The sequence below is a fragment of the Vicia villosa genome, linkage group LG7 (assembly GCF_029867415.1).
Source record: "Vicia villosa cultivar HV-30 ecotype Madison, WI linkage group LG7, Vvil1.0, whole genome shotgun sequence".
Taxonomy (NCBI): domain Eukaryota; kingdom Viridiplantae; phylum Streptophyta; class Magnoliopsida; order Fabales; family Fabaceae; genus Vicia; species Vicia villosa.
Window position 1 is genome coordinate 17,092,952 of NC_081186.1, and position 72,089 is coordinate 17,165,040.

General features: G+C 36.1%; 1 protein-coding gene and 1 long non-coding RNA gene across 2 annotated transcripts; both read left to right on the plus strand.

The window, feature by feature from the left end:
- The first annotated feature begins 18,405 nt into the window (after positions 1-18,405).
- LOC131616988 (uncharacterized) lies at positions 18,406-19,194 on the plus strand. The gene is made up of 3 exons (XR_009288375.1): positions 18,406-18,568; positions 18,643-18,900; positions 19,062-19,194. It is a non-coding gene; the product is annotated as an uncharacterized LOC131616988 (long non-coding RNA).
- Positions 19,195-21,827: 2,633 nt separating this feature from the next.
- Positions 21,828-25,102, plus strand: LOC131620348 (uncharacterized). Its single transcript, XM_058891398.1, has 2 exons — positions 21,828-22,474; positions 24,356-25,102. The coding sequence occupies exons 1-2, from the start codon at positions 21,942-21,944 to the stop codon at positions 24,792-24,794; spliced, it is 972 nt and encodes a 323-aa protein (XP_058747381.1). The 5' UTR covers positions 21,828-21,941; the 3' UTR covers positions 24,795-25,102.
- The last annotated feature ends 46,987 nt before the right edge of the window (positions 25,103-72,089 follow it).

Sequence of the window (72,089 nt, forward strand, 5' to 3'; positions counted from 1 at the left end):
GAATCCGCAGCAAAATCCACAAGTGCCAATGAGGAAGAAGATGAATAGTGTTGTGGACCTTTTGACCACACATGGCGCGGCTTCGTTGGTCAGTCAGCCATGGCAGACTCTCTCTCCACTCGCGATTGGTGGCCGCGTGAGACAGGGGACCCACGTTTGACTTCCATTTGATTGCTCAACTATGCCACGTTTTAATGTTTTTTCTTTTACGTTTGATTTGTTTACAATTTGTACACGCAGCACGCATGGCAAGTGATACACGCTATTGGCATTGGGGAGGCGGGTTCGATACCCAGACTCCTCCATATTATTTTAACAAATTTTCTCTGCAGATCCTGTGTGCACAAATCATGCACCCTTACCATGCACCCCCATGTGAGATCTATTGGATCTTCTTAACATCATATCCAAGGGGTTCAAAGCTGCAAACCCAGCATGGTCCTTAAAAAATGTGATGTACAGGATCAGACGGATTTCATTTTCTTGTTGGCTTATCTATTTGTTTTATTTACTAATAAAAAAAATCTTTAACTAAAAAAAAACAAAAAAAACAAACAAATTAAAATCAATCCACTAAATTTATTTTTTTAAACTTAATAATTTAGGTTCTTTTTTTGTTTTTTGGCTTAATTAATTTAGGATATATATTTTTTATTTAGTAGGTAATTTAATTTAGTATTTTAATTTAATAATTTAACTTAATAATTAGTTATTAATAATTAGTTAAACTTAGGATTTAATTAAGTAATTTCCTTAATTTAATTAACCACTAATTAATTTTATTTTACCCTCGATTTCTTTTCTCATCTCAAAATCACTTGTATGACGCGTGTTTGTTTATACCTTTATTTGAGTATTAGAATGTATATAGGTAAAAATGTAAAAAATTATAGTGGACCTCTTTACTTTCCCGCATTTTTAATTTCCGTATTTTTATTATCATATATATTGTGTTAGATGTATGTTTAGGATTGTATGATTAAAATTAAAATCAATCGCTAGCTAACTAAAAATTCAAGATAAATAAATAATCGAATATAACACACTTGCACTCACTCACCCTTAGGGTACGCCCCTCTCGGTTGCCTTACGATTATATGGTCGTGTCCCTCGAATGTAGAGGTATCTTAGCAAACGATGACCCTTGAAAATATCATCATAGAAAAGATCTTAGTCCCTCGATGATCCTCGATTGTTGCCTACGGTAAAAGATCTTGTCCCGCGGAGTCCCTTCGGAAAATGATGATAGTCCCGCTAGAATGCTAAGGTTCCTCTACTTGTTGCCTTCAACGACCATACGATGACCCTTCGATGACCCGCACGTCCAATATAACAGGGACTACCTACTCCCATATAGTATGGATAGTCCTGGGAACTGTAAAAATTATAGAAAAAGACCAATTAATTAGGGTAGTTGTCTTAACCTGCCTAGCTCAATAAAAAATCTTTTCCACACTATTTCAAAAAACTAAGGCTACGCATTTACGCTAAAGTCCTTATACTTCTTTTCAACTCAAAACAAACAAAACATGAGCTAAGCAAGTTAAGAGCCCGTAGATAACTACGGATGAAAAGGGTGCTTGCACCTTCCCTTTTCATAACTTACCCCCCGAGCCCGCTTTCTTTCAAAAGGGTCTTTTTCTGTACTTTTTGCCCTTCCTAACATTGGACAAAATAAAAGTCGGTGGCGACTCATGCTTACCGCAACATTGTTGCTTTATAAAAATAAAAGTCAGTTCACCGTGTTACACTCAATAAATGTAACATCCACACAAACACAACACACATAATTCATATGTCACAACATCGTCTAAATCACCATTGAACATTATCAATATAATGTCGAACTTCAACAACAACAAAATCATCATCATTCATAAGAATGCATCACTTCTCAATCACGTCATTGTGTTGCATCATCATACAACAATAATTCACCTCAAAGCACATCACAATACAACTAATCAACATTGACCATAGGGTCTACGACAACAACAACAATTTCCATATACTAGCGACAACGACAACAAATTCATCATGTTAACAACAACCACTAATTCATCATATTATAACAAACATCAACGATTCATCATATTGCAAACAACATCAACATATTCATCATATTCCTTAATTCAATTAATCATCATAATATGTCATATTCAATTTCATATATATTGTTAAGTCATCGCATGGCATCATCGTCGACTCATACATATCAAATACGCACAATTTATCGCATATAGCATACAATATCTTTATTAATCATGCATATCATTACATACATCATTATCTCATTCATCATAAGTAAGTTGCTTATCATCATCTTACTAACATTGTATCATCATAAGAAAACATACATCAAGTTATACTACAACACAATTATGTCAATTCGTCGCAAAGAGTATACCTCATATGTTAACACAACATAGTTCATCACTTAATCCTAATAAACATGATAGGAAACTATATCATATGGATAATTTAATTGCATCATGGTATAGTTCATTGCGTTAGCTTTCCAACGCTTCGAACGGCTCCTAAAACGGAGTTACGAATCAAAAGTTACATCATTTCAAAGTTTAGAAAAAGTTCTGCAAAACAGGGTTCGCGGCGCCAACAAAGTTCGCGGCGCGAACTGAGTGAATCAAATATTCCTAAGTTTCTGCCAAGCAGTTCGTGGCTCGAATAATAGTTCGCGGCGCAAACTGGCAATTTCATAAAATCCCAAATCTCAGAAAACAGCATGCGAATTTCATTCCAAAACCCCTAAACTCAACCCAAATCAAGCTGAAAACACCAACCATCATGAACAACAATAGAATACATGTTATAAACACAAATACAACACATATTATGGATCTTCTAGCATCATAACATCATTAAACATCCATCAAACACATTTCAAATTATCAATTCATGCATTCGTTCATAAACCCTAACTTTTCTATGTTTCCATGAAATTGCAAAGAATAGAAAGCATACACATCATTATCAATTCCACATTCATCAACATTGCATCACAATCATGAATTTCAATTATGAAACCTAATCTCTACCATACCCATCATCATGCCAACCCTTAGAGAGTAAGAACCCCACCCTTACCTTAGCAAAAGCTTCACTTCCTTCAATGGAGCTCTTCCTCTTCATGCCATAGCTTTCCCTCTTCCTTCCCTTCTTTCTCTTCTTTCTCCACAAAAATGAGTTATGAGGTTTAATCTCTAAAACCCTAACTCTTACTATCATTCTTTTCTTTATTGGGCTTAACCCACAATCCAATCTCATATTCTATATTTGTTTCACTTAGGCCCAATTCATAATCTCTCTTTAATTACTCAATTAAGCCAAATAACACACATAAATAAATAACCACACAACATAACGAATATTATTCCCAATAATATTCCCCAACTACAATTGCTCCTTAACTTAATTAATACCAACTCGCAATTGTATTTTCCGAATAATTAATCCGACCATAACTTAACTGCTCAAATCAACATATTAATCCAATTACGCCTTTAGAATAATACCGATAAACCTCGACTTCAACTAATTCCAATGAATAAATCCTCGATCAATTTAATTAAATAATTAATTAAATTCGGGGCATTACAACTCTCCCCACTTAGAATATTTTCGTCCTCGAAAATCCATCCGACATAACCGTCCTCAACTTCGCTTCCAATTCTCCAATTCTCAATTGCGTTTGACAACACTTCGACTACCAAAATAACTCAATCTGACTTAAATCCAGTGTCAATTATTCCACATCTCAACGACATACTCGTTAACAACTTACCAACCACTTCAGGAACCCTCCCGGCTTATCAATACTTATGGTAGCAACAACCTTAACTCGCTTATACATGGAGATACACTCTCACTTCATTATCTTAGCAACAGAATCATCACTGCCCCACAATACCTTGACTATCGATCCTTAAGGTAGTAACAATCATAATCCTCATATACTTGGGTATTCAACGCCATACCATTATCGTATTAACAACATTCTCAATACCATAACACATACTTACTCCCATTCTCATAATTATACATGCGATTCTTCAACAAATACCAACAACTCTATATCCGCCTCGTCATATCACTCTTATAGTGACGTCAACATAGTCAGCATACTCAACTTAGTCATAGTACAGAATATCACTTCTTACTTACAGGGTCTAACAACAACATAACGACAACAGAAACCAAATTACTATAGCGTCAACTTAACAAGATTACTTCGACGAATACACCCAACTCCACCATCAACTAATAACTCTAGTATTGTCCTTATAAACTCAGCAAAAATACCATATTTCTGATGTAACACCCTTCTAAACCCCGCGGAAAATTTAACAAAAATCAGAGTAAAACATGAGAAAGGGCATTACAACTCCAATAAAATAAATAAACATTCATGTCATGCCATATAAGGAACGATAAACCAAAATTATTCAGGTAACATGTTAACACAGCGGAATATTCTTAACAACTGAATAATCAAACAACCGGAGTCATAGACTCATAATTCAACCATAAGCCATAAACAAAACAGAAATTTATCAAACAACTCTAAAATAACGTTCCCGGTGTTACACGACCAGAGCATGACACAGACCCAACTGACTCTAACGAACTACTTGACGAGCTAATCCTCACCAAGTACACAAGCTACTCCTCAATCTGAAAAATAACAACAGTAAGGGTGAGTTTCATTCGCATTAACAAATGTTATAGGAATATAAACAATACAACTTCATCCATACATTAATCACCCAAATCAATTATATTCAGATATCATAGCAACATTTATCCAATACAGTCATTCATACCAAAATACACACAAATTGCAACATTGGACAACTTCCATTCATGTTACAATTATACACAACAACCTAATGCAATGCAACTAAATGCATGTGGTACCAAACATGGGATAACCCATCTCACCGATCCACCACCATAAAGATACGGCTACTTCTCTCACTAATTCCACACAATGGGAATTAGCTACCGCTGTCCCACCACCATAAAGGATACAGCCCACAACATGATTATGAAATGCATTCATCAACCACGGCATGCTCATCATTAACATCCACCGACAATTCATAATCATTATATCACAACATACAAGCATAATAATATCACAACCATTTGATATTCACCACAGCATAATACATTTAACACCACAAATATATTATCGTTTCATCAATCATAATAGCTAGAAACACCGCATAGCATGTTCATACCATTATTCAACTATCACCAAACACAATCCACAAAACCAACAAAAGTGATTTTTAAATTATAATCCCCTAATATACATCATAAAATAGGGCATTAATTCATCTACCAGGTACTCGAAACGGCGTACAAAAAGGATTAACGGTTTAAAAGTTACGGACATTTTAAAATAAGTATTTTTCCAAAAAGCTTCAGTGGTAACCGGTTACTCCAAATCAAGTAACCGGTTACTACCTTACGGAGTAACCAACAAGTCTATTCGTAACAGCGGTAACCGGTTACTTCAAAACCAGTAACCGGTTACTACCTCCCAACAGAACCACAAAACACAATTTTTAACAGTGGTAACCGGTTACCCCAACTCAAGTAACCGGTTACTTCACAACGAATAGGCCATCTTAGTGACGTAACCTCAGGTAATCGGTTACCACTCCCCAGGTAACCGGTTACCTCGTACCAGAAACCCCAAAACTCCATTTTTCAGCACCTGCAACAATTCCAATCCACACCAGAACGTACCACAACGTATAGCAACATCAAACAGCACCAACAAACACGAAAATACACATTTACACATACTTCTAATCATGCTTTAACATCATTATTCAACACCAATCATCATTCACAACATAAATTGAACCAAAGTTCTATAAACCCCAAAACCCCAAACACCGACACATAATCCAATTCAGAATCCTAACATACGAATTCAATCGAATCATTCATAATACCCATAATAGAGGTTAATGAGAAGAATCCCCCCTTACCTCGATGTCGAGTTCGTGGATGCTCTTTCTCTTCGCACTTGCTCTTCTCCCAATTTCACGTTCAACTCTTTCTTCTCCCTTTTGGTTCTCTTTTCACAAAATACTCCTCTTTTCTATTTTTATGAAAATATAACTTTATTTTAGAAAAGGGCTTTACAACTGATACACCCCCCCAACTGCTACTAGCAACACTGGCCCATTAGCCTTATTTCATCCATATTTCTCAAATAATTCCACTTAATTCTAATATTTAATAAAAAAAATAATTAAATTAAATAAAGAATTTTATGGGGTGTTACAACCCTCCCCCACTAGAAAAGTTTTCGTCCTCGAAAACATACCTTAGGCAAAGAGTTCCGGGTAGGAGTCCTTCATCTGGCTCTCCAATTCCCATGTAACATTCCCACCGGCTGGTCCTCCCCAAGCTACTCTGACCAACGCTATCTCCTTGCCACGCAATTGTTTCACCTTCCGATCCTCGATCCTCATAGGCAAAGCTTCAACCGTCAGATTATCTTTTACCTGTACATCATCCACTTGGATCACATGCGACGGATCAGCAATGTATTTCCTCAACTGCGACACATGGAATACATCATGCAGATTCGCAAGCGTCGGTGGCAACGCAATGCGATACGCCACCTCTCCCACTCTTTCTGAAATCTGAAACGGACCAATAAAACGCGGAGTCAACTTCCTTGACTTTAGAGCTCGTCCGATACCAGTCATAGGAGTAACTCTCATAAACACATGATCTCCTTCTTGAAACTCAAGTGTTCTCCGTCTCTTGTCATGATAACTCTTCTGACGACTCTGAGAAGCCTTCATCTTCTCCTGAATCATCTTAATCTTTTCTGTCGTTTCTTGAACAATCTCTGGTCCAATCACCGCACTTTCGCCAGATTCATACCAACATAAAGGCGTTCTACATCTCCGACCATACAAAGCTTCAAACGGAGCCATACCAATGCTCGAGTGAAAACTATTATTGTAGGTAAATTCGATCAAGGGTAGATAACTATCCCAAGTACCACCTCTTTCTAACACACAAGCACGCAATAAATCCTCTAGCGATTGGATAGTTCTTTCTGTCTGTCCGTCCGTCTGCGGATGATAAGCAGAACTCAATCTCAGCTTAGTACCCAAAGCCTTCTGCAACCCTTCCCAAAACTTGGATGTAAACCTTGGATCTCTATCTGACACAATACTCGAAGGAATACCATGTAAACTCACTATCTTCTCAATGTACAATTGAGCCAGCTTCTCCATTGGGTAATCCATTCTCATTGGTATAAAGTGAGCAGACTTAGTCAACCTATCCACTATGACCCAAATGGCTTCATAGTTCTTCACCGTTCTCGGCAATCCAGAAACAAAATCCATAGATATACTATCCCACTTCCATTCCGGAATAAATAACGGTTGCATAGCTCCATATGGTTTCTGATGCTCAATCTTCGACTTCTGACAGGTTAAACAAGCATAGACAAACTCAGCTATTTCCTTTTTCATTCCCGGCCACCAAAACAGCTTCTTTAAATCATGATACATCTTGGTAGCACCAGGATGTATACTCAATCCACTACGATGTCCTTCTTCGAGAATACTCTTCCTCAATTCAGAAACGTTAGGAATACAAACACGATTACCAAACCTTATAATACCATTCTCGTCGATTCTGAATTCACCTCCCTTGCCTTGGTTAATTAGAGTCAATTTATCCACTAACTCTACATCAACTTTCTGACCTTCTCGAATCTCTTCCAGAATGCCACTAGTCAACTTCAGCATGCCTAACTTAACACTGACAGGAGTGTCTTCGCATACTAAACTCAAATCTCGGAATTGTTCAATTAAATCCAATTCCCTCGCCATAAGCATAGACATATGCAAGGACTTCCTACTCAAAGCATCGGCAACCACGTTTGCTTTACCCGGATGGTAATTCAGCCCAAAATCATAATCCTTGAGGAACTCTAACCATCTCCTTTGCCTCATATTCAGCTCTTTTTGATCAAATAGATACTTCAGGCTCTTGTGGTCACTAAACACTTCAAACCTCGAACCATACAGATAGTGTCTCCACAATTTCAACACAAATACCACTGCTGCCAACTCTAAGTCATGAGTCGGATAGTTTCTCTCATGTACCTTGAGTTGCCTCGACGCATAAGCGACTACCTGTTGATTCTGCATTAGTACACCTCCTAATCCCAACAATGAAGCATCACAATATACAACAAAAGATTCCGCCGGATTCGGCAAAATCAAGATCGGTGCACTAGTCAACCTCCTCTTCAATTCTTGAAATCCTTCTTCACATTTCGAATCCCAGATGAATGCTTGACCCTTCCTAGTCAACTTAGTTAACGGTAACGCTAACTTCGAGAAACCTTCAATGAACTTTCTATAGTAACTCGCAAGACCAAGGAAACTACGGATTTCGGAAACTGACTTTGGAGCTTCCCATTGAGACACTGCTTCTACTTTCGTTGGGTCAACGGCAATACCATCTTTAGAAATTACATGCCCAAGAAAGCTTACTTCACTTAGCCAGAACTCACACTTTGACAGTTTCGCATAAAGTTTCTTTTCCTTCAGTAGTTCTAATACCACTCTCAGATGCTCTGCATGTTCTTCTTCGCTCTTAGAATATATTAGAATGTCATCGATAAATACCACCACAAACTGATCTAAATAAGGATGGAAGATCCTATTCATATATTCCATGAAAACCCCCGGCGCATTAGTTACTCCAAATGGCATCACTGTATACTCGTAATGACCATACCTTGTCCTAAATGCTGTTTTCTGAATATCGTCCGTCTTCACCCGAATCTGATGATATCCCGACCTCAAGTCAATCTTGCTAAACACACTCGCACCAACCAGTTGATCCATCAAATCATCAATCCTCGGTAATGGATACCGATTCTTGATAGTAACTTTATTCAGCTGTCTATAATCCACACACAGTCTCATAGAGCCTTCTTTCTTCTTTACCAACAACACCGGCGCACCCCACGGCGACACACTAGGACGAATGAATTCTTTTTCCAGTAACTCTTCCAGTTGACTCTTCAATTCTGCTAATTCAGATGCCGACATACGATACGGCGCCATCGACACCGGACTAGTTCCAGGAACTAACTCAATAGCAAATTCTACCTCCCTCTCTGGCGGTAACTCTCTTACATCTTCTGGAAAAACTTCTGGAAATTCACATACTACTGGTAAATCACTTCTCACCGCTTTCTTCTTCACTTCCATGGATGCAATCAACATAAACACGGCAGCCCCGTCCTTCATGGCTTCATCCACTTGTCTAGCAGTCATTGCTAAATCCTCGACTCTGACATCTTCAGGAAAAATAACTGTCTTCGTGAAACAGTTGATATGAACCCGATTAAATTGCAACCAATTCATACCCAGGATGACATCAAGTTGTTCCAACGGAAGGCATACTAAGTCCATTCCGAACTCTCTACCAAAAATATCAATTGGACAGTTCAAACAGGCAAACGAAGTAGTCACTGAACCCGACGCAGGAGTGTCAATGATCATACTTCCATGAATATCAGATATTTCCAAGTTCAGACGTTTAGCACAATCCAATGAAATAAACGAGTGAGTTGCTCCAGTATCTATTATTGCAATTAAAGGAGTGCCATGGATAAAACACGTACCTTTAATCAATCGATCTTCCGGAGTAGTCTCTGAACCTGATAACGCGAAAACTTTACCCCCAGTTTGATTCTTCTTCGGCTTAGGACACTGTGGACTAATATGGCCCTCTTCACCACAGTTATAACAAGTCACGGTCCTTCCTTTGCAGTCAACAGCAATGTGGCCTGCTTTACCACACCGGTAGCACTTCTTCTCTTCACTTTTGCACTCGTGAACACGATGTCCCGGTTCCCCACACTTAAAGCACTTAACAGGGGCACTAGAGTCTCCCCCACTAGGCTTCTTCCAACTTCCAGCTTTATAGTTACCTCTACCATATGGTTTACCACGGTCCATCGGCTTCTTCCCTTTCTTATCAACTAACTCACGGGAGTGAGATGACTTCAGCTTCAGGTTATCCTCTTCATAGATTCTACTACAATCTACCAAATCAGCAAACCGACGAATCCTTTGGTACCTGATTCCTTGCTTAATTTCATCACGGAGACCATTCTCGAACTTAACACACTTCGAAAATTCGCTCGCTTCATCATTGTTATAGTGGATATAGTACTTGGCCAGCTCAACAAACTTTGAAGCATACTCCGGTACCGTCATGTTACCTTGTGTCAGCTCCAAAAACTCAACTTCTTTCTTGCCCCGAATATCCTCAGGAAAGTACCTCCTCAGGAATTCTTGCCTGAATACCGCCCAAGTAATCGCTACACCTGCAGATTCAAGTTCATCTCTACTAGCCATCCACCAATCATCAGCTTCTTCAGACAGCATGTGAGTCCCATACCTCACCTTCAGATTTTCAGCACAATCGATCACTCGGAAGATCCTTTCAATCTCCTTCAGCCACCTCTGAGCGCCTTCGGGATCGTGCGTGCCTTTGAACAAAGGAGGATTGTTCCTCTGAAAACTATTCAGCTGCCTGTCAGCACCAATACCAGCTCCATTGGCATTCCCTCCCAACACACCAGCAATCATGCCCAGAGCCTCAGCGATCGCGTCGTCGTTTCTTCCTCCTCTTCCGGCCATTGTTCTGCTAAATATCAAACAATATTCATTAGAACAAGAAGTATCGACAGTGTCAGCTTTACACTAGTCGTATACGAAGGATTAACCGACTCTAAGACTCTGACTCAAACGACCGACTATGCTCTGATACCACTATTGTAACACCCTTCTAAACCCCGCGGAAAATTTAACAAAAATCAGAGTAAAACATGAGAAAGGGCATTACAACTCCAATAAAATAAATAAACATTCATGTCATGCCATATAAGGAACGATAAACCAAAATTATTCAGGTAACATGTTAACACAGCGGAATATTCTTAACAACTGAATAATCAAACAACCGGAGTCATAGACTCATAATTCAACCATAAGCCATAAACAAAACAGAAATTTATCAAACAACTCTAAAATAACGTTCCCGGTGTTACACGACCAGAGCATGACACAGACCCAACTGACTCTAACGAACTACTTGACGAGCTAATCCTCACCAAGTACACAAGCTACTCCTCAATCTGAAAAATAACAACAGTAAGGGTGAGTTTCATTCGCATTAACAAATGTTATAGGAATATAAACAATACAACTTCATCCATACATTAATCACCCAAATCAATTATATTCAGATATCATAGCAACATTTATCCAATACAGTCATTCATACCAAAATACACACAAATTGCAACATTGGACAACTTCCATTCATGTTACAATTATACACAACAACCTAATGCAATGCAACTAAATGCATGTGGTACCAAACATGGGATAACCCATCTCACCGATCCACCACCATAAAGATACGGCTACTTCTCTCACTAATTCCACACAATGGGAATTAGCTACCGCTGTCCCACCACCATAAAGGATACAGCCCACAACATGATTATGAAATGCATTCATCAACCACGGCATGCTCATCATTAACATCCACCGACAATTCATAATCATTATATCACAACATACAAGCATAATAATATCACAACCATTTGATATTCACCACAGCATAATACATTTAACACCACAAATATATTATCGTTTCATCAATCATAATAGCTAGAAACACCGCATAGCATGTTCATACCATTATTCAACTATCACCAAACACAATCCACAAAACCAACAAAAGTGATTTTTAAATTATAATCCCCTAATATACATCATAAAATAGGGCATTAATTCATCTACCAGGTACTCGAAACGGCGTACAAAAAGGATTAACGGTTTAAAAGTTACGGACATTTTAAAATAAGTATTTTTCCAAAAAGCTTCAGTGGTAACCGGTTACTCCAAATCAAGTAACCGGTTACTACCTTACGGAGTAACCAACAAGTCTATTCGTAACAGCGGTAACCGGTTACTTCAAAACCAGTAACCGGTTACTACCTCCCAACAGAACCACAAAACACAATTTTTAACAGTGGTAACCGGTTACCCCAACTCAAGTAACCGGTTACTTCACAACGAATAGGCCATCTTAGTGACGTAACCTCAGGTAATCGGTTACCACTCCCCAGGTAACCGGTTACCTCGTACCAGAAACCCCAAAACTCCATTTTTCAGCACCTGCAACAATTCCAATCCACACCAGAACGTACCACAACGTATAGCAACATCAAACAGCACCAACAAACACGAAAATACACATTTACACATACTTCTAATCATGCTTTAACATCATTATTCAACACCAATCATCATTCACAACATAAATTGAACCAAAGTTCTATAAACCCCAAAACCCCAAACACCGACACATAATCCAATTCAGAATCCTAACATACGAATTCAATCGAATCATTCATAATACCCATAATAGAGGTTAATGAGAAGAATCCCCCCTTACCTCGATGTCGAGTTCGTGGATGCTCTTTCTCTTCGCACTTGCTCTTCTCCCAATTTCACGTTCAACTCTTTCTTCTCCCTTTTGGTTCTCTTTTCACAAAATACTCCTCTTTTCTATTTTTATGAAAATATAACTTTATTTTAGAAAAGGGCTTTACAACTGATACACCCCCCCAACTGCTACTAGCAACACTGGCCCATTAGCCTTATTTCATCCATATTTCTCAAATAATTCCACTTAATTCTAATATTTAATAAAAAAAATAATTAAATTAAATAAAGAATTTTATGGGGTGTTACATCTGATACCTCGTTCTCATCTTAACAGCCCACCAAATCATACATGCAGATACAAACATATCATTCCCCTAGGCTTCCGATACCTGGTTCTTCACCTCTAACAAACACACACGTATAGCAACTGCGCCACCTTACACATCCGCTGCGCAACTCTGATAATCCATCTTAAGTCACTGTCCACGTTATATCTTTTTGTCAATCATATGGTTCACAAGTCTTAATCTAGTTCAGACTTCTTTAAACATCCATCACAAAAATGTTGTTCACTCGACATTCCCAATCGTTCACTTTGCGATGCTATCTCGCCTATAAACCAGCTTCTCTGACCTGTTCGTTATTTCTTAATCATTCATGGATACTTTTCCGTTGATTCATACCAACCAGAGAGCAACTATCTTCACGATATAACATTCATCCCTTTATGCTCTATCAAGCTAGAAAGATACGTCTATGCCATCCAATCATGATTTCGTCTACTATCAACAACTGATTAAGGGTGATCAAGTCCTCAATTTGTCAATAGATAGCCGACAACCATAATGGAGTATAAATCCTCATTACCAACATTAATAATGTTCCTTTCCAACTTGTACTCATATCACCCGAAGCAATATGATTCCGTAATTCACTAATCTTCCAAAATCATCCGGAAAAACTAACACCAGCGTATTGCAGCTACTTCCTTAAGCACCTCTGACGATACATCAAAACAAAATTCATGTACACCATTATCCGCACTTCTTATTATTGAAATCATACTCATCTCTTCGCATTACCAATTCTTACTCGCGCTTCAGGAAGTTTCAACAACTTCAACGGCTTCTACTACTGCCTCAATCACTTGCATCAATGTTACAGCAATACTTCTTTTAATCACTGATCCAACATCGACATCTTACGCAAGGTTGCTCAACCAACAACTTCACAGTTCATCAGTATTGTCGAAACATCACAACTTCTAAATTCCATCTTCTAGAACTTATTCTTGTTACTTAACAGTTACCTTCATAAACAACCGTAACTTGAACCACACTTTCATATCACCAATCTCTACAGAACCCTCATCCTTCGAGAAGTGAACATCCAAAATTCCTGCTCATCCTCTTCATCAAGATGCTCCACTTAATTAGCAACAAAATCTTAAATCCAAGTCATCTTCGGTTTAGGAAACAACAAACTCAAACAACACTTGCATTGTCGCCCTCAGCAGCATACTACATCCTACAACTGAAACAGAACCGAGAAGCATAGCTTCTCCCCCACTTAGCTTCAAACCAACTCCTGCAGACAAAAGATCAGAAGAACAACAAGTACCGACAGTGTTTCACACACTCGTCGTGTACACGGGTATAAACATCATTAAACAACATTGGCCGGACGGACCAACCAGGCTCTGATACCACTATTGTAACACCCCAAATCTACCCCGTAATTATAAGCGAAAATCAGAGTGCATTTAAAAATATTCATCAAAGATGGGATGTCACAATTCGACTTAAACCAACAAACATACTCATATTGCAATCAACACAAATACATAGCATTCGGAAAACAAGACTTTATCCAACATCTTCCAATTTCAACTTATAAACATCTTTATATTCAACTTAACACAAATGTCATCATAGAATACAACAATCAAGTAATAACGACTAATCCCCCCCCCCCCCCCCGAGTGCTACGTATCAGAGCAATGGACACCAACTCGAATAGCCATAAGGCAACATAAAGACTTCACATCAATAACCTCGAACATCCACGACTAATCTTGAGTACCTGCCCATTTCCCATGATAGGGGAAATATTAGCAAAGGGGTGAGATATCTTACAATATAAAGGAATGCATGATAAATAATATAGGAGATATAGATCATACATAATTTCACCACTTCGCATCACATAACATCTTACGACAAGTTTCACCGCAAAACAACTTATCAACATAATACAACTTTCAAAACGGCAACAATATCATTAATCAATTAAGACAACATATTCAAATCCACAATTATACTATCATCATATCACAACAATAGATCATCGACTCAACAATTCAAATAACATAATCAACTTATGGAATGGCAACAATGTCAACAATCAACCATGACAATATATGCAATTCACAAGTAAGATCCCAACACATCACGATAAACATCTCATCATCAAGTCAACACGTCACCACAAACATAATAAAATAAGACTCAAATGCAATTCACATGTGACTCGACTTACGCAAATGCATGTGGTACCATTTGGAGTAAAACTCCCACCATCTCAAAATTTGCCATTGGGCACACCATCGCTATTTACCATCAAGGCCACCGTCGCTTTTGCCATTAAGGCCATCGTCTCTTTATGCAATGGATGTGACTCAATAAATGTAACATCCACACAAACACAACACACATAATTAATATGTCACAACATCGTCTAAATCACCATCGAACATTATCAATATAATGTCGAACTTCAACAACAACAAAATCATCATCATTCATAAGAATGCATCACTTCTCAATCACGTCACTATGTTGCATCATCATACAACAATAATTCACCTCAAAGCACATCACAATACAACTTATCAACATTGACCATAGGGTCTACGACAACAACAATTTCCACATACTAGCGACAACGACAACAAATTCATCATGTTAACAACAACCACTAATTCATCATATTATAACAAACATCAACGATTCATCATATTGCCAACAACATCAACATATTCATCATATTCCTTAATTCAATTAATCATCATAATATGTTATATTCAATTTCATATATATTGTTAAGTCATCGCATGGCATCATTGTCGACTCATACATATCAAATACGCACAATTTATCGCATATAGCATACAACATCTTTATTAATCATGCATATCATCACATACATCATTATCTCATTCATCATAAGTAAGTTGCTTATCATCATCTCAATAACATTGTATCATCATAAGAAAACATACATCAAGTTATACTACAACACAATTATGTCAATTCATCGCAAAGAGTATACCTCATATGTTAACACAACATAGTTCATCACTTAATCCTAATAAACATGATAGGAAACTATATCATATGGATCATTTAATTGCATCATGGTATAGTTCATTGCGTTAGCTTTCCAACGCTTCGAACGGCGCCTAAAACGGAGTTACGAATCAAAAGTTACATCATTTCAAAGTTTAGAAAAAGTTCAACAAAACAGGGTTCGCGGCGCCAACAAAGTTCGCGGCGCGAACTGAGTGAATCAAATATTCCTAAGTTTCTGCCAAGCAGTTCGCGGCTCGAATAATAGTTCGCGGCGCGAACTGGCAATTTCATAAAATCCCAAATCTCAGAAAACAGCATGCGAATTTCATTCCCAAACCCCTAAACTCAACCCAAATCAAGCTGAAAACACCAACCATCATGAACAACAATAGAATACATGTTATAAACACAAATACAACACATATTATGGATCTTCTAGCATCATAACATCATTAAACATCCATCAAACACATTTCAAATCATCAATTTATGCATTTGTTCATAAACCCTAACTTTTCTATGTTTCCATGAAATTGCAAAGAATAGAAAGCATACACAACATTATCAATTCCACATTCATCAACATTGCATCACAATCATGAATTTCAATTATGAAACCTAATCTCTACCATACCCATCATCATGCCAACCCTTAGAGAGTAAGAATCCCACCCTTACCTTAGCAAAAGCTTCACTTCCTTCAATGGAGCTCTTCCTCTTCATGCCATAGCTTTCCCTCTTCCTTCCCTTCTTTCTATTCTTTCTCCACAAAAATGAGTTATGAGGTTTAATCTCTAAAACCCTAACTCTTACTATCATTCTTTTCTTTATTGGGCTTAACCCACAATCTAATCTCATATTCTATATTTGTTTCACTTAGGCCCAATTCATAATCTCTCTTTAATTACTCAATTAAGCCAAATAACACACATAAATAAATAACCACACAACATAACGAATATTATTCCCAATAATATTCCCCAACTACAATTGCTCCTTAACTTAATTAATACCAACTCGCAATTGTATTTCTCCGACTAATTAATCCGACCATAACTTAACTGCTCAAATCAACATATTAATCCAATTACGCCTTTAGAATAATACCGATAAACCTCGACTTCAACTAATTCCAATGAATAAATCCTCGATCAATTTAATTAAATAATTAATTAAATTCGGGGCGTTACAGTTGACTTTTAGGTCAAATCGGTCGACTGTTGACTTTCTAAGCAATTGAGTGATCAACTCTTTGAATTGAGACCTGAATATCATGAATCATATGAGATGCCTTGGAGCCTTTGTTTCATTGATTTTCTTCAGGAAACCACAAAGCCTAGTTTCTTGAGCCTTTGTTTAGGAGGGTTGTCTTTGAACTATTGTACCTTGACTTTGAATAGGAGAAATAGTAGGGGCAAATTTTGGGGTATGACAATCGTCAATCCCACGTTCCCTCACGTAACTTCCGATCCACAACTCCACGATCTTTGTCCAGTCTTTTCCCTCCAAAACCTTCTTTTGTATGATCTTAATCGTTTCTTTTAAATCTATGGGCTTTCACCCCTCGTTTTGGGCCCTTTTGTTTCCAAAGCCCAATAGACCATTTTCAGCCTTTTAAACTTCAGTCGATCGGATGAGGTTCGACCTTATAATTTTGCTTCCGACAACCATTCTTTTCAACTTCCATCATTTGGCTTAATTTTCTATAAAGTCGGAAATCCTAGCCAACATGATGCTACACAATGTTCAAATTTTGTTACTTATTGTAAATCAACTTGTTATCTAAAAAAATGCAAATCAATCGTCATTAAAAAAATACAGCAAAACTTCTTTATATTATCTTTAGTATTATTCCTAAAATAACAAATAATATGCTAGTATTACTAACAAAAAAAAAAGAAAAAAAATGAAAAATATCTAAACAAATACATATTTTATAATTTAATTGACCAAAAACACTTAGTAACTTAAAAGATTATTTTAAAATATTAAAAAAATAGAATTTAACTAAATGAATAACAAAGAGAAATAAAGCGTAAATGTGACAAATAATAATAAGAATGTAAATGCTAAATTAATCAAGAATAAATTTAATTATTAATCAAACACAAAAAAATTCAATCATTAATTAAATTTAGATTTAATCAATGAACAAATACATATGGAGGAGTGTTTTGAAATTAGATATAGCTAAAAAAAAATGAAATCTATTATTAATATATAAAAGTAAGAGTACCTGGAAATTACACTATAAGCCCTCTTATAAAATTACTAAAACTTTTCTTATTCCATGGATAGAAAAAACTTTTAGCAAAATAACTCAATATTATTGATTTGACATTTATTACGGGTGACGTGGCACAACCCTAATTTTTGTTGATTTTTACATTATTTTAATTCTACAAATATGTTTCAATTAACTCTGATTATATATTACACGCTAAATAATGATACAAGATTAATGTTGCGGCTGTAGAATATGAGCAGCCGTCCAAATTTGGATGCATTCTCCAACGTTTCACATTTGCCAAGCCAAAGCATCCTTTCCCAAGAGCAAAATCATTGATTTTCGATATTAAGATGGTTCCAAATATTTCAAAGCATAATTTGTTGTTCATCTAAAAACCCTAGCCGCATAACTAATTTCTCAGACTAATTTATCAGGTAATTTTCTTCCCTCAACCTTAAAACCTTGATTCAAACTTCATAACTCTCATTCGTTGTTTGATTTTGTTAAGAATGAAGGATAGAGACGAAGGAGAAGAATAAGAAGACTGAGGGGAAGAGAAAGGGGAATGACTGGATATGAGGATTTCTGTTGTTCTATGTTGCAAAATTAATCTCGGTTATTTTCATGGAATTTCACAGATTTGGACGGAACCGATTTTTGCATAAGAGAAGTAGTATTGGAATCGTTAATGAAAACCCTAATTGTGGAGTTCCTTCAATCTGTGGTAACCATGCTCAAGGGATAGAGTATGAAAGACAACATACAGGTTCTTAACTTTCCTTCTTCCTTTCATTTAAAGTTGCAGTTCTGTATTCTTTATCGTACAATAAAGATTTAAAGATTTAAAATGCACGTGAATCAATGTTATGGCTTTTGATATCTAACAAAAAATGCTTTGATTAACAAATATATGGACATTGATTTCAGGTGCAATATAGGTTTGAGGTTGATATAAAGGAGCAAATTGACACCTCCACATACAGTAAGATGTTTAGTACTTAATGGCCTAAATTGTTCTACTGGAAGTTAAGATCGGTTTGATGAAGAAAGTTTTGAAATTGTTCAGTACTAAAAAACTTGCTCTACGTTGTCCCAAAATTTAAAATTGATTTAAATTGAGCAAATTTAAAATTGATTTAAATTGAGCTTTAGATGCTGACTGATTTTTTTGTAGATTTGGTATTACTACGGATTTCATGATCACGGCTGTTTTTTTTTGTATTTTTGATTTAAAGATTTAAAACGAATCAATGTTATGGATTTTGATATCTAACAAAAAAATGCTTTGATTAACAAATATAATATATGGACAGTGATTTCAGGTGCAATATAGGTTTGAGGTTGATATAAAGGAGCAAATTGACACCTCCACATACAGTAAGATGTTTAGTACTTAATGGCCTAAATTGTTCTACTGGAAGTTAAGATCGGTTCATTCTTTTGATGAAGAAAGTTTTGAAATTGTTCAGAAAAGGTTGGTTTCCTTTCTTTTCCTGATTCGATTCTAGAAAACTTGCTCTACGGTGTCCCAAAATTTTAAATTGATTTAAATTGAGCTTTAGATGCTGACTTTTTTTTTTTTTTTTTTTTGTAGATTTGGTATTACTACGGATTTCATGATCACGACTATTTCGATATTCTTAGAACAAAAAGATTTTTTGTTTTTTTCTCTTTCCTATATAAAATTTAATAATCAATTTAATCTTTGATTTTTTTATTAATATTCAATTTCAAATATTTTTATTAATTTTTTTTAAAGTTATGTAATTTGCTTATACTACTAAGTTCTTTTTTTATTTAATTTTTTTATTAAAATTAAAAGTTCTAACTTGAAATAAAATATATTTTGTAATTATTTAGATTATTAGAAAAAGGTTAATAAAAACAAATCAAAATCAATAGAGATAAAATTTATAACTTTTTACTACAACTTATAACTTTTTTTATTCCAAAGTTAAATATTTAGTTTTTCATTATAAAAATATAAGAGTAAAAATTATTTTGTAATTATTTAGATCCTTATTTGAGATAAAATATATTTTAAAATTATTTAGACTTTTATAAAAAGGTGAATAAAACAAAACAAAATTACATTGAGATTTTGTAATTTTTGTAAACTTATGAAATAATAAAAACTTCTCAGAATTTTTTTAAATTAACTTCATAATTGTAATCATGTTAAAAATATGTTAATAGGTAGTCATGAAAATTTAATGATAAATGGTAATCATAAAAAATAATGATAAAAGATAAAAATTTATTAATATAGTCAATTTTATAAATTGAATAATGTACGATTGTTTATTACACTATCCAATGGAAACTACTTAATGTGATTATTTAAAATATATGAGAATAAATATATATCATTTACCATATATAGGTTTTAAATTTCTATTTTTTTTATAATTGTACATATTCAAGATCTAATTACTCTATTAACATATTCATATTTTTATTATTTGTTTAATTTTTAAATATTTTAAATATACATTAAACGTAGAAACTTTTAATATTTGACGGGAGATGTCATACATTTTGGGTTTCAAAAAATGAGCTAATATCTCAAATAGATTTAATAAATTTTATTCTCTAACTATGTTTAAATTCTTAATTAAAATTATATTTTTTAAACTTATAAAATTATATTTTTTTATATTATAATAATATACATTAAATGTAGAAACTCTTAAGCATTTGAAGGGTGTTGTCATACATTTTACGTTTGGGAAAATGGGCTAATATCTCAAATAGGTTTAATAAATTTTTAGAATTAACTCATTTGAATTCAACTGGGATTTCATAACTCATCTGAATTGACAGGTAGATGTGAACGTATATATGAAATATCAGTTATCTGAATTGACAGATAGATGTGAACGTATCTATGAAATACCAGTTATTGACGAATCAGTCTATCTTTTAACTATTTCTTTTGTTACTGTTTTATAAATTTGAAGTTATAAAAATAATTGACGGGTATATGTGAATGTATCTATGAGATATCAGTTATTGACTGATCATTTTAATGTCTACCTTTTAACTATTTCTTTTGTTACTGTTTTATAAAATTGAAGTTATAAAAATAATTGTACGGTTTATGATAAACATGAATCAATGCTTAAAAGTTGATACATATTATTAGTACATAATTGAAATTACGTGAATATTTATGAACTGTAAAATAAGTTATATTATGTTTGATATTCCAAACACATGAATTAAATTTTGATAAAATCCATATGATTATTGTTTTTTTTAAAGAGCTAAAAAAAATTGATGTATCATTGTTAACTATTACATTTTTTAGGATTAACATTAACTAAAATTTGTTTGCATTTTGGTTAAATATATATGGTTGATTTATATAAAAGAACTTTACAAGTGATATTTGGATACGTGAAACCTCGACCAGACCCGTGCGATAGCACGAGTTTCCTACTAGTAGATTAAATTAAAACCAAATCAAATTTAATGTCATGAATAAAAAGGGAGGGGGCAAAGATTGGGGTACTACGATCTCTTAGTTTTATTTTATACGATCTCTTAGTTTTATTTTATTCGGTCATAATTAATAATGTATTTAAGAACATCAATATTTTCCTTAATCTTATTTCAATGAGATGCACTTCTTAAAATAGATTTCACAAAATATTTCAATTCATTTACTGTTTTTTTTTTAATCAACTAAGGTCTAAGAAGAAAAAAACATTCCAACTCTGTGCTTAGCAAAAACAAATATAATAAACCCTCCAACTCTCCATATCTTGTCGTTAACCTCCCGCGTCGCCACTAAATCTTGTTACTATGGACTACTACAACATACTGAAAGTGAGTCGAAGCGCAACCGACATTGATGTGAAGAAATCATACAAAAAGCTTGCTATGGTATGGCACCCTGACAAAAACCCTAATAACAGAGCCCAAGCCGAGTCCAAATTCAAGCTCATTTCTGAAGCCTACGATGTTCTAACCGATCCTCACAAGCGTAGGATCTACGATAATTACGGCGAGGTAGCGCTCAAGTCTGGTGTTGTCCCACCACCACCACCTCAGAACCATTCTCATTATCCATATGCATCTTCTTCGTCTTCTTTTTCCTCATCACGCCAGAACTATGCCTCCTATCGTTATAATCCTCGCACTCCACTTGATATTTATACTGAGATCTTTGGTCATGATGGTATGGAAACCGGTGGCTCTCGGAGGACTTCGACTGGTGGACATCCGATGAAGAAAGCTCCTCCTATTGAGCGTTCCTTGCTTTGCAGTCTGGAAGATCTGTATGCAGGGGTTGACAAGAAGATGAAGATTACCAGAACTATAACTGGTCATGATGGGTATATCAATTTTAAACCCTAACTTTATTACTATTATTATGAATATGATATGCATTCTTTGATTTTTCTTGTGATTGATTAGTTATTAGGTCTAAATGCTTTGTTAATTGAATTTGAAACTTGAAAATTGAATTTAATTACTAATTATTAGTAATACAAACTCATCTAATCATGATTCATGATTCTGAAATTGAAGTGACAGCAACCCTTTTTTTTCTGAGTGATTGTTAATAATAGAGCTAGCTATATTACTGTTACAGCTGACTTTAGTGGTGATAATTAAGCAACTCAATGCAAGAGTTGATTCTTCTGAGAGTACAAACCCTAAATTTTATGAAATTGGAATTGGACTTAGTTACTAATTTAAACTCATCTAATTCTGTTTGTGAAATTGAAGTGGCAACCCCTTTTTGCCGGCGACACCTCAACAGTGCTAAGTTTTATGCTTTATTTTTCTTCAAAAGTCTACTATCTCTCAAACCATGGGAATTCAATGAATGAGAAGGTTATGGAGGGGTTTTACAAATTTTCCCACTCATTTTTCACTGTTTATAATACTCCCAAACTAGGTGAAAGACTCTCCTACTACTCCTTCCCTCTCCTCCTTTTCCCTGCTAACTTGCAAACAAGACCTTTGGCTTTAGGTGATGATTAAAGTTTTGGATTTTGATCCTCTCCTAATGAAGTTGAAATGTAAGAATGAGTTGTAAAGTAATTAAATCATTGTTAGTGATTAGAATGTATGGATGCTTGAAAAATATGAATATAACATACATCCTCAAACTCAATCATAGGAGGCATAATGTTTCATTTAGATCAGATGTTCAATACACATTTGCTAGAAGGTTCAAAGCTCAAGATGGCAAATACAGCAGTTAAGGATTTGACCTTAATCTGATAGGATAGGATAGGGTCTTTTAGGATTTGATTTTGTTATTTGGGTTACATATTTCTCTAGATAGGATTAGGATATAATTATATAAGATCTGCTTGTTATTTAGTTTCCTTGTTTCAGGGTTTGTTTTTTATTTTTTTATAGAAGTGGATGGTTTCTATTATTGAATGACAAGCAATAACAAACTAATATTAAAAACTTGGAAATTTCTGGTCTCTTGAAGCATTAGCATCCATCACAGTACTTTGTAGGCTCTGTCAGTTTCTAGCATGTAGAAAACTTTCACTAGTCATATCTTTAACAACAAAAGTAGTTTCATGGTTGACTCTAAACCTCTTTCTATTTTACATATGATATGATGTCATTATAGGAGTTAAGTATAACATATCCCAAAACTTGATAATTTATTGTGAAAGGAAATATGATGGCATGGTATCTAATGGTGTATAACATAATTGATTTGATTCAATAATTATAGTAAACCTCTGTACAAGCAGTTACTCTAATAGGTTAAATGGCTGTCTCGGCTATATCAACTTAACAAATGGATATATTCGGATATCTCACCATATATGACCAGTAAACAAAATTAACTAATCAAATCAAAACATACAAATTAAAATGGATTTATTAAAGACCGATTTTAATAATTCAGTTTTTGTCAATACAGTTTATATCATTATATGTGGATATGATTAGACCTATTTGTCTGTTACTATTTTCCCTTAAGCAGGAGACTCTGTTTTCTTGTTTTAATTAAGACATAGAGGTCGTAATACATCCAAAGATATAAAGTTTAGAGTATCTTCATAACTGTATTGTGGTAGTTTATCAAACTACTACATGGAAAAAAAAAGGGGGGGAAATTGGCAAGTTATACTGTTAGCAGAATCATCTTTTCAGAAATTTACTTCAACAGTTCTTTCATAGAAGAAATGAATATTTTCTGTGTGCTTACACTGTTTGACTTATGCAAACTATTTCAGGAAGAGCCGTATTGAGGAGGAGATTCTGACTATTAATATAAAACCTGGCTGGAAGAAGGGGACAAAGATTACCTTCGCTGAAAAGGGTGACCAAGAGCCTGGCATCATCCCAGCAGATATCATTTTTGTAATTGAGGAGAAACCACATGCTTGTTATATAAGGAATGGCAATGATCTGATAGTTAACCAAGAGATGACTCTGGTCGACGCCCTTACAAATAAATTATTGGAAATCCGTACCTTGGATGGGAGGCAACTCATGGTCCGGTTGTCAGGTATAGTTACACCTGGCTATGTGCACGTAGTACCTAGCGAAGGAATGCCATTATCCAAAGAACCTGGAAAGAAGGGAAATTTAAAAATTAAGATTATTGACATCAAGTATCCGTCGAGTCTAACTCCTAGGCAAAAATCTGATCTGAGGGGAGTCTTGAGTTGAATCAAGTAAACTTTTGTGTATGCACATTGTGAATATATGATGTGCATGGTATTTATGCATGTGAATAGAGGTGCCATACTTGATTTTTTGCAGGGTAGGAATCATAAGTTAATGGTAGGAAACATCAATCTTGGTGAAACAAATAGGTAGTTAAGTTCTGTTGGTTTTTCATTATTTTCATTAGCTTTTTTTTTTGGGGCTAATTTTAGGTTTATGGAGCCTTGATTTGATCACAATGAATCATGTTTTACACAATCTTATTGGATATTTTGTGTTATTTATTTATTTATCACGGGTTATTTGATTGATATGTTGTTATTTGGTCTTTTAAATTAATAGCAACTTAGAATTCATATGCCTTCATTATAGTCTATTTTGTTTCTCTTTTGAATTTTCTACAATAGAGACAATTGATGTGATTTTGGCCATACTTATCAGTGTTCATTACATCATTTATTTAGGCTTTGTTTGAATAGATGGAATCACATGGAGTATAGCAGAGCGGAATGATATGGAATAAAATGAGATTTATTATTTGGATAATTTAAAAATGAATGGAGCGGATTGGAGTGGTATGAATTCTATTCCATTCCATCAGTTATCACGATATCCATTTCCTTCCCATTTGGGCGTAATGAACACTTTACCTTGTTTAGTCCTAAAAATTTTAAATAATGGAATTGAATATTTGTTCCGCTCCGCTCTATCTAAAGTTTAAGGTTTGTTTTTGGGAGAAATCCGAAAGGGTCTAATAATTTTATAGATTTTTTTAATTTTCAATTCTCTCTTCAAAAGGATTTTTCAGACAATTTCTAATAGTTTATTTTTCATGCTTTGAAGTTCTTAGAAGGATTTTTCGATATGGGATAAATTGATAATTTGTTAGCCGTTTTTATAGATATTTATTGCCGTTTTTATATATATTTATTGGATCACGATTTTAACAAGTTTGCCACCGAAGAAATTATGGGGTTGAGTCGCGGATCAGTACGCTTTCTTTAAGACGTTTCGTGGTACTGTCAAAATTATGCAAAACAGCTCTTAATAACCACGACGCCTTCAGGATAAAACAGCCCAGTTCTAAACTATACGATTACTACTTGCACGGTAGATAATCGGTATAGAAATACACCCTCAGATGGTACTAGAACCATTCAAATATGGTATAAATACCATCTTAGTATCTGGTATAACGACCAGTCGTAGTAATTTCTCAAACCAAGAGAAATTTCAATAATTCTCTAAAGAGAATCCAAGAAAAAATTATACTTGATAATTTCTCAACTCAAACGAGGAGAAATTAACATTATTCTCTAAGGAGAATTCAAAAAAGTACTCGGAAAATTCAACGAGTAGAAAGAAAGGGGGAGAAGTTGGCGCTTCGACCATTCGAAAGACGCAGAGTTATGAGAGAGGAAGGAAAAACTCAAAATAAGTTTTTGGTGTTGTAATACGGTGAACTGACTTTAAAGAAAATGTGCGGATAGTAAGAGTCGCCACCGACTTTTATTTTATCCAAATATCGGAAAGGCTAAAAGAACAGGAAAAACCTTTTAAATAAAAAACAGGGTTCGGGGGGTAATTATGCAAAGGGAATGTGTAAGGCACCCTTTGCATCCATGGTTTTCCATGGGCTCTTAATTGCTTTGCTCTTTGTTTTCAGAAATGTAGAAGAAAAGAATATGGACTTTAGCTCGTAAATGAGCGTAGCCATTTTGAAGGTTTATGAGAAAGAATATGAAAAAGGTTTTAGAGCAAGGCAAAGCAATTAAGGACAATTACCTGGTTAGATGAAAAATGTTCTTTTAGCCTTTCAGGGTGAAAGGGTCTATCCATGCCATAAGAGGGCAGGAAGCCTTTCATTTAGAGGTTGAAGGGTCGTCGCAATGTCGTTCTCCATAAGACTGTCCCATGCCATAGAAAGGCAGGTAGTCTAAGGGAAAGACCAGAATAGCCTTTCGTAGGCAGCCAGAGGATACCTCAGCCTTTCGTAGGCAACTTCCGAGGGTCGAGATCATGTTTAGTGTATCGAAGGCAGCATCATTAGGGACCCATGATCTTAATCGAGGCAACATGGCTGAGGTATCCTCGTATCCGAGGGACATGGCTATTCTGCAAAAAAATACAAGGCAACAAGGCAACAGGCAACAAAGAGGTTACCACAAAAGTGTGCGTGGGTGCAACAATCATGTGATTCGATTCAGAAAATTATCTTATAATAATTAAGTGATTCTATTTTAATTCAGGGTTGCACTCCCTAAAATTACTAACCACATCAGTGAATAAACAAATATAATTAAAGCAATACGGGGAAGGGGAAAAAGAAACCAGCGGAGGAAAGGGGAGATGAAACCAGCGGAGGATAATAAATAAATAGGTCTGAACAGGTAATAATTAAGATCAGGGTTTAGGGTTACCGATATTTGAAGCTTTGGCAATTGGCAAACCCTGAAAAATGGCAAGGCAAAGGCAGAAAAGTGAATGTAGGCAAGATTTATTTAAAGGCAAACCCTAATTAAAAGGAAACAAAATAAACTTTAAAACAATAATAATTAAATTGAATACTTAGCTTCGGATCTTGAATAGGCGCGTAGTCGGAAGGAATTTGAACAAATCAATCCTAAAAAGGCACAGAAAAAAGAAACAAATATTTTTAGTGTAGGGTTAATTCTTGTGAACCCTGATTCGGGCGTAAATTGAATAAAGTAACAAATCGATTTAATTAATTATTGGTTTCGCAACCTAATTAATTAAATCAAAGAAAGAATATAAAATCAGGCAACAAAAATATTTTTTATGATTTTTTATGGATTAAAATAAAATATATATGAATTATTGAGAATATATAAATAAATCTAATTAAAATAAATAAATAAGTAAAAAGAAAATAAATGATAAATAAAATATATTAATAATATAAAAGAAATAAATTAAATATTATTATCATATATAAAAAAAAGGTTTTTAGAAAAAATATATATAGTTTTTATAAGTAAAACAAATAAATAAAAACAAATGTATAAATATATAAATATATAAAAGAGATTATGTAATTAAAAAGAAAAAAAAATTGAAAAAAACTTAGCTTCTGATCGTATGCAGCACGTGCTGAGGGTGTATGGTGTACCATCAGCTTTAGGAACGTTGGATCTGAGACTAAAACGATCCCATGGACAAGCGCTGAAGGACCACATCATCCAGATAGGTCTTAAAGCACCGGATCCTTCTGATTCCCAGGATAAGTTCGCGCGCCTTTTTTGAAACTGGCCTATCACGTGATGACACACAATCATCTTCAACCTTGGCCTAATCTAAACTCATCTAATTCTGTTTCAAATTTAAACTCAGCTGACACACAGTCAGCTTCCCCTATACCCACGGTTCTGCATATCCGTTGCCATAGCCTGAAAAAACAGCGAATACATCCAAACGCCACCAAAAACTTTTCGCGACCATACTATTGTGGTCGTCTCAGTCTCACAAACTTGTTGATACCTGCAATTAGGTCTAATTTTTCCTAAAACGAAAAACCCCTAATATATAACCTAGAAATTCATCCATGGTGAGACATGGCTATTGTGCCCAGAAATCGAATTAAAGCTTCAGAAACATTAAAAACATCATGACAAACACAGATATACAATTAGAATTCGTTTATGATGCATGATTTGGCCTAATCGGATGAGTTTAGAAAAGTGCAAACCGTGAGTTATAGTGATGCGTTCTTGATGTCTCGGGCCCTGGGAACGATTGGGAAAGCTTCCTTGAGGATCTTGGAACACGTTGCAATCAACAAAACAACTTGAATTGTCCTCTAATTCAGAATTCGAAATTGAGTTTTCTTGGAGTTTTTGGACTCGGTTTTAGGGTTCTTTGGCTGCAGAATCCGTGTAACCCTTGCATCAAGCTTTGTTTGGTACTTATAGGGGAAGCTTTAGGTCAACAAAAATTGAGCAAATCTCTTTTGAATCTTGAATTGAAGGTTTTGGAAATTTGATTGAAAATATATTATGGAATCTTTCTATTTTTGCCTTAATTGAATCAATCTTCTTACAATCACCATGTGCGCGAAATTATATTGATTTTGAAGTATATTTGATGATTAAAATAGATCCAAATCACATCTCTTGCCAAATATTTGATTTTCTTTTGATTTATGTGATTTTAATTCTTTTTTAATTGAAATAAAAAATCAAAATAAATCAAATAAATCATATATTTTCGTGGCAAAGATATTTTGGGCTCTTGGATACTTGGGGATCAAGATTGAATCAAAATAACTTGGGCCCATTTGCAAAAAAATCAAGTTCTTTCATATTTTTCCATCCACAATAGTCCAACTTTAACAAGGCCTATCTCCCTCAATCTTTGAGGTATGGAGGAGTTCTAGGACTTTTTAGAAACCTTAGAGAGTCATCTAACCAGTGTCTTTTGTCCCATATCAAAATGATTTTTCATTCTCCTTGTGTGTCCTTTTGAAAAAAGTGGCTTTTTGTTGACTTTTGAAAAGGACCTATAATGTTTTGGTCCATATCTCCCAAATGAAGTATTTTTAGACTTGGCATGTGAGCGACAAATTTGTAGAGAATTCAATTTCCTTAAAAATAAGATTTGGATGGAAAATTTTGGATGTTCCATGTGAGAGTTATGGCTGGTCAAAGTTCAGTTGACTTTCTCCTATACAAACCCTAATTTAGCAACTTTTTGATTTGTTGATTTTTGATCTTTCCTAGATGAACCATGATCAATTATTGATCAAATGGTGAATGATACTTCAATATGAGGATTTTGACAAAAAATCAGGAGTTTTGACTGTGCTTTGACCAAAGTTGACTTTTAGGTTAACCCAGTTGACTGTTGACTTTCTGAACAATTGAATGACCAATTCTTTGAGCTGAGACTTGATACTTGTCATAGAGGTCATGTGAGATATATTGAGCCATATGGGATGCCTTGGAGCCATTGATTCATTGTTTTTCCTTTGAACAAACCAAACCCTAGTTTCTGAGCCTTGTATAGGAGAATGTGTCTTGGAGCTTTATGTATTGATTTGAATTTGCATGAGAGAAATAGTGTGGGAAAATTTTGGGGTATGACAGGTGTGTTTTGGAATGAAACAAATGACTTCCTTATATAATGAAGCATGTAACACCCCAAATCTACCCGGTTATTATAATAAAAGTTAGAGTATAAATTGCAAACAAATTCATTTGAGGTATCACATATTCGTCATTCAAAAACAATTACAGCTTATTTGCCTTCACATAGATACATAATCCATAAATTTAAAATGATAATAAATTCATTACTAAAAATCACTTTGTTTAAATTCAATAATTAACTCGCAGCGGAATCAACAAACTTCATAACTATTCAAATCAAGTCGTAGCATAGTTGCTTTTCTTTTTGGGCTTTGGCCCTCCATTCTATCAAAAAAAAAATCAAGTCGTAGCATCATTGCACGGTAACTTTAAGTTACAATTTAAACCAAAACCATATAAAAATTCAGAAAAAGAAATAATAATTAAAACAATCGTTTTATCCCTCGAGTGCTACGTATCAGAGCAAGACACCAACTCGACTAACAGCAACTAAAGAATTCATAAAATCACTTCAAAACTTTCACCGCTATCTTGAGTACCTGTCCGTTTACCACGGCAAGGGAAACATCATTCAGAAGGGGTGAGATATAGGAAAATATAAACAAAAGTATGATAATTAATATGTTAGAATTAAATCATACAAAATTATCACTTTATAACTTTTAGACGACAGCTATAACAACAATTTAAAACTGTACAGTTATAATAACAAAATCAACAACATAATAATAATAGTTATAACAACTATTTTTCATCTTCCAGACGGTACCTGTCACAACAAGTCATTAGCATAACAACTTATAATTACAACTTCACATTATCACAATTCACTTCATATCGTCATATTCAACAACAACTCAAGTCACATCACGTCATAATTAAATAACATTCATGCCACATATAATGAGACTCTACAATTGCACATGCATGTGGTACCCAGGGCTTCAGCCCCCATCGCCAATTTCCAGTTAACAGAGGCATCAAGGCATAAGCCTTCGTCACTAATTTGCCAATCCAGGCCGTCGCCAAAAATGCATATGTAAATGAATGCAACAAACACACACAACAAACAACATCATCGTCACAAAGGCATAAGCCTGTATCGTCGCTATACCAATAAATAGAGGTATACATCGTCAATGAAACATCCTGCAACTTCGCATAAAACAACAACAATTATCACCACAACAACTAATTTCATCGAATCAACACGACATAATCACAACAAATAATCCATGGAAAAGTCATACACCTTAATCCCACATATAATCATCATATTCCTGGTTATATAATTCGAACCCCACCCTTACCTTGGTAAATATGGACTCTTTCACCATAGCTCTAAGCTTTTCTCCAAAAGAAATCCTTTCTAACATCAATTGAAGACACACCTAAACACCAGTTCGGGAATCAGCTTATCAGACAAACTTAAAACCCTCAAAATCAAAATCGCTCCGGTCAGAATTTACCTCTATGAGTCAGGAACGTTGTGTCCAAGTACCATAACGATCCAACGGTTGGACTGAGAGATATGCCTGATTTGTCAAGGTGAATCTATGCTGAAACTTGCTGCGAAAATTAAGGCTTCCTCCATAATTTTCTTCTTCTCTCAAGTGCTCCTCCCTTCTTTCTCTTCTCTTTTCTATTTTGCCTTTCTCCCCAAAAATAAGTTATGAGACTCCAACTCTAAAACTCTAATTTTCTCCTCTTACTATCTCTTTTCTCTTAATGGGCTTAACCCGTAATCCATCTATTACGTTTCTACTACTAAGGTCCAATTAACTATATCTCTCATACAACTTAATTAACCCAGATAACACAAGCACACATACAATTAAATATTTCAAATAATTATTATATCACATAATAACTAAATAAATAAATAATTATTAAAAATACCAAATAGTATAATTACTAATATAATTAATAAAAATATTAATAAAATCGGGATGTTACAACTCTCCCCCACTTAGAATATTTTCGTCCTCGAAAATCTATACGACATCACCATATTTAACACATCCTTCACATCCAATCCTTCGATCAAACGACAACTCGGTCACAGTTTAAATCTAGTACTTATACCATCAATCTTCTAATACGATTGCAACATAATCCTTACTAATTTGCCAACTGAAGGATAGAAAAACACTTAGAAAGGGGGGGTTTGAATAAGTGTAGCTTTAAAACTTGTAAGATAAAAACAATTTGCACAATGATTTTTATCCTGGTTCGTTGTTAACTAAACTACTCCAGTCCACCCCCTTGGAGTGATTTACCTGACCTGAGGATTTAATCCACTAATCACACAAGATTACAATGGTTTTCCACTTAGACAACTTCTAAGTCTTCTAGAGTATACTGATCACAACCTCACTAAAGTATTACAACAGCAATATAGTGAGGTTGATGATGAAGTTTGAGAGCTTTTTGAATTTGACAGCGTTTCTGTATATTTGCGCAAGTGTTGTATTCAGCTTCTCATCAGAACTTCAATATATAGGCGTTTGAGAAGATGACCGTTGGGAGCATTTAATGCTTTGCGTAATCCGTACAACATAGCATTTAATGTTTCACTCTTTTGTCAACTACCTCGAGCCTTGCTTTTGCTGTGTCTACTGACGTTGCCTTTAATAGCTTCTAACGTTCCTTTTGTCAGTCAGCGTAGCCTGCCATCTTGTACTTGCTTCTGATATGATGTTTGTGTAAACAACGTTTGAATATCATCAGAGTCAAATAGCTTGGTGCAGAGCATCTTCTTGTCTTCTGACCTTGAAGTGCTTCTAAGCGTGATACCATGAGAACTTCAGTGCTTCTGCTTCTGAACTCAAGTTCTTCTGATGCTTCCATAGACCATGTTCTGATTCTGCTTGACCATCTTCTGATGTCTTGCCAGACCATGTTCTGATGTTGCATGCTGAACCTTCTGAGTCAGTGCTTCTTGCGCTGATTTTGTGCATACTCTTTATATAATTCCTGAAATGGAAATTGCATAGTATTAGAGTACCACATTATCTCATACAAAATTCATATACATTGTTATCATCAAAAGTAAGAATATTGATCAGAACAAATCTTGTTTTAACAATCTCCCCCTTTTTGATGATGACAAAAACATATATAAATGATATGAATTTGCAATCAGAATATCAGACGGCTAAAGACAATTACACATCTATAGCATAAGCATATAAACATAGTGTGTGAATATGTCTCCCCCTGAGATTAACAATCTCCCCCTGAAATAAATACGGGAAGAAATTTATAAATAAAGGACTTCCCTGAGTATTTTCCGTTTCAGTTGAGACAATCACATATGCTTAGATCTTTCAGAACATTCATAGCTTCTGATTCTTGCTTCCGTAGGACAACTTCAGAGCTTGAATTTCTTCTTGAATCATTGCATGCTAGATTGTATCAGAACATTGTTGAATGTACCAGAGCATCATCAGAGCATCTCTACATCCAGAAATGTTACAGAACAAACTAAACGACAAAAGTCAGAGCATGAATGAATCAGAACATAATATATGTATCAGAACATATAATACGTATCAGAGCAAAAACAATAATGTTTCAGAGCATATTTAGAACTAAAACATGCATCAGAATATGTAAGGAATAAGAATGAGTTAGAGCATATTCTATCATCAGAATATCATAACATTCTTCCTTCTTGCTTCTGATCTTGAAGATTTACAACACTCAGCTTGCTTCAAATTTCCATGAGCTTGATTCCATACAGAATTGTTTTTCCTCATGTATTTTCTTCTCATGTTGAGCTTTTAAGAATATCTTCACTTCCTGCAAAACACTCAAAGACATAGATCTTGCAAGTTCTGTTAGAAATGTGGAGACTTTCACCCAGCAACTGATAAAATAAGTCAGATCATTTATCACAGTTTTCTCCCCCTTTTTGTCATAATATCAAAAACACAAAAGATTCAGATGAAAAACAAACAATATGAGAGAAAGAAGGATAATTTTCATTGATTTGCAACAGAGAATTATCAGAAAATATAAGGAGATGGTGGGGGAGGATTTGGTATGGTGAAAGAGTTGTGAGGTTCAGAAGGATGAGGTTGGATACTGTTTGGGATGGGGAGAGAAGATTGAGGTTCAGAAGGAGGTGGTTGGTATACTTGCCTGGGAAAGTCGTTAGTTCTTTCAGCACAGAAAGACTCCCTGATACGCTGATCTTGATATTCTTTGGAGTTTACTTTGACAGGATCAAAAGTGACCCTTTGCTTCTTGGCTTTCTTGGATTCTTCTTCTTGAGCCTTTCTCTTCAGCCTTGCTTCTTGCTTCTTCTGATCCTTCTTCTGAAGGTCAGCCAGAGAAGGAAGCACTCTTCCACGAATCCATGCAGGATCAACAGAAGATTGAGTTCTAACAGAAGCTTCCAAATAATGCTTAACAACCTTGTGAAGTTCAGCTTGGAACAAGGTAGCAAAGCCTTCAACTGGAATTCTTCTAGTCAGAATATCTGGGAAGATTACAGGAGAAGAAGTTACTTCCCTGATAAGTTCCAATCTTAGCAGATCAAAAGCATTGGTGACATGCCCTTGAATGACTCCAAAGAACTTGAACGTTCCAATAGCCCTTAGAGAATCCATCAAATCACTTTCTATCAGAATGTCTGAGATCATTCTGGCGAAAAGAATAGTATTTCTTGGAAGGTGAGGGTACTTCTCACGTTCTTCATATCTTGACTCTTCAATAGACATCTTCAGATTCTGAAAAAGAATGTTGGAGATGTTGAGTTCAATTCTTCCAATGCAGAAGAGAGTGTATATGTGATCAGGATTAATGTACGTGGAGGATAAAGATCTTCTTCTATGATGAAGAGATCCCAGAATAATCTCAGCCCAGACTTGATAGAACGCCCTCAATGTACCAGTTTGGTGAGATTGAAGCCCAGTAGCATAAGATATTTGTCCTTCAACCTATGGCAACCTAACTCTGGTAGGAAGTGGACCAGTACATCCTTCTTCATCATCCAGGTTGTACATGTTAGAACAAGATTTGTTCTGATCAATATTCTTAGTTTTGATGATAACAAGGATATGAATTGTGTATAAGATAATGTGGTACTCTAATACTATGCAATTTCCGTTTCAATAATTATACAAAGAGTATGCACAAAATCAGCGCAAGAAGCACTGACTCAGAAGGTTCAGCATGCAACATCAGAACATGGTCTGGCAAGACATCAGAAGATGGTCAAGCAGAATCAGAACATGGGTCTATGGAAACATCAGAACTTGAGTTCAGAAGCAGAAGCACTGAAGTTCTCATGGTATCACGCTCAGAAGCACTTCAAGGTCAGAAGACAAGAAGATGCTCTGCACCAAGCTGTTTGACTCTGATAATATTTAAACATTGTATACACAAACATCAGATCAGAAGCAAGTACTAGATGGCAGGCTACGCTGACTGACAAAAGGAACGTTAGAAGCTATTAAAGGCAACGTCAGTAGACACAGCGGAAACAAGGCTCGAGGTAGTTGACAAAAGAGTGAAACATTAAATGCAATGCTGTACGGATTACGCAAAGCATTAAATGCTCCCAACGGTCATCTTCTCAAGTGCCTATAAATATGAAGTTCTGATGAGAAGCTATGTTACGAACTCTGAACCAACTTGCACATACGCTGTCAAATTCAAAAGCTCTCAAACTTCATCATCAAGCTCACTACATTGCTATTGTAATATATTAGTGAGATTAAGCTTAAACTTTAAGAGAAATATCACAGTTGTGATTATAGCTTTTCAGAAGCATTGTAATACTCTTAGAATTTGTTTACATTAATTTGTAAAGGACTAGAGTTATCAGGGTGTTGATCAGTATACTCTAGCAAGTCTTAGCAGTTGTCTAAGCAGATTGTTCCTAGAGTGATCAGGTTGTGATCAGGATACTCTAGAAGACTTAGAGAGTCTCTAAGTGGAAAACCATTGTAATCAAGTGTGATTAGTGGATTAAATCCTCAGGTGAGGTAAATCACTCCAAGGGGGTGGACTGGAGTAGTTTAGTTAACAACGAACCAGGATAAAAATCATTGTGCAAATTGTTTTTATCTTACAAGTTTTAAAGCTACACTTATTCAAACCCCCCCCCCCCCTTTCTAAGTGTTTTTCTATCCTTCAATTGGTATCAGAGCGCCGGTTCTAAGGTGCAAGCACTTAACCGTGTTTAGAAAAGATTCAGGAAGAGAAAAACGCTTCAGTAAAAGATGTCTGGTGAAATTCCAACAACTACATCTACATCTGGCTCTGCTGAGCAATACAATGGTAACAATGGTTACACTAGACCACCAGTATTTGATGGTGAAAACTTTGAATACTGGAAAGATAAACTAGAAAGTTACTTTTTGGTCTAGATGGTGAACTATGGGATCTTCTGATGGATGGTTACAAACATCCAGTAAAAGCTTCAGGCGTAAGGCTTACCAGACAAGAAATGAATGATGATCAAAAGAAGCTTTTCAAGAATAATCATAAATGTAGGACTGTTTTGCTGAATGCTATCTCTCATGCTGAGTATGAGAAGATATCTAACAGGGAAACTACCTATGATATATATGAGTCACTGAAAATGACTCATGAGGGAAATGCTCAAGTCAAGGAGACTAAAGCTCTAGCTCGAATCCAGAAATATGAAGCCTTCAAGATGGAGGATGATGAAGATATTGAGAAGATGTTCTCAAGATTTCAAACGCTAACTGCTGGATTAAGAGTTCTGGATAAAGGCTACACCAAGGCTGATCTTGTAAAGAAGATCATCAGAAGCTTACCCAAAAGATGGGGTCCAATGGTGACTGCATTCAAGATTGCAAAGAATCTGAATGAGGTTTCTTTGGAAGAGCTAATCAGTGCCTTGAGAAGCCATGAAATAGAGCTGGATGCAAACGAGCCCCAAAAGAAAGGTAAGTCTATTGCATTAAAATCTAATTTTAAAAAATGCACTAACGCTTTTCAGGCTGAAGAAGATTCTGAGGAATCAGAATCAGAAGAAGAAGATGAACTGTCCATGATCTCCAGAAGGGTAAACCAACTCTAGAAGAGCAAGCAAAGGAAGTTCAAGAGCTTCAGAGGTTCAAAGAAATTTGAACGAGGAGAATCTTCCGGTGGCAGAAGATTTGACAAGAAGAAAGTTGTCTGCTATGAGTGCAATGAGCCTGGACACTTCAATAATGAATGTCCAAAACTTCAGAAGGAGAATCCCAAGAAGAAGTTTCATAAGAAGAAAGGTCTTATGGCAACATGGGATGATTCTGAATCAGAATCAGAATCAGACTCTGAAGGAGAGCAAGCCCACTTTGCACTGATGGCCACAGTGGATGATGGATCAGAATCTACATCAGAATCAGATTCTGAAGAGGTATTTTCTGAACTATCTAGAGATGAGTTAGTTTCCAGCTTGACTGAACTTCTGGAACTCAAGGCTCACCTTAGTATCAAATACAAAAAGCTGAAAAAGCAATTTGAATTTGAAACTAAGAAGTTGGAATCGGAGAATTCTGAACTGAAGGAAAAAGTTTTAAATCTATCCAAAAATAGTGGATCTCCTTCTGAATCAGAAAAATCCATTCCTAGTCTAAATCTTATTCTGAAAGAATATGACTCGAGCTTCAGAAAGTTCTTATCTAGAAGTATTGGCAGAAGTCATCTTGCTTCTATGATATATGGTGTTTCTGGAAACAGAAGGTTTGACTTTGGCTATGAGGGTGATACCTCACATAAATTTGAACCTGTTGATGATATGAAAATCACATACAAGCCTTTGTATGATAAGTTCAAATATGGCCATGCACATGATATCAGGCTCACCTCACATGCACAGAGTTTTAACACTGTACACACCAAGAAGCATGTGACACAACCTAAGAAATATCATGCTGTCAAACCTAAAGAATATCATGTTGTTCCTCCTGTTAACTATCATGCTAAACCCAAGTTCAATCAGAACTTGAGGAGAACTAACAATAAAGGACCCAAGAAATTGTGGGTACCTAAGGAGAAGATAATTTCTGTTGCAGATATCCTTAGCTGCAAAGAGGACAAAGCACAAAATGTCATGGTACCTGGACTCTGGGTGCTCGCGACACATGACGGGAAGAAGGTCTACATTCCAAGACCTGGTGCTTAAACCTGGTGGAGAAGTCAAGTTTGGAGGAGATCAGAAGGGCAAGATTACCGGCTCTAGAACCATAAGTTTTGGTAACTCTCCTTCCATAACTAATGTACTTCTTGTAGAAGGATTAACACATAACTTATTGTCTATAAGTCAATTAAGTGACAATGGTTATGATATAATCTTCAATCAAAAGTCTTGCAAGGCTGTAAGTTAGAAGGATGGCTCAATCCTATTTACAGGCAAGAGAAAGAACAACATCTATAAGATTGATCTTTCAGATCTTGAGAAGCAGAAGGTGACTTGCCTTATGTCTGTTTCTGAAGAGCAATGGGTCTGGCACAGAAGATTAGGACATGCTAGTTTGAGAAAGATTTCTCAGATTAACAAACTAAATATGGTCAGAGGGCTCCCAAATCTGAAATATAAATCAGATGCTCTTTGTGAAGCATGTCAGAAAGGCAAGTTCTCCAAACCTGCATTCAAATCTAAGAATGTTGTCTCTTCCTCAAGGCCGTTAGAACTTCTGCATATTGATCTTTTTGGACCAGTAAAAACAGCATCTATCAGAGGGAAGAAATATGGATTAGTCATCGTAGATGATTATAGCCGCTGGACATGGGTAAAGTTCTTAAAACACAAGGATGAGTCTCATTCAGTGTTCTTTGAATTCTGCACTCAGATCCAATCTGAGAAGGAGTGTAAAATCATAAAGGTCAGAAGTGATCATGGTGGCGAATTTGAGAACAGATTCTTTGAGGAGTTCTTCAAATAAAATGGTATTGCCCATGATTTCTCTTGCCCTAGAACTCCACAGCAAAATGGAGTTGTAGAGCGAAAGAATAGGACTCTGCAAGAAATGGCCAGAACCATGATCAATGAGACCAATATGGCTAAGCACTTCTGGGCAGAAGCAATAAACACTGCATGTTATATTCAGAATAGAATCTCTATAAGACCTATTCTAAATAAGACTCCTTATGAATTGTGGAAGAACAGAAAGCCCAACATTTCATATTTTCATCCTTTTGGATGTGTGTGTTTTATTTTGAATACTAAAGATCATCTTGGTAAGTTTGATTCTAAGGCACAAAAATGTTTTCTTCTTGGATATTCTGAACGCTCTAAAGGCTACAGAGTATACAATACTGAAACATTGGTTGTAGAAGAATCAATCAATATCAGGTTTGATGATAAGCTTGGTCGTGAAAAACCAAAGCAGTTTGAGAATTTTGCAGATATAGATATTGTCATATCAGAAGCTGCAGAACCAAGAAGCAAAGCTCTAGAAGCTGAAAGTCTCAGAAGCAATGGATCAGAAGATCAAGTTGCTGCATCTTTAGAGAATCTCAGGATTTATGAAGAGCCAACAGTCAGAAGATCATCTCGACTTTCATCAGCTCACTCAGAAGATGTGATCCTTGGAAAGAAAGATGATCCTATCAGAACTAGATCTTTTTTAAAGAATGACTATCAGAAGCAGTGATCAGAATCAGAAGGTGTAAAGTCTATTCAGAACAACACAGCTGTCATCAATTAGTTTCTGATGGTGAACACGTGTCTGTACGGTTAGTAAAAAGCGTGTAGAATCTGATGGGACGCCGTCCTAGGTAACTGTGTTAAATCATTTCTTTTACCACGTTCTCTCACCTAACGTCACTCATCATTTAATGCAATTGATTTCTTTTGATTCTGTAACTGTTCATTCTCAAAGTTTTATTGCATTCTTTTTCAAATCCGTCTCTATAAATACATTTCAAATCTCAACGTTTATCTTTTTCGCTCCCATTCTCTCTTTCTTCTTGCATGCACTTTTGCAATCTTTTCAGTCTCTTCTCAAACCCTAAGCGCAAACCCAGAAATTGTTCTTCTAATTTCTGTTCTGATTCAATGGCTGCCTCATCATCTCACAATGTTGGGTCATCTGTTCCTCTTCATCTTCAAGAAGAAGAAAATCAGCAAATCACTCCGGTCGTTGCCTGCTCCATTCCGAAGGAGGACTTGGAAGTTATCTGTGAACTCATGGTAGATTTTGATAGCATCGAAGAACATGAATTTCATCTTAAAGAAGATATCATCTTTCAAGGATGGACTTCACTGTTTGCTGAGTTCTGTGGATCGGTCTACCCAGATCTTGTCAAGGAATTTTGGGTGCATGCAGTTGTTGCCCCTAAATCCATCTTGTCCTTCGTCCATGGGAAGTTTGTTGTTGTAACCGAGAACATCCTAAGAATGATGTTTGATCTGGGAAACCCTGAGGGGGCTTTTGAAATTGATCAAAGGGCTGATTGGGGAGTTGTGCTATCTACTCTCTAAGCAGATGTAAATAAAATAAAGAATGTCAAGGACATGAGACACCTCTACAAAATCTGGACCAAGATTCTTCTTGGGTGTTTCTATCACAGGAAAGGAACACATGCTGCTGACTTCATCAACAATGAGCAGAAATACATTCTGTATTGCATTGCTACTAAGAAGAAGGTTGATGTTATCTACATAATCTTCAATCACTTGTGGCATGCTGTGAAGGATTCCAGAAATGCCTTCAGAGTAAAAAATTGTACTATTATTCCTTTCGGAAGAATCATTACAAACCTTCTGGTTCACACCAAGGTTGTTGAGAATCTGGAAACTGAAGGTATTATCAAAGACTTTGCTGTCACAACTGGGAGTTGCTTGAATGCTCTCACTTTAAGGAAGATGAAGGTGATTGATACTATCATAAAAACCCCTCAACCTCTTACTGGAACAAGAAGCAGAAGAGAACCTGTTCTAGCTGACTTTGAAACCTTCTTCAGAACTGAGGTACTGGGAGTCAGAACTAGGTATCTGAAGTCACTAGAAGAAGATGAAGGAGTCAAAGGTCAAGAAAATGGTGCTCCTGCTAAAGTAGGCCGCAAGAAAACTTCTAGGGCTGCTGCCTCAGAAGATGTTTCAGAAGCTGCCCCTCAAGCTGCTGAAAAGAAGGAGAGAAGGACCAAAAGAAAATATGATCTTCCTTTTGTTAATCAGGTGAAGGTAGTTCAGAATATTGCTGCTACTACTGTTAAAGAAGTTGTTCCAGAAGAAGTCATTGCTGAAGTTGTTAAGGCTGTCTCAGTTGAATTTGAGAAAAATAAGAATGAAGCTGCTGAGAAAAAGAAAAAGAAGAAGTTGAATAAAAATGCTGAGAATGTGATAGTTGTTGAGAAGAAGAAAATCAGAAAAAGGAAGCTGATCATTAATGACTCCGATGAGGAAGAAGTTGTTCAAGAAGTTGTGAATCAGCAGGAAGAAATCTTACCAAGACCAACAACTCAAGCAGTTGAAGGTCAGAATGCTGTTGTAAATAAGAAGGAAGCTCTGGAATCTGCTAGAAGGAGAGAAATCTCTCGTGGTAAGAAGATTGTTGAAGAGCAGAAGAGTAAGAAGCAGAAGAAGCAAGAGGCAGTGTTTGAAGCTGTTCAAAAGGTATCCAAAGGTATACGTCTCTGTGAACCTGATTCTATTCCTGCTTTACATTCAGAAGTTGCACCAATAGCGGTTGCCCTAACCCCTGAACCAGATAAAGCCCCATCAGAATCACCCATCAAAGTTCATGTTCTTACACCTCCCACTTCTCCTGTAACCAAAGTTCTTACTCCTCCTCCTTCACCCATTCCAGATGCTCCCATTCCTTCTCCTCCACCCTCAACTAAACCTACTTCTGACCAGGTTCTTAATAATCCTGTTCTGGATATACCTCCCCTACAAACTCTCTTTCCACCCCATACAAATGTATCTATCTCTCAACCTCCTCCCCATGCCAACTATGAACCCACTCCTTCCACCTCTCTAAACAACCCAGGTGGTTCTGATCTTCCAGACTCTGCATCACATGAGCAATTGCTCCGTGATTGTAACTACACTCCCAAGCCTCGTCCAGAAGCTGAAATGGTAGTGTTAGACTCTGACAATGAAGCAAAATATTCTTATAGGTTGGATAGAGAACCTCAACCCTATTCTATCCCTAACCCTGTCTCTTCACGAACCAAAATAAAATCCCGCCGTTTATACCCTATTGGTGTAATTTTTAAAATGGTAAAGAGGAATCTCAGAAGAATCTTCGATACTATCAGAATTGCTGAATGTTCTGGCCTAAATGACGTTGCTATGCGCAAGTTCTGGAGAATCTTACGCAGAAAAGCAGATGCTTGTTTCATAGAACTTCAGGAAGCTTGTGTAGAAGCTGCTCCACAGCCTCGTGGAATTCTGAGAAGTTATGAAGATTTCTGGTTTGCTCGTCTCGGAGGGAGATATATCTTTGAAGAGAAGAAATTTGTGGATGAATTAGAAGAAGCAAGAATTGCTGCTGCAATGGAAGCAAATCCTTGCAGGGAAATTGTGGTATGGAAGCCTCAATACCCTGTTCTGCTGGGAGATTTCAAGACTCTCTTTGACTTTCTGAGGGAAAATCCTTCTGCGGAAGACCCAAGCTTGGTCATTCCAGAAGTTGTTGACCCACCAGAAGTTGAAGGACCTTCTGCCCCTAGGAATCTTGCTGCCATCCTTCAGGCACTTGAAGATGGAGATTCTGAGGTTCCAGCTACAGAATATGGAGATGCTTCTATGCAAGAAGCAGATGTTGAGGATCATGTTGCTGAATCTATTCCTGTTGAGGAAAATCAAGCAAATGATCTAACTATGGAAGCTGCAGATCACAATGCCATTCCTGTGAATAGAACTTGTGAAGCTTCTTCTGATGAACCTTCCCGTCTTGCAAGGACTCTGGAAGTTATTCAAAAGAACCAGGAAGAGCAAAGTTCAATCAACGCAGAATTTCGAGCTTTCATGGAAAGGCAGAATGAGAGCAACAGTGGGATTCATGAGATGTTGGCCAAGATCATGTCGAAGCTAGGGTCATCTTAGATTGAGTCTTAGTTGTCTGTTTCTTTTTGCTTTGCTGCATCTGTTTTGTGCATCTTCTTTTGCTATCCTTTTGTACTTCTGTACTTCTGGTTTCTCTTTGAGCTTAAATGAAAATTATCTTTCTTCCATTTGTTTGTTTTTGTTTGTCATCTGAATCTTTTATGTTTTTGATGTTATGACAAAAAGGGGGAGAAATATGTGATAAATGATCTGATTTAATTTTATCAGTTGCTGGGACTGGGAGAAAGGCTCCACATTTGTAACAGAACTTGCAAAAGTTCTATGTTTTTAAGTGTTGTATTGCAGGAAATTGAAGATCCTCTTTAAAGCTCAACATAAGAAGCAAAGAGATGAGGAAAAGCAATTCTATAAAGAATCAAGCTTTTGGAAATTGAAGCAAGCTGAGTGCTAGAAAGCTTCAAGATCAGAAGCAAGAAGGAAGAATGTTCAGATATTCTGATGATAGAATATACTTTCATTTCTATTCCTTATATGTTCTGATGCATGTTTTTAGTTACAAAATATGCTCTGAAACATTATGTCTATTTGCTCTGATACATATTATATGTTCTGAAACATATTCTATGTTCTGATTCATTCATGCTGACTTTTGTCGTTTAGTTTTGTTCTGTAACATTTCAGGATGTAGAGATGCTCTGATGATGCTCTGATACATTCAACAATTTTCTGATACAATCTAGCATGCAATGATTCAAGAAGAAATTCAATCTCTGAAGCTGTCCTATGGAAGCAAGAATCAGAAGCTGTGAATACTCTGAAGATCTAGGAAATTCAAGTTCTGAAGCTGTCCTATGGAAGCAAGAATCAGAAGCTGTGAATGTTCTGAAGATCAAAGCATATGTAAACGTCTCTACTGAAATACTCAGGGAAGTCTTTTATTTATAAAATTCTTCTAGTATTAATTTCAGGGGGAGATTATGCATCTCAGGGGGAGATTGTTAATCTCAGGGGGAGACATATTCACATGTTGTCTATATGCTTATGCTATAGCTGTGTGTAATTGTCTTTAGCCGTCTGTCCTTTCTGATCGCAAATTCATATCATTTATGTATGTTTTTTTGTCATCATCAAAAAGGGGGAGATTGTTAGAACAAGATTTGTTCTGATCAATATTCTTAGTTTTGATGATAACAAGGATATGAATTGTGTATAAGATAATGTGGTACTCTAATACTATGCAATTTCCGTTTCAGGAATTATACAAAGAGTATGCACAAAATCAGCGAAAGAAGCACTGACTCAGAAGGTTCAGCATGCAACATCAGAACATGGTCTGGCAAGACATCAGAAGATGGTCAAGCAGAATCAGAACATGGGTCTATGGAAACATCAGAACTTGAGTTCAGAAACAGAAGCACTGAAGTTCTCATGGTATCACGCTCAGAAGCACTTCAAGGTCAGAAGACAAGAAGATGCTCTGCACCAAGCTGTTTGACTCTGATGATATTCAAACATTGTATACACAAACATCAGATCAAAAGCAAGTACTAGATGGCAGGCTATGCTGACTGACAAAAGGAACGTTAGAAGCTATTAAATGCAACGTCAGTAGACACACCGGAAACAAGGCTCGAGGTAGTTGACAAAAGAGTGAAACATTAAATGCAATGCTGTACGGATTATGCAAAGCATTAAATGCTCCCAACGGTCATCTTCTCAAGTGCCTATAAATATGAAGTTTTGATGAGAAGCTATGTTACGAACTCTGAACCAACTTGCACATACGCTGTCAAATTCAAAAGCTCTCAAACTTCATCATCAAGCTCACTACATTGCTGTTGTAATATATTAGTGAGATTAAGCTTAAACTTTAAGAGAAATATCACAGTTGTGATTATAGCTTTTCAGAAGCATTGTAATACTCTTAGAATTTGTTTACATTAATTTGTAAAGGACTAGAGTGATCAGGGTGTTGATCAGTATACTCTAGCAAGTCTTAGCAGTTGTCTAAGCAGATTGTTCCTAGAGTGACCAGGTTGTGATCAGGATACTCTAGAAGACTTAGAGAGTCTCTAAGTGGAAAACCATTGTAATCAAGTGTGATTAGTGGATTAAATCCTCAGGTGAGGTAAATCACTCCAAGGGGGTGCACTGGAGTAGTTTAGTTAACAATGAACCAGGATAAAAATCATTGTGCAAATTGTTTTTATCTTACAAGTTTTAAAGCTACACTTATTCAAACCCCCCTTTCTAAGTGTTTTTCTATCCTTCAGTACAACTTCCTTATCAACTTCTCAGTAATCATAACTTCATACCCTAACACGAAGGAGATGATTGCTGTTGGAGTAACCGTTGCATGAGCCCAAAAATCTTTCACAAGAGCCGGATAAATTGGTCCAACCAATCTATCAAGATAGTTTGACCACCCTTGTGCCATTGTCTTTGCTTCAGGTTTGAAACCATGTGCTTTCAGATTTTCAAAGTCCACTAAAGACTCACAAAGAACTTCCATCTCTGCAGTAGGAATGGAGTAGGTCTTCAACGGAGCATACCCATGCTTGCTAAAAACCAGATGAGTGGAAGAAACTTCTGCTTGGCTTGAAGAACATGATGAAGTATTCATGGCAAAATGCTTAGTTACAGACACAAGCTAGGATTTATGCGATGAATGCAAAAAGAGAGGGACGAATGAAGAGAGAGAGTGAAAAAGATGAAATGAAGATGAAGAGGGGTATTTAAAAGATTGAATAAAATAAAAGAAAATAATAAATGCAATTTGGTTTAAATGAAATGATTACAGAAAAACATGACATCAATTTGCATTTAATGAGATATGACGTTAGGAGAGATAAAGTGACAAACTGAAATGATTTGCACAGTTACCTAGGTCGGCATCTCCTCAACTGCACGCATGCTTGTCCAAAAATAGTGAACACGTGTTCATTTTTTGGAAAGACTGGTGACAGCTGTTTTGCTTTAAAAGAGATTCTGAATCAACTTAGATAATGAAACGTTAGAAATAATAGAATCAGAACTTCTAATTGAACATTATCAGAACTTCTTATAAACACATAATCCCAACACATTTCGGAATTTAACCATACATAAGATCTTCTCATTCTGGGCATAAATCCATACTGATATTCTTCAGAATGAACTTAAATCTATCTTCAGCAAGGGGTTTTATAAAGATATCAGCCCATTGATGGTCTGTATCCACAAAGTTCAAAGAAAGAACACCCTTCTTAACATAGTCCCTAATAAAATGATGTTTAATCTCAATATGTTTAGCTTTGGAATGTAAGATAGGATTCTTTGATAAACATATGGCAGAAGTATTATCACAGAAGATAGGAATGTTACTCTCATATATTTGATAATCTTCTAGCTGACTCTTCATCTAGAGCATTTGTGTGCTACACCCAGCAGCAGCAACATTTTTTGCTTATGTTGTTGAGAGGGCAATGGTAGCTTGCTTCTTGCTGTACCAGGAGATCAAGTGACTTCCAAGAAATTGACAACTTCCAGAAGTACTCTTCCTTTCAATTCTATCTCCAGCATAGTCAGCATCACAAAATCCTACTAAGTTGTATTCTTTAGATCTTCTGTAGACTAAACCAACATTAGTAGTACCTTTCAGATACCTCAGAATTCTCTTAACAGCAGTTAAGTGAGATTCTCTAGGATCTGATTGGAATCTAGCGCACAAACAAACACTGAATAGAATGTCAGGTCTAGAAGCAGTTAAATATAGAAGAGATCCAATCATACCTCTGTACAACTTCTGATCTACCTTCTTACTTACCTCATCCTTACCTAGAACACACGTTGGATGCATAGGAGTTTTGGCTTCTTTGCTTTCAGAAAGATTAAACTTCTTCAGAAGTTCTTTCACATACTTCGTTTGATGAACATAAGTTCCATCAGAAGTTTGATTGATTTGAATCCCAAGAAAATACTTGAGTTCACCCATCATACTCATTTCAAATTCAGCCTGCATAGACTTAGCAAACTCCTTTCCAAGTGAAGCATTAGATGTTCCAAAAATAATATCATCAACATAAATTTGACAAATTAAAATGTACTTCTTAGACGTTTTACAGAAGAGAGTCGTATCCACTTGTCCTCTAGTGAAACCATTGTTCAGAAGGAAAGAACTTAGTCTTTCATACCAAGCTCTAGGAGCTTGCTTCAACCCATACAATGATTTCTTAAGTTTGAAAACATGTTTTGGAGACTTAGAGTCTTCAAAACCAGGAGGTTGGTGGACATAGACTTCCTCATCTATATAACCGTTTAAGAAAGCACTCTTAACATCCATCTGATATAAAGTGATGTTATGTTGAGTGGCAAAAGAAATTAATAAGAGAATAGATTCTAACATGGCCACTGGTGCAAAGGTTTCTGTATAGTCAATTCCTTCTTGTTGACTATAACCCTGAGCCACCAGTCTGGCTTTGTTTCTTACCACTTCTCCCTTCTCACTAAGCTTGTTTATGAAAACCCACTTAGTACCAATGATGTTGAATCCTCTTGGTATAGGAACCAAGTCCCATACATCATTCCTTGTAAACTGATTTAGTTCTTCTTGCATGGCAATTATCCAGTCTGGATCTTCTAAAGCTTGATCAATCGAAGTTGGCTCGATGAAATAAACAAGACCTAATTGACATTATGCATTGTTCTTAAGGAATGCTCTTGTTCTGATAGGATCATCTTTATTTCCAAGGATCACATCTTCTGAGTGAGCTGAGGTGAGTTTAGAAGATCTTCTGACTGTTGGCTCTTCAGAAATCCTGAGATTCTCTAAAGATGCAGCAACTTGATCTTCTGATCCTTTGCTTCTGAGACTTTCAGCTTCTGAAACTTTGCTTCTTGGTTCTTCAGCTTCTGATATATCAATATCTATATCTGCAAAATTCTCAAACTGCTTTGGCTTTTCAAGACCAAGCTTATCATCAAATCTGATATTGATTGATTCTTCTACAACCAATGTTTCAGTGTTGTATACTCTGTAGCCTTTGGAGCATTCAGAATATCCAAGAAGGAAACATTTTTGTGCCTTAGAATCAAACTTACCAAGATGATCTTTAGTATTCAGAATAAACACACACACATCCAAAAGGATGAAAATATGAAATGTTGGGCTTTCTGTTCTTCCACAATTCATAAGGAGTCTTATTTAAAATAGGTCTTATGGAGATTCTATTCTGAATATAACATGCAATGTTTATTGCTTCTGCCCAGAAGTGCTTAGCCATATTGGTCTCATTGATCATGGTTCTGGCCATTTCTTACAGAGTCCTATTCTTTCGCTCTACAACTCCATTTTGCTGTGGAGTTCTAGGGCAAGAGAAATCATGGGCAATACAATTTTCTTTGAAGAACTCCTCAAAGAATCTGTTCTCAAATTCACCACCATGATCACTTTTGACCTTTATGATTTTGCACTCTTTCTCAGATTGAATCTGAGTGCAGAATTCAAAGAACACTGAATGAGACTCATCCTTGTGTTTTAAGAACTTTACCCATGTCCAGCGGCTATTATCATCTACGATGACTAATCCATATTTCTTCCCTCTGACAGATGCTGTTTTGACTGGGCCAAACAGATCAATGTGCAAAAGTTCTAACGGCCTTGAGGAAGAGACAACATTCTTAGATTTGAATGCAGGTTTGGAGAACTTGCCCTTCTGACATGCTTCACAAAGAGCATCTGATTTGTATTTCAGATTTGGGAGTCCTCTGGCCAGATTTAGTTTGTTAATCTGAGAAATCTTTCTCAAACTAGCATGTCCTAATCTTCTGTGCCAGACCCATTGCTCTTCAGAAACAGACATAAGACAAGTCACCTTCTACTTCTCAAGATCACAAAGATCAATCTTATAAATGTTGTTCTTTCTCTTTCCTTTAAATAGGATTAAGCCATCCTTCTGACTTACAACCTTGCAATACTTTTGATTGAAGATTATATCATAACCATTGTCACTTAATTGACTTATGGATAATAAGTTATGCGTTAATCCTTCTACAAGAAATACATTAGTTATGGAAGGAGTGTTACCAATACTTATGGTTCCAAAGCCAATAATCTTGCCCTTCTGATCTCCTCCAAACTTGACTTCTCCACCAGATTTAAGCACCAGGTCTTGGAACATAGACCTTCTTCCCGTCATGTGTCGCGAGCACCCAGAGTCCAGGTACCATGACATTTTGTGCTTTGTCTTCTTTGCTGCCAAGGATATCTGCAACAGCAATTATCTTCTCCTTAGGTACCCACAATTTCTTGGGTCCTTTCTTGTTAGTTTTCCTCAAGTTCTGATTGAACTTGGGTTTAGCATAATAATTAACAGGAGGAACAGCATGATATTCTTTAGGTTTGGCAGCATGATATTTTTTAGGTTGTGTCACATGCTTCTTGGTGTGTGTAGTGTTAAAGCTTTTGGCATGTGAAGTGAGCCTAATATCATGTGAGTGGCCATATTTGAATTGATCATACAATGGCTTGTATGTGATTTTCAAATCATCTACAGGTTCAAATTTACGTGGGATATCACCCTCATAGCCAACGCCAATCCTTTTGTTTCCAGAAACTCCATATATCATAGAAGCAAGGTGACTTCTGCCAATACTTCTAGATAGAAACTTTCTGAAGCTCGAGTCATATTCTTTCAGAATATAATTGAGGCTAGGAATGGATTTTTCTGATTCAGAAGGAGATCCAATGTCTTTGGATAGTTTTAAAACTTTTTCCTTTAGTTCAGAATTTTCCACTTCCAGCTTCTTAGTTTCAGATTCAAATAGCTTTTTCAGCTTTTTGTATTTGATACTAAGATGAGCCTTGAGTTCTAGAAGTTCAGTTAAGCTGGAAACTAACTCTTCTCTAGATAGTTCAGAAAATACCTCTTCAGAATCTGATTCTGATGTAGATTCTGATCCAGCATCCACTGTGGCCATCAGTGCAAAGTTTGCTTGCTCGCCTTCAGAGTCTGATTCTGATTCTGATTCAGAATCATCCCATGTTGCCATAAGACCCTTCTTCTTATGAAACTTCTTCTTGGTATTCTCCTTCTGAAGTTTTGGACATTCATTCTTAGAGTGTCCAGGCTCATTGCACTCATAGCAGATGACCTTCTTCTTGTCAGATCTTCTGCCACCAGAAGATTCTCCTCTTTCAGGCTTCTTTGAACTTCTGAAGTTCTTGAACTTCCTTTGCTTGCTCTTCCAGAGTTGGTTAACCCTTCTGGAGATCATGGACAATTCATCTTCTTCTTCTGATTCTGATTCTTCATAATCTTCTTCTTCAGCCTGAAACGTGTTAGTGCATTTTTTATAATTAGATTTTAATGCAATAGACTTACCTTTCTTCTGAGGCTCATTTGCGTCCAGCTCTATCTCATGGCTTCTCAAGGCACTGATTAGCTCTTCCAAAGAGACTTCATTCAGATTCTTTGCTATCTTGAATGCAGTCACCATTGGACCTGATCTTCTGGGCAAGCTTCTGATGATCTTCTTTACATGACCAGCCTTGGTGTGGCCTTTGTCCAGAACTCTTAATCCAGCAATTAGCGTTTGAAATCTTGAGAACATCTTCTCAATATTTTCATCGTCCTCCATCTTGAAGGCTTCATATTTCTGGATTAGGGCAAGAGCTTTGGTCTCCTTGACTTGAGCATTTCCTTCATGGGTCATTTTCAATGACTCATATATATCATAGGCAGTTTCCCTGTTAGATATCTTCTCATACTCAGCATGAGAGATAGCATTCAGCAAAACAATCCTACATTTATGATGATTTTTGAATAGCTTCTTTTGATCATCATTCATTTCTTGTCTTGTAAGCCTTACGCCAGTAGCTTTCACTGGATGTTTGTAACCATCCATCAGAAGATCCCATAAGTCACCATCTAGACCAAGGAAGTAACTTTCAAGTTTATCTTTCCAGTATTCAAAGTTTTCACCATCAAATACTGGTGATCTAGTATAACCATTGTTACCATTTCCATTGTGTTGCTCAGCTGAACCAGATGTAGATGTATTTGTTGGATCTTCACCAGCCATCTTTTACTGAAGCGTTTTTCTCTTCCTGAATCTTTTCTAAACACGGTTAAGTGCTTGCACCTTAGAACCGGCGCTCTGATGCCAATTGAAGGATAGAAAAACACTTAGAAGGGGGGGGGGGGTTGAATAAGTGTAGCTTTAAAACTTGTAAGATAAAAACAATTTGCACAATGATTTTTATCCTGGTTCGTTGTTAACTAAACTACTCCAGTCCACCCCCTTGGAGTGATTTACCTCACCTGAGGATTTAATCCACTTATCACACAAGATTACAATGGTTTTCCACTTAGACAACTTCTAAGTCTTCTAGAGTATACTGATCACAACCTGATCACTCTAGGAATAAACTGCTTAGATACCCTCTAAGACTTTCTAGAGTATACTGATCAACAACCTGATCACTCTAGTTCTTACAACTTAATGTAAACAAATTCTTTTAAGAGTTACAATGCTTCTTATAAAGCTATTATCACAACTGTGATTATCTCTTAAATTTAAGCTTAATCTCACTAAAGTATTACAACAGCAATATAGTGAGGTTGATGATGAAGTTTGAGAGCTTTTTGAATTTGACAGCGTTTCTGTATATTTGCGCAAGTGTTGTATTCAGCTTCTCATCTGAACTTCAATATATAGGCGTTTGAGAAGATGACCGTTGGGAGCATTTATTGCTTTGCGTAATCCGTATAGCATAGCATTTAATGTTTCACTCTTTTGTCAACTACCTCGAGCCTTGCTTTTGTTGTGTCTACTGACGTTGCCTTTAATAGCTTCAAACGTTCCTTTTGTCAGTCAGCGTAGCCTGCCATCTTGTACTTGCTTCTGATCTGATGTTTGTGTAAACAACGTTTGAATATCATCAGAGTCAAACAGCTTGGTGCAGAGCATCTTCTTGTCTTCTGACCTTGAAGTGCTTCTAAGCGTGATACCATGATAACTTCATTGCTTCTGCTTCTGAACTCAAGTTCTTCTGATGCTTCCATAGACCATGTTCTGATTCTGCTTGACCATCTTTTGATGTCTTGCCAGACCATGTTCTGATGTTGCATGCTGAACCTTCTGAGTCAGTGCTTCTTGCGCTGATTTTGTGCATACTCTTTATATAATTCCTGAAATGGAAATTGCATAGTATTAGAGTACCACATTATCTCATAAAAAATTCATATACATTGTTATCATCAAAACTAAGAATATTGATCAGAACAAATCTTGTTCTAACACCAACCATTTTAGCAATATCTTGAAACATCTTACAACGTAGCAATATCTACCACTTGCTTACATCTGGTTATACAATCTCACTTCATCATCCTCAACAACCTATTCCATACCAAACGCATACGCAATTCTTATTTCCATATTCAGGTGTCCTTCGCTACCGAAGCACCAACAACTTACAACCGAATCATAACCGAGGAGTATAGCTTCTCCCTCACTTAGTTCCAAACCAACTCCTGCAATAAGCAATCAAAAACAACAAGTACTGACAGTGTTGTACACACTTGTCGCGTACTAAGGGATAAACAACAATTAGACAACTCTGGCCGGATGGACCGACCTGCTCTGATACCACTAGTGTAACACCCCAGATCTACCCGGTTATTATAATAAAAATTAGAGTATAAATTGCAAACAAATTCATTTGAGGTATCACATATTCGTCATTCAAAAACAATTACGGCTTATTTGCCTTCACATAGATACATAGCACATAAATTTAAAATGATAATAAAATCATTACTAAAAATCACTTTGTTTAAATTCAATAATTAACTCGCAGCGGAATCAACAAACTTCATAACTATTCAAATCAAGTCGTAGCATCATTGCACGGTAACTTTAAGTTACAATTTAAACCAAAACCATATAAAAATTCAGCAAAAGAAATAATAATTAAAACAATCGTTTTATCCCCCGAGTGCTACGTATCAGAGCAAGACACCAACTCGACTAACAGCAACTAAAGACTTCATAAAATCACTTCAAAACTTTCACCGCTATCTTGAGTACCTGTCCGTTTCTCACGGCAAGGGAAACATCATTCAGAAGGGGTGAGATATCGGAAAATATAAACAAAAGTATGATAATTAATATGTTAGAATTAAATCATACAAAATTATCACTTTATAACTTTTAGACGACAGCTATAACAACAATTTAAAACTGTACGGTTATAATAACAAAATCAACAACATAATAATAATAGTTATAACAACTATTTTTCATCTTCCAGACGGTACCTGTCACAACAAGTCATTAGCATAACAACTTATAATTACAACTTCACATTATCACAATTCACTTCATATCGTCATATTCAACAACAACTCAAGTCACATCACATCATAATTAAATCACACTCATGCCACATATAATGAGACTCTACAATTGCACATGTATGTGGTACCCAGGGCTTCAGCCCCCATCACCAATTTCCACTTAACAGAGGCATCAAGGCATAAGCCTTCGTCACTAATTTGCCAATCCAGGGTGTCGCCAAAAATGCATATGTATATGAATTCAACAAACACACACAACAAACAACATCATCGTCACAAAGGTATAAGCCTGTATCATCGCTATACCAATAAATAGAGGTATACATCGTCAATGAAACATCCTGCAACTTCGCATAAAACAACAACGATTATCACCACAACAACAACAACTAATTTCATCGAATCAACACGATATAATCACAACAAATAATCCATGGAAAAAGTCATACACCTTAATCTCACATACAATCATCATATTCCTGGTTATATAATTCGAACCCCATCCTTACCTTGGTAAATATGGACTCTTTCACCATAGCTCTAAGCTTTTCTCCAAAAGAAATCCTTTCTAACATCAACGGATAAGCATAACACCAGTTCGGGAATCAGCTTATCAGAAAAACTTAAAACCCTCAAAATCAAAATCGCTCCGGTCAGAACTTATCTCTATGAGTCAGGAACGTTGTGTCCAAGTACCATAACGATCCAACGGTTTGACTGAGAGATATGCCTGATTTGTCAAGGTGACTTTATGCTGAAACTTGCTGCGAAAATTAAGGCTTCCTCTGTAACATCCTAAAATTTCTTATTTAATTAATTTAATTAAGTTTTAAATTAATTAATTTGAATTAGCATTTTTATTGGAATTATGTTGGAAGAAATAATAAAATATAGTGTTGGGTCATTGGTGGAGTTAGTAATGTGGGGGTGTTAGTGTGAAGGAGTCCATTACTAAATTATGTTATGTTTTCATAAAACAAGAAAATAAGAGGAAATTGAGAAATAGAGGAGGTAAACCTAAGAGGGAGAGAAGAAGAACTCATGGGCAAAAGCTATTTTCGCAACCCTTTGGCAGCCCTCACAAAATGGGTCATAACTCCCTGCTCGTAACTCCAAATCAGGTAATTCTCGAAGATTCGGATTCTACACGAAATTTCCTTCGATTTGATATATTAATTCGTGTCAGGGAGGTTCTCGACGAGAGAGATAAGCGAGTTTGAAGATTGGGAATTCTTGCTGAAAATGAAGAAAAGAGGCTTACGGGTTTGATGGAGAAGAAGGGGAAAACTCCAGATTCTTGGCTAAGGTAAGGGGGGACTCTTCCGGTTAAAATCTTTTATCGTATTATAGATAATAGAACTGATTTAGATGCATTGTTTGTGTCAATTGGTTATATGCTAGATTGGGATTTTTGGGATGATTTTGAAGGGAATTGTATGATTTGAGGAATTGTATGATTATATGATCGTTATGATGATTAAATGATCCTCTTGGTGTGGTATATATGTGTTATAACATGTATGTGGCTGATATGGTGGTATTTGAGGTTCATGACATAACTTGTTTTGGATTTTGGGGATTTTGGGATAAATCCCGTAATGCTGTCAGTTGCGATGAGAGCTCTGACTTTTGCCAGTTCGCGCCGCGAAGGTAGGTGCGCGCTGCGAAGGCGTAGTTATTTTCTAGTTTCGCGCCGCGAACCTTTGTTTGCGCCGCGAAGGCGTGTTTTCTATTCGTTACGCGCTGCGGACTGGGTGTGGCGTTGCGTGCAGTAGCGGTAGTTGTTTTCTTGAAAAATGTAAAGATGTGTAACTTTCAAACCGTAAGTCCGTTTTAGACACAGTTTTGGACGTTGTTCCTTAAATTGAATGCTCTACCATATGAAATAAATAAAACAACAATAACTTGATTTTATTTTGAAAAAGTATCATTTTCTCAAAATGTGGTTTCTTCTGGTTTTGCATAGTTGATGAGGTGCAATGATTGTTGTTTGCATAATTGAATATGTGCAATGATGTGTGCTGTGATAACGTGGTTGCTTCTGCTTGTTATGCAAATGGATGTTGTTCGTGGTAAATATGGTTATCATGTGTTTTGATGAAAGATGATGTAAATGCTCTGTTGTTGCTGGGTTAATTTGTTGTACTTGGTACACGAGTGTGAGAGGTGCTATTGTTGTTGCACTGTGTGGTGGTTTATGCGTACAGGCACATTAATGAATGATTTACCTATTATGATGGTGTGGTTGTAATTGGTGTTTGTTATACATATACTGTTGGTGTAAAATATGTATTTTATTATGGTTGAGAGATAGCATTAACTGTGTGTGGCTATTTATTTCGTGGTGGTTGATGATTATGACATTTGGTTGTTTGATATTGATGATGAGCATGTTATGGTTGATACATGCATTTCATAATCATCATGTGGCTGATCCTTGACGATATTGGATCAGTGGTAGCTAATTCCCATTGTGTGGAATTAGTGAGTGGGTGTTGCCGTATCCTTGACGATGGTGGATCGGTGAGATGGGTTATCCCAGATTTTGGTACCACATGCATATAGTTGCATTTGCATTAGGCTACTTGTGTTATTATAACATGAATGGAAGATTGTCCAATGTTATAATATGTGATGATTGTGTAATGGTTATGATTTGTTTGGATGAATTATGGTGTTGTCTCTTGGTAATGTATTCTATTTGTTGTTGTGTGTTGATGAGTACTTCCTGACAATCTGAATATAATGAAATTGGGTGAATAATGTGACTATGATGTGTTATTGTTTATGATTCGATAACATTTGTTAATTGTGAATGAGACTCACCCTTACTGTTGATATTTTCAGATTGAGGATAGCGGCTTTTGGCTCGGTGAGGATTAGCTCATGAGTCAGTTTGTTTAGTATAGCGTCGGTGTCATGCTCTGATATTGTAACACTGGGGGAACGCTAGTTTAGAGTTGATGATGATACTCTATTTTGTTATTATTGGAGTAATTTTGTGGGATATTGCATAGATGATGTTATGCTTATCCGTTGATTAATGTTCCGCTGTGTAGAAACATGATTTTGTTAAATGGATGATTTGCCCCTAAGTGAAGCATGACAATTGATTTATGATAATTTGTTTTAAATTGAATTGTGGCACCCTTGTTTTCATGTTTTACTCTGAATTATTTATTAATTTCCGCGGGGTTTAGAAGGGTGTTACAATAGTGGTATTAGAGCAGGTCGGTCCTTCCGGCCAATTGTCGAGTCAGTTGAGTTGCACGACAGTTGAATACTGTCGGCGTATTATCCCTTGGTACGCGACATGTGAGTGAATCACTTTCGGTACTTGGTTGTTTGTTGCGGAAGTTGGTTTGAAACAAGTGGGGGAGAAGCTTCGCTTCTAGGTTATGTTTCAGTTGTAAGATGATTGATTCAGTAGGCTGTTGTTGGCAACAGTGCGAGCGTTGTTGGAGTTTGTTGTTTCCCGCATTGAAGGCGACTTGGAATTAAGACTTGACTAGTAATTGAGTTGGAACATCTTGAAGGAAGATGATTAGAGGTAATTGATGATTATTTGTAGGAGAGGAAAATTAGGAAGTTGCAATGTATCAGCTCTGCCGAGGGGCTGCGGAGTTGTCAGTGGAGTAGCCTTGCGTCTCAGAAGAAGTTCAGCTGCAAGTTGCAAAGAGGATTGCGGTCGTAATGTTTCAGAAATCGCACTTCGGCGATGGGATGTGTTGCTCAAGTTATATGAATGTTTGGAAGTGAAGAGATATGATAAGGAGTTGTTTGGATTCGATGTTGCATTTTCAGATAACGATTGGAAAATTCATATCTTGAGTTCCGAGTGTCGGATTAATGTGCTGTTTGAGCCTACGAAGAGGTGAAATTATGTTCTACCTTATGGGAGAGTTATAAATATAGTAGAGGTGATCCTATGAGGAGATATTCTGAATTCGGTTAAGGAAGCGTGGAACTTGTTGAATAGGAATACCTACTACCGCGATTGTTTGAAACAAAATTGAGTGGAACATGTTGTTGATGAATAGGTTGTTGAGATGTTCGATAATAAAGATAATTTGAGTGCCGATGGATTTTAGCGAAGAGTGAATTAGTAGGAAGGTTGAAATAAACTTTGGGAACAGTTGAAGTCGTAATTGTGATGCCAAAGTAACGACAGGTATAAAAGAAGGATTGTACAGAATTTCTAACACCTATTGATGTGAGGAAGACTTGTTGAGATTCCGAGTGGAATGATATTGGTATGTGAAAGACGTCACAGGATTGGAAGTAAAGCCACAAGTTATGAATGTTGTCGCGGTCTTTTGCTAAGAAGAGGATTTTGTTTGGAACGGAATGAATATTAATGTACGAGTATATTAGTGATTATGAAGCGGATTGTGTGAAATGTTTGGACGTTGGTGTCTCATCGACAAGATCCAATAAGAGGTAAGTGTGCGAGTTGTAAAGACTCAAAGTGGATTATTGAACCATGACGATGTTAATGAGTTTGAGTGCAAACTCGGAAAGGACACTATTATGTAGTAACGAAGGTTTATGCTTACATATGGTTGTTGGCTATCTATTGACAAATTGAGGACTTGATCACCCTTAATCTCTTGTTGATAGTAGACGGAATCATATAGATGGGATGAGCTTGTTTGTTGCCTTAATGGTATAAGATGTGATGAATACTAAGCCGTGAGAATAATCACTCACCATGTTGTGTGAACTTATGGAAAAGTGAATACGAAAAAGTGCAACATATTGAACGGTGACTTAAGACAGGTAATCGGAGTTGCACAGCGAAAGTGTGATGTGGAGTGGTGTTATGAGTACTACTCATAGGCCATGAGGAATTAATATGTCGGGAGCCTACGTAGAGAACATGTATTGATCTATATGTTGGATTTAGGATCTAGTAGATGTAAGAATGTTGTACCGGAGAATTAGAACCCTTTTGAATAATTGTCGAGTTGATGAATATGTTATTGTGGTTGTATGTAGTTAACGAGTATGTATTCGGCAAAGTTAGGACGATAAGTTGAAAATATATAATGCTATAATAATTTTGTGCTGTTGTAAGGTGTTATTGTAGATTTCCAGATATAATGAGGAATTATACTCTATGAAGGACGAAGTTGATTTGATTCTTAGTAGAGAGTGGGACTCAGTTTGAGCTATTTTGTAAGCAATGATATATTGAGGATAATGAGTGTGATTATAATTACTTAGGTGTACTCGTTCCGATGGTTGAAATGTTTTAATAGATGTAGTAACTCAGGAATTTATTTTTGAGTGTGAGTAAGTATTGCTAAGTGGTAGATTAGTACTATGTATGATAAAGAATGATTCTTGAACGAATGAGTAAAGAGAGCCATAATTGGGAAAAAACTCAGAAATCTAATTGATGTAGATGATTGTAATGAGTATTCAGAGTAGTGTAGCGGAAGCAGAATTTAAAGTGTTGGATAATTGATGGTGTGACTTAAGAGGAGTCGGATAATTGGAATTCAATGGCATGAAGAATACGATTATTGAGTTTTCTTGAAGGAAGCACTTGGTGAAAAGTGTAAGTATTACCTTATCGCTCAGATGGAAAAGCGTGTCTAAGGTTGGTATGTTTGGTAGATGGAATTCATTACTGCATTGTTGATCAATTATGATCATACCATGGATTGTGTAATTATATTAATCAGTTATTGGGCGTATTGTATGGGTCGCACCTCGACGTTTCATTGTCATTAACCTTTTGGAGAAATAGTGAATGGTACACCTTTAGGTGGTCAAATGCGATGTAAGAGCTGAAATTGAATGCATGAGACATATTTTTGTTGGTTATGTCAGATGAATTTTGAGGATCGACTAGGGAAATGTTACCTGGGAACTGGAGAGTCAGATGAAGGACTCCTATCCGGAACTTTTCACTTGAGGTATGTTTTCGAGGACGAAAACTCTTTTAGTGGGGGAGAGTTGTAATATCCTAAAATTTATTATTTAATTAAGTTTTAAATTAATTAATTTGAATTAGCATTTTTATTGGAATTATGTTGGAAGAAATAATAAAATATAGTGTTGGGTCATTGGCGGAGTTAGTAATGTGGGGTGTTAGTGTGAAGGAGTCAATTACTAAATTATGTTACATTTTCATAAAACAAGAAAATAAGAGGAAATTGAGAAATAGAGGAGGTAAACCTACGAGGGAGAGAAGAAGAACTCATGGGCAAAAGCTATTTTCGCAACCCTTTGGCAGCCCTCACAAAATGGGTCATAACTCCCTGCTCGTAACTCCAAATCAGGTAATTCTCAAAGATTCGGATTCTACACGAAATTTCCTTCGATTTGATATATTAATTCGTGTCAGGGAGGTTCTCGACGAGGGAGATAAGCGAGTTTGAAGATTGGAAATTCTTGCTGAAAATGAAGAAAAAAGGCTTACGGGTTTGATGGAGAAGAAGGGGAAAAGTCCAGATTCTTGGCTAAGGTAAGGGGGGACTCTTCCGGTTAAAATATTTTATCATATTATAGATAATAGGACTGATTTAGATGCATTGTTTGTGTCAATTGGTTATATGCTAGATTGGGGTTTTGGGATGATTTTGAAGGGAATTGTACGATTATATGATCGTTATGATGATTAAATGATCCTCTTAGTGTGTTATATTTGTGTTATAACATGTATGTGGCTGATATGGTTGTATTTGAGGTTCATGACATAACTTGGTTTGGATTTTGGGGATTTTGGGATAAATCCCGTAATGCTGTCAGTTGCGATGAGAGCTCTAACTTTTGCCAGTTCGCGCCGCAAAGGTAGGTGCGCGCCGCAAAGGCGTAGTTCTTTTCTTGTTTCGTGCCGCGAACCTTTGTTTGCGCCGCGAAGGCGTGTTTTCTATTCGTTACGCGCTGCGGACTGGGTGTGGTGTTGCGTGCTGTAGCGGTAGTTGTTTTCTTGAAAAATGTAAAGATGTGTAACTTTCAAAACGCAAGTCCGTTTTAGACACAGTTTTGGACGTTGTTCCTTAAATTGAATGCTCTACCATATGAAATAAATAAAACAACAATAACTTGATTTTATTTTGAAAAATTATCGTTTTCTCCAAATGTGGTTTATTCTGGTTGTGCATAGTTGATGAGGTGCAATGATTGTTGTTTGCATAATTGAATATGTGCAATGATGTGTGCTGTGATAACGTGGTTGCTTCTACTTGTTATGCAAATGGATGTTGTTCTTGTTAAATATGGTTATTATGTGTTTTGATGAAAGTTGATGTAAATGCTCTGTTGTTGCTGGGTTAATTTGTTGTACTTGGTACACGAGTGTGAGAGGTGCTATTGTTGTTGCACTGTGTGGTGGTTTATGCGTACAGGCACATTAATGAATGATTTACCTATTATGATGTTGTGGTTGTAATTGGTGTTTGTTATACATATACTGTTGGTGTAAAATATGTATTTTATTATGGTTGAGAGATAGCATTAACTGTGTGCGGCTATTTATTTCGTGGTGGTTGATGATTATGACATTTGGTTGTTTGATATTGATGATGAGCATGTTATGGTTGATACATGCATTTCATAATCATCGTGTGGTTGATCCTTGACGATATTGGATCAGTGGTAGCTAATTCCCATTGTGTGGAATTAGTGAGTGGGTGTTGCCGTATCCTTGACGATGGTGGATCGGTGAGATGGGTTATCCCAGATTTTGGTACCACATGCATATAGTTGCATTTGCATTAGGCTACTTGTGTTATTATAACATGAATGGAAGATTGTCCAATGTTATAATATGTGATGATTGTGTAATGGTTATGATTTGTTTGGATGAATTATGGTGTTGTCTCTTGGTAATGTATTCTATTTGTTGTTGTGTGTTGATGAGTACTTCCTGACAATCTGAATATAATGAAATTAGGTGAATAATGTGACTATGATGTGTTATTGTTTATGATTCGATAACATTTGTTAATTGTGAATGAGACTCACCCTTACTGTTGATATTTTCAGATTGAGGATAGCGGCTTTTGGCTCGGTGAGGATTAGCTCATGAGTCAGTTTGTTTAGTATAGCGTCGGTGTCATGCTCTGATATTGTAACACTGGGGGAACGCTAGTTTAGAGTTGATGATGATACTCTATTTTGTTATTATTGGAGTAATTTTGTGGGATATTGCATAGATGATGTTATGCTTATCCGTTGATTAATGTTCCGCTGTGTAGAAACATGATTTTGTTAAATGGATGATTTGCCCCTAAGTGAAGCATGACAATTGATTTTTGATAATTTGTTTTAAATTGAATTGTGGCACCCTTGTTTTCATGTTTTACTCTGAATTATTTATTAATTTCCGCGGGGTTTAGAAGGGTGTTACAATAGTGGTATTAGAGCAGGTCGGTCCTTCCGGCCAATTGTCGAGTCAGTTGAGTTGCACGACAGTTGAATACTGTCGGCGTATTATCCCTTGGTACGCGACATGTGAGTGAATCACTTTCGGTACTTGGTTGTTTGTTGCGGAAGTTGGTTTGAAACAAGTGGGGGAGAAGCTTCGCTTCTAGGTTATGTTTTAGTTGTAAGATGATTGATTCAGTAGGCTGTTGTTGGCAACAGTGCGAGCGTTGTTGGAGTTTGTTGTTTCCCGCATTGAAGGCGACTTGGAATTAAGACTTGACTGGTAATTGAGTTGGAACATCTTGAAGGAAGATGATTAGAGGTAATTGATGATTATTTGTAGGAGAGGAAAATTAGGAAGTTGCAATGTATCAGCTCTGCCGAGGGGTTGCGGAGTTGTCAGTGGAGTAGCCTTGCGTCTCAGAAGAAGTTCAGCTGCAAGTTGCAAAGAGGATTGCGGTCGTAATGTTTCAGAAATCGCACTTCGGCGATGGGATGTGTTGCTCAAGTTATATGAATGTTTGGAAGTGAAGAGATATGATAAGGAGCTGTTTGGATTCGATGTTGCATTTTCAGATAACGATTGGAAAATTCATATCTTGAGTTCCGAGTGTCGGATTAATGTGCTGTTTGAGCCTACGAAGAGGTGAAATTATGTTCTACCTTATGGGAGAGTTATAAATATAGTAGAGGTGATCCTATGAGGAGATATTCTGAATTCGGTTAAGGAAGCGTGGAACTTGTTGAATAGGAATACCTACTACCGCGATTGTTTGAAACAAAATTGAGTGGAACATGTTGTTGATGAATAGGTTGATGAGATGTTCGATAATAAAGATGATTTGAATGCCGATGGATTTTAGCGAAGAGTGAATTAGTAGGAAGGTTGAAATAAACTTTGGGAACAGTTGAAGTCGTAATTGTGATGCCAAAGTAACGACAGGTATAAAAGAAGGATTGTACAGAATTTCTAACACCTATTGATGTGAGGAAGACTTGTTGAGATTCCGAGTGGAATGATATTGGTATGTGAAAGACGTCACAGGATTGGAAGTAAAGCCACAAGTTATGAATGTTGTCGCGGTCTTTTGCTAAGACGAGGATTTTGATTTGGAACGGAATGAATAGTAATGTACGAGTATATTAGTGATTATGAAGCGGATTGTGTGAAATGTTTGGACGTTGGTGTCTCATCGACAAGATCCAATAAGAGGTAAGTGTGCGAGTTGTAAAGACTCAAAGTGGATTATTGAACCATGCCGATGTTAATGAGTTTGAGTGCAAACTCGGAAAGGACACTATTATGTAGTAACGAAGGTTTATGCTTACATATGGTTGTTGGCTATCTATTGACAAATTGAGGACTTGATCACCCTTAATCTCTTGTTGATAGTAGACGGAATCATATAGATGGGATGAGCTTGTTTGTTGCCTTAATGGTATAAGATGTGATGAATACTAAGCCGTGAGAATAATCACTCACCATGTTGTGTGAACTTATGGAAAAGTGAATACGAAAAAGTGCAACATATTGAACGGTGACTTAAGACAGGTAATCGGAGTTGCACAGCGAAAGTGTGATGTGGAGTGGTGTTATGAGTACTACTCATAGGCCATGAGGAATTAATATGTCGGGAGCCTACGTAGAGAACATGTATTGATCTATATGTTGGATTTAGGATCTAGTAGATGTAAGAATGTTGTACCGGAGAATTAGAACCCTTTTGAATAATTGTCGAGTTGATGAATATGTTATTGTGGTTGTATGTAGTTAACGAGTATGTATTCGGCAAAGTTAGGACGATAAGTTGAAAATATATAATGCTATAATAATTTTGTGCTGTTGTAAGGTGTTATTGTAGATTTCCAGATATAATGAGGAATTATACTCTATGAAGGACGAAGTTGATTTGATTCTTAGTAGAGAGTGGGACTCAGTTTGAGCTATTTTGTAAGCAATGATATATTGAGGATAATGAGTGTGATTATAATTACTTAGGTGTACTCGTTCCGATGGTTGAAATGTTTTAATAGATGTAGTAACTCAGGAATTTATTTTTGAGTGTGAGTAAGTATTGCTAAGTGGTAGATTAGTACTATGTATGATAAAGAATGATTCTTGAACGAATGAGTAAAGAGAGCCATAATTGGGAAAAAACTCAGAAATCTAATTGATGTAGATGATTGTAATGAGTAATCAGAGTAGTGTAGCGGAAGCAGAATTTAAAGTGTTGGATAATTGATGGTGTGACTTAAGAGGAGTCGGATAATTGGAATTCAATGGCATGAAGAATACGATTATTGAGTTTTCTTGAAGGAAGCACTTGGTGAAAAGTGTAAGTATTACCTTATCGCTCAGATGGAAAAGCGTGTCTAAGGTTGGTATGTTTGGTAGATGGAATTCATTACTGCATTGTTGATCAATTATGATCATACCATGGATTGTGTAATTATATTAATCAGTTATTGGGCGTATTGTATGGGTCGCACCTCGACGTTTCATTGTCATTAACCTTTTGGAGAAATAGTGAATGGTACACCTTTAGGTGGTCAAATGCGATGTAAGAGCTGAAATTGAATGCATGAGACATATTTTTGTTGGTTATGTCAGATGAATTTTGAGGATCGACTAGGGAAATGTTACCTGGGAACTGGAGAGTCAGATGAAGGACTCCTATCCGGAACTTTTCACTTGAGGTATGTTTTCGAGGACGAAAACTCTTTTAGTGGGGGAGAGTTGTAATATCCTAAAATTTATTATTTAATTAAGTTTTAAATTAATTAATTTGAATTAGCATTTTTATTGGAATTATGTTGGAAGAAATAATAAAATATAGTGTTGGGTCATTGGCGGAGTTAGTAATGTGGGGTGTTAGTGTGAAGGAGTCAATTACTAAATTATGTTACGTTTTCATAAAACAAGAAAATAAGAGGAAATTGAGAAATAGAGGAGGTAAACCTACGAGGGAGAGAAGAAGAACTCATGGGCAAAAGCTATTTTCGCAACCCTTTGGCAGCCCTCACAAAATGGGTCATAACTCCCTGCTCGTAACTCCAAATCAGGTAATTCTCAAAGATTCGGATTCTACACGAAATTTCCTTCGATTTGATATATTAATTCGTGTCAGGGAGGTTCTCGACGAGGGAGATAAGCGAGTTTGAAGATTGGAAATTCTTGCTGAAAATGAAGAAAAAAGGCTTACGGGTTTGATGGAGAAGAAGGGGAAAAGTCCAGATTCTTGGCTAAGGTAAGGGGGGACTCTTCCGGTTAAAATATTTTATCATATTATAGATAATAGGACTGATTTAGATGCATTGTTTGTGTCAATTGGTTATATGCTAGATTGGGGTTTTGGGATGATTTTGAAGGGAATTGTACGATTATATGATCGTTATGATGATTAAATGATCCTCTTAGTGTGTTATATTTGTGTTATAACATGTATGTGGCTGATATGGTTGTATTTGAGGTTCATGACATAACTTGGTTTGGATTTTGGGGATTTTGGGATAAATCCCGTAATGCTGTCAGTTGCGATGAGAGCTCTGACTTTTGCCAGTTCGCGCCGCAAAGGTAGGTGCGTGCCGCAAAGGCGTAGTTCTTTTCTTGTTTCGTGCCGCGAACCTTTGTTTGCGCCGCGAAGGCGTGTTTTCTATTCGTTACGCGCTGCGGACTGGGTGTGGTGTTGCGTGCTGTAGCGGTAGTTGTTTTCTTGAAAAATGTAAAGATGTGTAACTTTCAAAACGCAAGTCCGTTTTAGACACAGTTTTGGACGTTGTTCCTTAAATTGAATGCTCTACCATATGAAATAAATAAAACAACAATAACTTGATTTTATTTTGAAAAATTATCGTTTTCTCCAAATGTGGTTTATTCTGGTTGTGCATAGTTGATGAGGTGCAATGATTGTTGTTTGCATAATTGAATATGTGCAATGATGTGTGCTGTGATAACGTGGTTGCTTCTACTTGTTATGCAAATGGATGTTGTTCTTGTTAAATATGGTTATTATGTGTTTTGATGAAAGTTGATGTAAATGCTCTGTTGTTGCTGGGTTAATTTGTTGTACTTGGTACACGAGTGTGAGAGGTGCTATTGTTGTTGCACTGTGTGGTGGTTTATGCGTACAGGCACATTAATGAATGATTTACCAATTATGATGTTGTGGTTGTAATTGGTGTTTGTTATACATATACTGTTGGTGTAAAATATGTATTTTATTATGGTTGAGAGATAGCATTAACTGTGTGCGGCTATTTATTTCGTGGTGGTTGATGATTATGACATTTGGTTGTTTGATATTGATGATGAGCATGTTATGGTTGATACATGCATTTCATAATCATCATGTGGTTGATCCTTGACGATATTGGATCAGTGGTAGCTAATTCCCATTGTGTGGAATTAGTGAGTGGGTGTTGCCGTATCCTTGACGATGGTGGATCGGTGAGATGGGTTATCCCAGATTTTGGTACCACATGCATATAGTTGCATTTGCATTAGGCTACTTGTGTTATTATAACATGAATGGAAGATTGTCCAATGTTATAATATGTGATGATTGTGTAATGGTTATGATTTGTTTGGATGAATTATGGTGTTGTCTCTTGGTAATGTATTCTATTTGTTGTTGTGTGTTGATGAGTACTTCCTGACAATCTGAATATAATGAAATTAGGTGAATAATGTGACTATGATGTGTTATTGTTTATGATTCGATAACATTTGTTAATTGTGAATGAGACTCACCCTTACTGTTGATATTTTCAGATTGAGGATAGCGGCTTTTGGCTCGGTGAGGATTAGCTCATGAGTCAGTTTGTTTAGTATAGCGTCGGTGTCATGCTCTGATATTGTAACACTGGGGGAACGCTAGTTTAGAGTTGATGATGATACTCTATTTTGTTATTATTGGAGTAATTTTGTGGGATATTGCATAGATGATGTTATGCTTATCCGTTGATTAATGTTCCGCTGTGTAGAAACATGATTTTGTTAAATGGATGATTTGCCCCTAAGTGAAGCATGACAATTGATTTATGATAATTTGTTTTAAATTGAATTGTGGCACCCTTGTTTTCATGTTTTACTCTGAATTATTTATTAATTTCCGCGGGGTTTAGAAGGATGTTACATCCTCCATAATTTTCTTCTTCTCTCAAGTGCTCCTCCCTTCTTTCTCTTCTCTTTTCTATTTTGCCTTTCTCACCAAAAATAAGTTATGAGACTCCAACTCTAAAACCCTAATTTTCTCCTCTTACTATCTCTTTTCTCTTAATGGGCTTAACCCGTAATCCATCTATTACGTTTCTACTATTAAGGCCCAATTAACTATATCTCTCATACAACCTAATTAACCCAGATAACACAAGCACACATACAATTAAATATTTTAAATAATTATTATATCACATAATAACTAAATAAATAAATAATTATTAAAAATACCAAATAGCATAATTACTAATATAATTAATAAAAATATTAATAAAATCGGGATGTTACAAAGCAAACTAGCCAAGATTTCTAATCTAAGCAATGTGGGACTAAGGAGTTTTTTCAACTAACACACAATGTGGGACTTGACTTAATGAACTTTTTCAATTCATCTCCCTATATTGGAATATATGCATACTGTTCCAACAATCCCCCACTTGAATTTAAAACAGTGTTTCGGAAATAACGTCAGACGTTTTTAAGATTGTGCATAAGCAGAGGTGTCTACGACTTGAACCTTTGCGTAGCAAGTAGGATTCCGATTCAACAAGAGTGACACAATTGTCTTGAACTCTATCTCAGACATCAAAATCACACACAACCTTTTCTTAAGGTGTATTCTAATAGCCCGAGCTTTAATGGTCCTACACGTGTATCCCGGTTTAGTGAAGGCTCTAGGAATTCTGCCTCGAAATTCCATAGGAACCGGCCCCAGTTCCACAATCACATAGGTGAGTCTATCAAGAGTGCTCCTGTAGCCTAGGTACTCCCTCATACAGAGTATATATCTCATTAAGAGTTTCTATCATCTCATCCTTTTATTACTTCAGGATTCATGCTTCGTTTATTTACTCTAGCATGATCGCCTCATATAACTCACAACTTGTTATTACCCATTGAACCTATTTCTTGGGATCTCCAGTCATTTAGGTCGGGTTACCATCATGAGCAACTCATTTCTATATAGGCTTAGTCCCATCTTTTTGGATGTATTATGGACTTTCTCTCTAGCTAATCCTTTCGTCAAAGGATCTGCTAAGTTTTCATCAGTGCGTACATGATCCACTCTTACAGCTCCTTTAGAGATACAATCTCTAAAGGCGTTGTGATTTCTTCTTATTTTACGTCTTTTACCATTATAATAATGGTTCTCAATTTTTGCAATAGCCGCGGTACTATCACAGTGGATCAACACAACTGACATAGGTTTTTTTTCATAAGGGAATCTCAGCTAGCAAGCATCTTAACCAACTTACTTCTTCACTAGCATTTGTTGATGCTATCATTTCAGACTCCATCATGGACTGAGCCAGGATAGTCTGTTTCTTTAATTTCCAAGATATAGCTCCTCCAACTATGTTGAATACATAGCCACTAGTAGCTTTGGAATCACCTGACAAGGTATTCTTATCTACATCATTGTATCCTTCAAGTACAGCAGGAAATCTCTGATAATGTAGACTGATATGTATGGTCCTTTTGAGGTACCTCATGACTCACTTAATAGCTTGATATTGCTCGTTACTCGGTCTACTCGTATATCTGCATATCAATTCTACGATATATGCAATGTCGGGTCTAGTACAATCAGTGGCATACTTAAGACTGCCAATGATGCTCGTATACTCTTTGTCTTACACTTTAACAAGTGTTCTTAAACAATTTCACACTTGGATCATATGGTGTGCACACAGGTTTACAATCAAAGTATTTATATTTCTTTAAGATCTTCTCCACATAGTGTGATTGATCCAAAGAAATTCCTAGCTCGGATTTTGTGATATTGATACCAAGAATCACACTCGCTTCTCCGAGGTCTTTCATATCAAAGTTGTTGCACAACAATGATTTCATAGTATTAACGACCTGAATGTTTGATTCAAATATGAGTAGATCGTCTACAAATAAACATATGATAGTGCAGATGCGATTCTCAAATTTGTAGTAAACGCATTTGTCACTTTCATTCACTTTATACCCATTTGATGTCATTAAGTTATCAAAATTTTCATGCCATTGTTTAAGAGCTTGTTTTAATCCATACAGAGACTTGTCTAACTTACAGACCTTGTTTTCTTGTCCGTGTATCATAAACCCTTCCGATTGTTCCATATATATTTCTTCATTTAAGTCACCATTTAAAAAAAAGGCTATTTTAACATCCATTTGGTGTACTATTAAGTTATAAATAGAAATTGAAATAAGTATCCTAATGAATGTAATTTTGGTGACTAGAGAGAAGGTGTCGAAGAAATCTATATTTTCTCTTTGTCTAAGACCCTTGGCTACAAGGCAAGCCTTGTATTTATCAATATTTCCATCAGGTTTTAGTTTCTTTTTCAAAACCCATTTACAACCAATTGGTTTGCATCCAGGAGGCAGGTCTACTAAGTGCCAGGTCTTGTTAGACTCCAGAGAATCTATCTCATCATTAATAGCTTCTTGCCATAAGTCTGCATCCAGAGATGATAAAGCTTCTTGAATATTTATTGAATTTTCTTCTACATTATAAGCCGCATAGTCAGACCCATAGTATTTAGAGACTCTTACTCTTTTACTTCGTCGAAGTTCTGTTTCTACATTGTTGTTGCTTTTTGTGCTTCTAATCACTAGAATGTGACTCGATTGAGTGCCCCCACTATTTCTCAATTTAAAGGGAAATTTGTCTTCATAGATATTAACTTCATTTGATTCTATGATCACTTTTGCATTTAGGTTATAAAACCTATATGCCTTACTGTTTGTTGCATATCTAATGAATACACATTCATATGCTTTACTAGCGAGTTTAACTCGTTTCGGATCCGGATTTATGACATTAGCCAGACATCCCCAAGTTCTCAAATAAGACAAGATTTGTTGTATTTTCTTTAATATATCATAAGGAGATATATTACTCTTTGACTTGGGAACTCTATTCAGGACATAACAAACAGTCAATAAAATTTCCCACTAGTGAGGTGCGGCACCAAAATTCATCATCATTGCAACAACAAGTTCAGTAAGAGTTCTATTCTTTCTTTCTACTTTATCATTCATTTCAGGAGAATATGGAGCAGTCGTTTCATGTACAATTCCATGTTTTTTATAAAAACAATGAAATAAACTAGAATCATGCAGTTTACCTATCACTACAAATTCTTACAAAGCTCTTAAACTTATCAATTTCATTCACAAAAATATCATTCTTTGTGATGATGATGTATAGAATTACTCCAATAAACTGACTAAATTACTCCAACACTTTCTTATCTTTAGTATTCGTGTGTGTTTTAAACATAACACGATCATAACAAACATGGCGAGAGACACCAGTGTTTATCCACCAACCATCAGATCTATCAACCATGTTGATTTTAATGATCATAGGAATAAATTTTCCATTAGCCAGGTTAACTCGTGCATTACGGACTACACCAAGTTCAAGCATTACAAGTTACATCTCTTAGCCATATGACTTAGTTTTCCATAGTTGAAACAAAAGGAAAACAACGTCATTTCTTTGAGGTGGTGGTTATTGTATAGTTGGAGCAATTGGGGCCATAGAAGGGTTCCCATTCTTAATTCAGTTCATAATATTGCGGTTCTAATTCTTTAATGATTTCCCATATGACTTCAGAACCACACCGAATTTCTTTTTGTTGTTTAAAACAACCAAGACTTTTCTATTTAATCATGTATATGATATTCTTATTTAATGAGAATAATCAGTCTCTCAATTAAAAATTATTTTATTTTGTAACAAAACATAATTCTTAAGAACTTTCAAACTAGGGGCAGTTTGTCAATAATAAAAAAATTGAATTGTTCTTATAAATACATACCTTCAGTGATGATCTTATGAGAAATCTTTTGAAGTTCGCGACTTTGAGTTTCTATGGACCTTTCAACTACCATCTGATACTTCATGTAGCTGCTAAAATCATTCTTCTGTTCTCCAGTTTCTTCAATGTCATACTTGTTTTTCAGAGCCTCTTAAAAATATTTTGAAGTATCACAATTATTGTAATAGTCATACAGATCATTTGTGATTCCATTCAGAATGTTATAATCATTCTTTCTATAAGGTGATTTCTTTCCTAAGTTGTAAGTTGTTCGCTTTAATCTGTGCAGTTGATTTAGCTTCAAAACTATTACGTGTTCCTTTTGATCCTCAAATTTCTTACCGTTAGTTTGTTCAGTTGATCCAAAAGGAGCAACAAAATGTCCTCGATCAAAATGTTAGCTATCTTTTTCAACATTAAGAAGAAAATCATCATTTGTTGCTAACATTTGAAGTGACATCTCTCAAACATTAACGATTTGTCAAAGAAAGTATCTGCAGAATTACCAATAATTTCTTCAATAGCCATGGCAATTCGAAACGTCTTAAAATTGTTGGATCACGATTTTAACAAGTTTGCCACCGAAGAAATTACCGGGTCGAGTCGCGGATCAGTACGCTTTCTTTAAGACGTTTCGCGAAACAGCCCAGTTCTATACTATACGATTACTACTTGCACGATAGATAATCGGTCTAGAAATACACCCTCAGATGGTACTATAACAATTCAAATATGGTATAAATACCATCTTAGTATCTGGTATAACGATCAGTCGTAGTAATTTCTCAAACCAAGAGAAATTTCAATAATTCTCTAAAGAGAATCCAAGAAAAAATTATACTTGATAATTTCTCAACTCAAACGAGGAGAAATTAACATTATTCTCTAAGGAGAATTCAAGAAAGTACTCGGAAAATTCAACGAGTAGAAAGAAAGGGGGAGAAGTTGGCGCTTCGACAATTCGAAAGATGCAGAGTTATGAGAGAGGAAGGAAAAACTCAAAATAAGTTTTTGGTGTGTTTTGGATTGAAACAAATGACTTCCTTATATAATGAAGCAAACTAGCCAAGATTTCTAATCTAAGCAATGTGGGACTAAGGAGTTTTTTCAACTAACACACAATGTGGGACTTGACTTAATGAACTTTTTCAATTCATCTCCCTATATTGGAATATATGCATAATGTTCCAACAATAAAATATATGTATAACATTTTTGGTGATTGAAGTGTGTATGATACTTTTCTGTAATTAAAAAAAAGCATAATGGGAGTTAGGGTATGTGGACTCATTTCCATCTCACAAAAGATATAGACAAAAATGATTGGAAATATGGACTAAGTATTGTTGGAACATACAATCATATAATTGATGAATAATGGGAGTTAGGGTGTGGAGAAGAAGATAGTGATGGAGAATAGAGAATTAAAGAGAGAAAGAGAGATAATTGA

Excerpts from the sequence above, each read along its gene's own strand:
- LOC131620348 (XM_058891398.1), top strand. The coding sequence starts at position 21,942 with ATGGACTACTACAACATACTGAAAGTGAGTCGAAGCGCAACCGACATT. Across the intron at positions 22,475-24,355 it reads ACTATAACTGGTCATGATGG|GAAGAGCCGTATTGAGGAGG; the intron begins GTATATCAATTT and ends AAACTATTTCAG.